Source organism: Amblyomma americanum, chromosome 10 (genome assembly GCF_052857255.1).
Source record: "Amblyomma americanum isolate KBUSLIRL-KWMA chromosome 10, ASM5285725v1, whole genome shotgun sequence".
Lineage (NCBI taxonomy): Eukaryota > Metazoa > Arthropoda > Arachnida > Ixodida > Ixodidae > Amblyomma > Amblyomma americanum.
The window spans coordinates 17,758,825-17,820,145 of record NC_135506.1 but is presented as its reverse complement, the minus strand read 5'-3'; the positions used below and the strand labels follow the sequence as shown (position 1 = coordinate 17,820,145).

General features: G+C 46.2%; 4 protein-coding genes and 1 long non-coding RNA gene across 5 annotated transcripts; 1 reads left to right on the top strand and 4 right to left on the bottom strand.

Moving 5' to 3' along the window:
• Nucleotides 1–4,337: 4,337 nt before the first annotated feature.
• LOC144106648 (carbohydrate sulfotransferase 1-like) lies at nucleotides 4,338–6,131 on the bottom strand. The gene has a single exon (XM_077639488.1). The coding sequence runs from the start codon at nucleotides 5,958–5,960 to the stop codon at nucleotides 4,392–4,394; it is 1,569 nt and encodes a 522-aa protein (XP_077495614.1). The 5' UTR covers nucleotides 5,961–6,131; the 3' UTR covers nucleotides 4,338–4,391.
• Nucleotides 6,132–12,630: 6,499 nt separating this feature from the next.
• Nucleotides 12,631–21,418, bottom strand: LOC144107064 (galactosylceramide sulfotransferase-like). The gene is made up of 7 exons (XM_077640043.1): nucleotides 21,345–21,418; nucleotides 21,108–21,229; nucleotides 18,354–18,512; nucleotides 16,371–16,581; nucleotides 15,245–15,490; nucleotides 14,379–14,552; nucleotides 12,631–13,022 (listed from the first exon to the last, which is right to left on the bottom strand). Exons 1-7 carry the CDS (start codon nucleotides 21,351–21,353, stop codon nucleotides 12,675–12,677), a joined length of 1,269 nt encoding a protein of 422 aa, XP_077496169.1. The 5' UTR covers nucleotides 21,354–21,418; the 3' UTR covers nucleotides 12,631–12,674.
• A 1,209-nt stretch (nucleotides 21,419–22,627) lies between these two features.
• On the top strand, nucleotides 22,628–54,959 carry BicD (Microtubule-associated protein Bicaudal D). The gene is made up of 11 exons (XM_077640385.1): nucleotides 22,628–22,995; nucleotides 24,203–24,343; nucleotides 26,364–26,588; nucleotides 30,022–30,271; nucleotides 38,814–38,921; nucleotides 40,298–40,398; nucleotides 41,933–42,109; nucleotides 42,978–43,163; nucleotides 45,023–45,121; nucleotides 49,029–49,164; nucleotides 51,348–54,959. The coding sequence occupies exons 1-11, from the start codon at nucleotides 22,765–22,767 to the stop codon at nucleotides 52,160–52,162; spliced, it is 2,469 nt and encodes an 822-aa protein (XP_077496511.1). The 5' UTR covers nucleotides 22,628–22,764; the 3' UTR covers nucleotides 52,163–54,959.
• LOC144107394 (uncharacterized) lies at nucleotides 36,209–37,324 on the bottom strand. The gene is made up of 3 exons (XR_013309270.1): nucleotides 37,216–37,324; nucleotides 36,936–36,984; nucleotides 36,209–36,336 (listed from the first exon to the last, which is right to left on the bottom strand). It is a non-coding gene; the product is annotated as an uncharacterized LOC144107394 (long non-coding RNA).
• A 3,247-nt stretch (nucleotides 54,960–58,206) lies between the features above and the next one.
• LSm7 (U6 snRNA-associated Sm-like protein LSm7) lies at nucleotides 58,207–58,830 on the bottom strand. Its single transcript, XM_077640853.1, has one exon. The coding sequence runs from the start codon at nucleotides 58,661–58,663 to the stop codon at nucleotides 58,340–58,342; it is 324 nt and encodes a 107-aa protein (XP_077496979.1). The 5' UTR covers nucleotides 58,664–58,830; the 3' UTR covers nucleotides 58,207–58,339.
• Between the last annotated feature and the right edge of the window lie 2,491 nt (nucleotides 58,831–61,321).

Here is a 61,321-nt window from a genome sequence, read left to right as displayed (position 1 = left end):
CCGGTGCGCTAAGCATCAGGTATATTCCGACTGTTTTAGCCCCCCTTATATTATAGTTAGCAGAGCAGGAATTAATGTGCGGCTGGACAGTTGCTATCTCTCATCACAAAGGAAGTTGTACAGCACTCCTTCAGGAAGGGATAGTTAACAGAAGAAACAAAAAACCTTGAATGAACGAAAATCTTCGTTCTGCATACATTTCTTTCTGATGCAATTAAACGTCGTTACAATCGAAATTGCGTCAGAGCTCCATTGTATATCGCGACCCAGTTACAACAGGAAAAAATAAGTTAAAATTTTTATGGCTTCTTTACTTGCTGAGCACTCGTTGCGATCGTATCGGTTTTACGCAATAAATGGCAAAGAAATTGCAGTCAAAAGCACACATACTGCACAGAGGACAAAAATGCTAATGTAAAGGAAGACGGATGTAGCGTTAGAAAAAATGACGACTGCTCGCACCGGAGTCCCCATGAATCAAACAATACGTTCTCGGCCTGGCCAACCCATTCGAGTCATGTGGAAGGCGCTATCAGGCCGTGCAATATCGTTGAGTCCTGATGGCACAGTCCATAATTCAGAAAAGATTGCTCACCAACGGACAGCGTAGAGTACAACAAAATAAAGAAAGCACACCATCTCGCAGTACTAGTTTATGATTACACTACCGTTACTGGGTAAATGTGGCCCTGCCTCTGTAGTCCGGTACAACTCAAGAATGCAGCGGCGAATGCCTTTCAAAAGGGGCGCTCCAGCCAATGGCGTCGACTGTTCTCATGGCATCGCTCTTAGTCCCCTAGCGTGAGATCGCCGGTGGCTGGCAAGCGCCTCCGTGAAACGAGATCACCTGCTACGTCGTGGCAATCGGTCGCCGCCATTGGTTAAAGGGCCTGCTGCGAGGGTTATGAGCTGCTGCGTTCTTGAGTTGTACCCGAGTGTAGTTCGTTTCTGAAACAGGTACCTGTAGGTGACTGACGATACAGGTTTCGCTCTTATGTCGAGCTAAAGGAGCACCTGTGCTTTTTTTAAGCTGATAATACGACTAGCAAGAAACCGAGAATTTGATTTGTGAACAAAGCCGACAGGCTCACCACAAAAATATAGGTGTACAAAAATGCTCCTCTTATGAAGCCGCCGCGGTGGCTCAGTGGTTATGGCGCTCGGCTGCTGACCTGAAAGACACGGGCTCGATCCCGGCCGCGGCGGTCGAATTTCGATGGATGCAAAATTGTAGAGGCCCGTGTACTTTGAAATGTCAGTGCACGTTAAAGAACCCCAGGTGGTCGAAATTTCCGGAGCCCTTCACTTCGGCGTCCCTCATAGCCTGAGTCGCTTCGGCAAGTTAAACCCCCATAAACCGTAAACCATTTTCTGGTATGAGCCAAGCAATCTGTGGCTCACTAAAAAAAAAATATAAACTTTTCAGTCGTCGGGCAAATAAGCGACCAAGACAGGCCCTAGTAGTACTACGCCGTGATTCACACAAAACGGCATTAAATGGCGGTTACGTGCAAATGTTCAGAATAACTGGGTTTCTAAACCCACGATGTTCCATAGAGCAAAATGAAGGGACGAAACAGGACAGCAGCTCTGTGGAACCTCGTGTGAATTACCCACTCGCTCGAACCATCCCTCTTCAATGTTCTAAAACGCGGGTGTGAAGGATCGTGACCTGCGTAGGTACGCGGGTCCAAGAAATGGCGCGTTGCACACGGTAAAGCTCAAAACGCGAGGAACGGTAGAAACCAACCAGATGCGACTTAACAGAAAGCGTCGACATCACAACACCAGCAAATGTCTTACATACGCTGTAGTTGTCTCCCACCTGTAATATACACGCACAATACGCGCTGTCATATTCCTGGTTACTGTCTGTAGCAGAAGAGCTGGAAGAAAATGTTCACCATCAGATCGCACCAATGCGCTGCGCCGTAGCGCCGTATTTCGTCATTATTATTAGTTTGACTCTGGTTTATGTGAGATATGAAGTTGAAAGACTGTTTTCTCCTGCAAGACTGTTTCAATAAAGTTTATTTTCATCTCAACAGGCTCTGCCTATTCTCCGTACAAATACAGAATTCTTGGACATCACTTTTAATTGTGAGCCAACTATTCAATGTTGTAAGATGCTGTTACGAACACATTACCTAGAATGGCTTAATCATCCGACGCGCAGCAAAATCTTGCTTTTAAAATCTGCCCTGAACTCGCGCTGAGTAAAGACTGCCTTAGAAAACCAACGGGGTGCGTTTTCGACAAAAAAAAAATCAGAAAAATACAAGTGTCCCAAAGAGAGAAGTGCGTATATAATGATTATTATTATGGAATTTGAATCATATACGAAAAAAAATTGCATTTATAAACAAATTCGAATTGGAAAAATGCGCATGTCCAGAATTTGTGGGCATCTGTGCAGGTTGTGATCGCACACTGAGCCTTTGTTATTTGTACCGGCGTTAGTTCGTTACAAGCCGCAACTAAAGCGAAAAGGCTTCGCTATCCGAAGGGTTTACGAAATCGGCAAACCGCGACTAAATTTTTTTTACGTGGGTTACGTGCGACCACTGCAGCTAATGAAAAAATAATTAGGGATAAGTTTTGACAAATTTATTGGCTATGTTTACTCTAAATGGTTTTCTACACTCGCGGCCTAAACGTTTGTACGGGCTTGCATACACTGTTCAGTGCTCAAGTCTGCGTTAAGGCTGGAATAAAAAGCCGCCGCGTACTGCTAGCCGTGCCAGCGAAGCATTAGCACGTCGCTGAACTTCAGGTCATGCTTTTTGTGCTTTTGTACAGACTGCTAAATAGGAGTTTGCAGTAAAAAGCCAGACTAATGTCCATACAAAGGCAGCACTTTGCACACGGAAGCTAAGAAGAAAGAAGTCATGTCACGCAGGCATTTGCACTGAAGGTAAGAGTTAATCTCTAAAAGAAGGACGCGTTGTGACCGTTGGGCAACATAACTGGGGAATATACTGTCATTTGTAAATAGGCAAAGACCACAGCACTGTCCGTGCAACAAAGACCACCGAGCGGCGGTCCACAATAAAAATGGTCTATAAACAGTCTATAGACTTTTTACAGACTCTATTCTTCCTATAGAAATTTCTTTTGTCTATTCATAGTCTATAGACTGTCTATAGACAAAAGTCTACTAAAAGTGTATGGTTATAAATCTATAGATTGTCTATAGACTGCCTATAGTATTTGTATTGCCTAAAGACTGTTCTCTAGGCCTTGTCTATACAGAGTCTATGAACTTTATAGACAGAAGTCTATGGACAGTCTATAGACTTTCTAAACAAATTTTTGTATGGGGTGGGCTTCAGACGGCGAATGTCCGAACGTCGGCTGAAGAACGGTCACAGTTTTGTCTCCTGGTCTTGAGGAGACACCCACTCGAGATCAGCAGATTAGCGCAGAATGAAGGTGATGAATGGACCGCGTCGATGTGTCGTGCTGCTTGTCAAGGCTTTGAAATAGAACACTACTTGCGGTGACTCCAAAGCTGAATGTGCAGTGTGGTTATCGGTTTTTGTCAGTGCCTCAAATTACCAGAACAGGCGGAGCTGCGCCAGCAGCTGAAGTCGTGCCGCTACTTTTTGTGCCATTCTCGAATTACCGGTACTGCAATAGATTTTTTTACACCAGAAAGTTTCGCTGTTTATTATGCCTATTGTTCTCCTTTCAAAGCTTTCAGATTTTGCAATAGATTCCATGTCACCTTTGGCATCACCACCTCAGCACCTGAAACGGTATGCACACGAATGTAGGCGGGCTTGACCCTGGTGTTTTCGTGGAATTGTCTCTTGGTACTGCCTATGAATGGCCTCCGTAAGCCGCTACGCTTTTTATATGCCACCCACTACCTACTGATGTCTCTGTCTTTGGTCAAGCTTGGGACATCAAAAATTTCTCGTTTCCCTAGGATCATCTTGTTGTTACAAGATTATCAGAAAAAAAAAATAAGTGGAAGTTCATACGAAGTCCTCAGTGCCTCGGTGATCTTTAATTCGTTGAGAAAATTAAGCGGTGTTCATTCGCTTGCGGACACACTCTAAGTCTGAATAATATGTCTAGAAACAATGTTCCCCTTTCCGGAATCTCGTCGGTAAAAAAGACGTACCACTGAGTGTCATGAAAGTCAACTCGCAATAAATAAAATATCGCCAGTTGGTCATTCGCAATACTTAAAACCAGCAGAATGTTCTTCCAGGATAGTTGATTCATATGTCGCGGAAAGTGAAGGCTGCGCGAATAGGATTAGAACACGAGGCAATGAAACGAATACAGCACCACGGGCCGTGCCGTTGTATTCGTTTCATGGCCTCCCGTCCTCATTCTACTGACGCAGTCTTAATTTTCCTCGACTTACAATTAATATGTGATTACGATGACATCTTCTTCAGCTCTTCGTAACTGCCGAACACTTTGTAGCCAAGTCGTTTCAGAACCCCTGCGCAAACTGTCTGGATCTCCTTCACGCGTTCCCAGTCAAGCTTCTTGGTCCACTTGAAAACGGTAACATTAGAGCGTCGCACTGTGGAATATGGATTTCGCAGCACTTTCTCATCATCCGTGGTCGTGTGAGTTCTTAAAAAATCCCGAACAACATCCGAGAACTCCAAGCCCAGGGCTTGAAAAAGCACCATCGACTCATTGAACGGCCATGACGCGATGTCTTCGTACCGCAGTCTCACCGTACCGTTAGGGAGTAGATGTCTAAGTTGTTCGAAGGCGTCCAAATCTTCTTCGATCTCATGACAAAGGTACTTGGCTTGCAGGCACGTTTTGGACTTCCTACACCAGGACATGCTGCTCCTAGAACTCAGCATGCCTCGCGGATCACGGACAAGGTGCAAGACTTTCAAGTTGTTGGTTAGAGACGCGTTCATTTGTAGCCTCTGTAAAACGTCAGACACGCTTAGTCGTGTTACCTTGATGACTTGGAATGGAGACCGTCGGCAGACATCGGCCATAAATTGTGAATTGAGACACACCTTCGTTTTTCGACCGCACAATTTCATGAGAAATGCATTGGGAGTATAGTGGTTCCAACGCCTGAAGGCGGTTGCCAGGTAGTCTGACATGCGCGGGAACTGGCACGTCAGGTGATTCTCTAGGATGTCTAATCCTGTTGAGGACATGCGGGAGTCCAGACGCTCTGCCGGGGTTAGTAGACTAAGCGGCTCGTAGCTGAAGAAAGTCATGTTGCTCGCCGAAGACAGCAACCCACCGAGAAAGGATGATCCGGACCGGAAGTAAGCAAGTATAAGAATCCGCTTCTTCTTCACCGGATCCACGATCGCGTATTCCTCCGGAATCTTCGGCAGTACCGTTTGGTTTGTTTGGGGGGCGCTCGGCTTTCCATTTTCGGCTTCCACTCTTTTGTCTACTTTGGCCGTCACATTGACTAAACTGTCGCTTCTGTGTATGTTACTTGCATTGTGCTTAGATGAACCTTTAAGCATAACTTCCGGCGTATTTTGTCGAATGAGTGGTAAGCGCAGTTTCCTAACTCCTGATGGGTTGAACGCCGGGTTCGTTCGGTTGCCTAGCTGATGAACCAATGCATCTTCTTCCAAGAACTCGCCGTGGTGAGAGTGTTCTGCCGTGTGCACAAGAGCGCCGTTACGATTACCGGAGGGCCCCCTCCATTTTTCCGACTCCACTGCGACGATCTTCCATCCGGACTCACTGATGGCATTATTCGTTACCTCGTGCGGCGGGACACGAACCATTGGCACTTCCAACCACTTTATTCGCTGAGTGATGGCGCTGTGGTTAGTCCTGGCACCGGCGGTCATGCCTCGTGGATTCACGTAGATTGCGAGATTCTGCGTGTGATATGACACGATGCGACTTAGTTGCCCGATGATCGTGACGCAGAAGAGTCCAGCCAAGGAAGCGACGACTGCCCTTGGAAGAAACCTTATCCACAGACGAGGAACTGTCATGGCTTCAACTGATCACACACGGTTGAGAACTCGGGGTCGTGTCGCCCATCACTGTCCATGCTTCCACGAGTTCAATGCCACCGTGCCTTGTCGGTCGCGAGCGCTGCGTCGTGCTCAAACAACTGGCATGACGCGGCGCTGCGAACCACATCTTTTGGAAACTGTCGCACGCTGCAGGTTGCGCGTACAACGTCGCTTTCAGCTTCTATGCGTGCTTGCTCGCACGCGGCGTCCGCAGTGTGGTACCGACACACGAGAGGTAAACTTCAAGGCGCTTACATTTTTCTGTCACCATGAAAGGCGCCATCGGTTTCTTACGACCGTCTGGAAAGCGCTCCGGGAACGAGGCAAAGAAAAAGAGTAAAAGAAAATGCGGCAACATATGTTCGTTCATAGCAAGGTATAAATGCGTGTCGGGACTCGTCAACGTGGAACTACCTCGAGTGCAGTTCCTCGAAGGCGCTTCTGTGAAGTTCTAAAACTTGTTTTATATACTTTAAAAGTCAGTTTCTTTCCCCCCCGCTTGGCTGCGTCCCTTTAGCGCATAATTTCGTCGACATTAACCGATCGCAGAACAGAAAAGCATCGAAGATGTTTGGTTCCATTGGACGTGTACGTGTATTTGCGCACGTTTCCGCGTGAGAGACACTATCCTAATTACCCTGTCCTTAGTCATATATAACGCTGCAATGATCACAAGTGAGAAGTTGCAGCCGTTCATAGCCTTGAAACGAAATATGCGCTTACTTATTCGGATCTCAACCCTCTACATTGGTAAGTGCCACGTGTTTAAACGAATGTGGTGTTATGACACAAAAAGGTACCAGGGTGGAAATGTGCCATAACAGAAATAGCGAAATCGAAACGGATTTAGCATGACACGCACTGCAGAGAAAAAGACAACCGGTGCTTTGTTATCATAACAAAGGGCTACAAAAGGAAAGTAAAAGTAGATTGCGGGGTGGGGAGATCTAGCAGATAGCCGCTGCAGATGCAGGGCAGGGATAATCGAACATTAACAGTAGAAGCCTTCATCGTACAGTGGACAGAGACTGCCTGATAAGGAGAGCATCCGCTGCATCTCAAAAGTCGGTCATATGACTGAGGAGGAGGCGGCTCTGTTTAATGAACACTGGAGAGGTTAGCCTGGTAACCTACCTGGTAGGCGGAGCCACCGAGGTGGGTCAGTGGTTATGGCACTCGGCTGCTGACCCGAAATAAGCGGGTTGCATGCTGACCGCGGCGGTAACAATTCGATCGAGGTAAAATGTTTGAGTCCCTTGCACTGTGCGCTGTCAGTGCAAGCTAAAGAACCCCAGGTGGTAGAAATTATCCGGAGCCCTCCTCTACGGTGTCCCTCATAGCCTGAGTCGTTTCGGGACGTTAATCCTCATATAATCAAATTACCATCTAGTAGGCTACTCCTGAGGCCATATGAAGTAATGGAAAAGGGAGTCAATGCGCAAGTTGATCCAAAGCCCCGAATTGAATGTCCTTTCTTTCAGTTTTATAGCAAAGCTGTCAGTGGCTCAAACCGCGCGATTTCGGTCGCGTGATGTGCGCGTCTGACGCGTTGGGATGCACGTACAATCAATGACCTGTGCGCGCCCGTTTTTAACGTCGGGGACAGTAACGACTAGCGCCGGCTGGATATTTTAGTTCGACGTTACCATGACTACCATCTCACAGTAGTGACGTAGGCGCCTGGCAGAGAAAGTCGGGCTCGTGCCTTCCAGGTGCTCTAGGCGGAGTTGAGCAAGCGTGGTAGTTCAGTGAGTGTGGACACCATATGTGTGAGGTTGAAGAGGAGGAGTGTTGCAAGACACGGGTCATGTGGAGAGAAGGGATTACAAAAGCGGAAGCCAGCTGTGGTTGGCGCTGAAGGATATGGACTGATTGGTACCCCGACTGCACGATGCAAAGATACATCAGTACTCTAGATTAATTTTATCGAGTAGCATTCCCTTTGTAAGGTGCGATGGGAACGCTGGCAATATAAGACATTATCTTTGATGGTGAAGTTTGTTAGCGCAAACTTTACAAGCTCAGAGAAAAAGAGGACACAGGACAGGGACGGGAACTAGCTCAGCTTTCTATCATATATTGAACTACATTATCTTTCCCCACAAAGGTAGTGTCTCTGTCCCTTGCAGCTGTCAATCAATTTCAATATGCCATGTTGCAAACGGGGCGAGAAATTTTACTTTTAAATATATTTACACCGGCGGAAGTTTCCTCTACGTTTGCAGCGTTGTGGCAGTCGACACAAGTGCCCGGAAATTATTTGGCGTTATCGATCACGCGCCGACTCCGACGGGAGATCGCGTTAAACCAGATTTTGCACAGTTAATTCGCAACATAGCACGACCAATCGCTGGACATTTCTTTCGACTGTTGCAGTTGACTCGTGTCGGTACTTCCTTGAGTCCTTGGCTAGGTCACATAACTGGGGTACGAACTTTTGCCCTTAATCAATATTTAATGAGTCTCTGATGGCGCAACTGGCAGAAATAACCCAGGGTTGGTCCCACTTGTCGCCAACCACTACCTCAACCTCACCCCTTTCTAAACAATCAGCGCACACTTGAAGATGAGCCAGAGAAACACTCGTTGAAATGGCGCACAGAGAAACTGCTTAAGCTGACGAAATCAGCTTTTGTCACACTTGCGCAGAGTGTTGCGATATTTCGCCGAATAGTTCCTTTTCTCTATTTTACACTGTTTACCTCGTTTTTTGATGCCGTACTCTGAAGCAGAATCGGGGCAACAAGCAGTGCGTTGGATCTTGCATCGCACCTGGTGCAATCTTGCAGCTGCAACCCCAGTAGAGACCAAATCGCTGTTCAGAAGCCTTGTTCACGGATCACGCGGCACTAGCAACCAACTTGCAGACTCACGCCAGGCGCCATTCAGCGACGCCATCCTGTTGGTCGTGAAAATACTTTTCTTCGCTCGTGCGGATCCAGAGGAGGAAAAAGACGCATATATAGGAAGATCCAGGCAGCAGAATCTCAATTTGCGTCTGTCTTCTGCGGTTGTTCTGTCCCTTGGCACTTCTACGCTTGGCCATACCAACGGGAATGTTTGCTCTGCCATTCAAAATTATCTCCTAGGATCAAAACGTCTACCTTCATAAGCTTTCGTACTGCCTATAGCGTCATAAGGTTTCGTATTTGGGTAACTACTTTTTTCAACTCCTACTCTCTCTCTCTCTTTCTCTCTCTCTCTCTCTCTCTCTCAATCTCTCATTTTTTTAACTGATTCCCTTACCTAATTTTCAGTTTGTTAGGCCGCCCTAACCTCCTGCAAACTCCTCTGCTACGGAAACAGAGTTACACGATTTTTGTTAGGTCATCTCACGCTTGCCATATGCAATCTGCAATTTAAATAGTCACCGCCTGGTTATGGCCAATTCCCCTTGTGGGTATGCGCCATTTTGTGAAGGGAACAACAACAACAATCCATGCTTCTGGTCCCACTGTGATGCAAACAAGTGACGCCGTCAGCTGTATCGTACCTGCTTTCGTCTGTCCTATGTGCACTTGTACACCTACCTGGACTAATAGATCACATTTTCGAAAGTGGCCACACAGCGGCTAGGACTCGAGCCTACCTTTATTACTCTCAAGCGGCCGTGCCTCTGGTTTAAAAATGTGCGTTATGAAGGTACTCTGTAAAAAAAAAAAAAACGTATGAATTGGTCGAGTTAAGAAGTTTTAGCAGCTCGTTCTCCTTTGTCGGAGCATGCATAATCATCTGTCCTGGGCATAATTTCAAGTTTGATGTTAATTTTGACATAACCAACAGTTGTACTCTATTCTCATGAGGTGCGGGAAAATGAGGTTTCAGTGCCTCCGGACAGCCAACACCTCATTCACAATTCAGTGGCACAAACCGCAGACATTTCCTTCGTCACGTAATGGCGTAACAGCTAGGTGACGTCACTTGAATCACACGGGTAAAAAAACCAGGGGCGACTGAAAGTTGCTGTAATGAAGCTGGCTGAGCACATCACGATGGTGATGCCCTCTTCGAGCTGCCAGCGGCCAACGTAATGACTGGCGTATCTTCACTGTGTTGCTGTATAATCTTGTTTACATGAACCCGACAGCGGCGGGTCGAGTCAGGGAGTCGAGCTGAGCAAGGTCAGCCCAACTATTCGTTTATACGAACCAGAATACGAGTGAGACAACTATCGGGACGCGCCTTTGTTCTTCCCAGTAGGAACGCTTTCCTCAAGCGTGAAAGGGAATCTAGTGTAATTTGCAGAGGGTGCTGCGAGTCAACTCATCTCACCTCTTGCAGCGGAGTTCAGGGGTCGGGTCCAGTCGACTGCTCGACCCGACTCGGCGGCGTTTACATGAACCCTGTAACTGGCCAGATAATTCAACTCCACACCACCCTGTCGATTTCATGTAAACGCTGCTTGTGCTGTTGCACTGATGCAGTCATCAGGTGTGAAACTTTTATTTCGTGGCAAGCAGAGTCCATATAGATAAGCTCGAAAAAATGGTGGCTAATTAAATGACACTTCCACCCACAACAAGCCTGCAGTCCCATATAAGGAAAATGAGTGGCTTTTAAAGCGAAGAAATTGAAGCTCAGAGATTTGGAGGGAACAAGACCAGTAAATTACTTTCTTGCTGCTTTTACGCGACATCATATAAACATCACCGGAGCTAAAATCAGGCAAACGTCGTCGTCACACCTGACAGGGGGAACCACCTCCCACCTGCCAATCACCCTCCTCTTCCCCTACCCCTCTTTCCTCCTATCTATCATCCCTCTCCCCACTTGCAGGGCAGAGGTGGGGACGCCGAAGTATAAATGAAGAATAAAGAATAATAAAGAACAAATAAAGAATAAGAACAAAATAATCTATAAATATCAAAATAGAATAAGAACCGCAATATAACCAGAACCGGAATAGAATAGTGTGTCGAACAAATAGAAACTGGAGCATAATCAGTTATAATAGATTGGCGAGTCGAAAAAAATATAGTCTGTCCGCCGCATCAGTCAAACTGATCGCCCCTAAATTTTCTTTCTTGGCTTTTTGATTTCTTTTTCTATTTGTCTTTATTCCCTTCCTTCCTTTTTCTCAGTTTGGAGAACTTACAAACGCTTTTTCAAGCGCCAAGCGGAGAGAGCAATAAATTGTGTCCCCCTTTCTTCGAATTCTTAACAGAACATATGCCAGCTGCGACTCAAATTCGCGCCGAGAGAGCCCATATGTTGAAGCTGTGGCACATTTTATTTTAGCCTCCAGGGCAGCACCACCACATGCATGCCTTTCATGGAAGCAGAGTCCGTTGTGCGCCGCCAGTAAAACCGCCGATATGACAGAATTATTGCATCCGCTCGCCTTTTCAAATTTCGTTCCCTATACGTCCCCACTAAGTCATTTCGCGTGTGTGTGCGTGTGTGTGTGTGTGCGAGCGCGTGCATGCGTGTGTGTGTGTGTGTGTGTGTGTGTGTGCGCGCGCGTGTGTGTGTGTGTGTGTGTGTGTGTGTGTGTGTGTGTGTGTGTGTGTGTGTGTGTGTGTGTGTGTGTGTGTGTGTGTGTGTGTGTGTGTGTGTGTGTGTGTGTGTGTGTGTGTGTGTGTGTGTGTGTGTGTGTGTGTGTGTGTGTGTGTGTGTGTGTGTGTGTGTGCGAAAGAGAGAGAGACGGGGGCATTGTACCGAGACAAGTAGCAACATAATAGGCACAGATTTACACACAAGGAACAGAAAATGAACGCTACGAGCAACGTCTTCCTCCCTTGTAACCTGCTTTAGAACGACAAGTGTAAGAAGAGCGTAAAAACGCTGAAAAAAGAAAACGTGCTGGCGAGATGTTGAAGGAGCCAAGGAGAAAAGTTGTTGCAGAGCACTGACGGACTTTTCTAAAAGATGAAAGTTTGCATGCGAGGCGTTCAGAGACATCTGCACCACAGCAAGGATGATCTCGTTTGCAAGCTGGACTGCACAGACGTCTCTTACGTCTCGTAGGCTGCCTGGCATGAGTGTATCTGCAGGCTTGGTTGCCACACCATTTCAGTACTGAAAGGAGACACCCCCGGCAACTACAAACTGGACATTTTTTTCCTTCACCTTAGACAGGTAATGCACATGACTGATGGAAACCCTCAAAGTCTTAATCCTAGGCAAGAGTTTTCATGCACACATCACACAGACATGGCCTGAAATGAGTAATTGAGGTACATTACTCCCCTATAACACGTGCGCATCCTTCAGCACGGTGTTCCAGCGCGACAGTAGAAAAGGGAAGGGAGCCATCCCGGTGGTTGAGTGGTTATGGCGGTCGGCTGCTGGCCCGAAAGACGCGGGTTCGATCCCGGCCGCGGCGGTTGAATTTAGATGGAGGCGGAATTCTAGAGGCCCGTGTACTGTGCGATGTCAGTCTACGTTAAAGAACCCCAGGTGGTCGAAATTCCCGGAGCCCTTCACAACGGCGTCTCTCATAGCCTTAGTCGCTTTAGGACGTTGAACCCCCATAAACTAAACTAAATTAGAAAAGGGAGGCGCAAAGGAACACAGTACATCTTTCCTCCTCCTTCTCTCGTCTCTTCCGTGATGTCGTGCTGCAGCATCATGCTGGCCGATAGCCATTTACAGTTCTTGGCACTGTTGAAGCATATTCTGCATGAGAACTTTATAAACACCCCCTTTTTTTTTCTCTGTCACATAAAAAGGCGGGAACGCGCTGCCGCGTCAGTCAGACAGTGTTCCCGATACCATTGTGGAGAACAAGGCCAATAGCAACACGACGGCTAAAGATGCCGACGTCCTCCCGGGTGCTGCTCCGGCTGCCCAGCGGGCGAAGTAGAAGGCCGAGATGTCCATGAGCTGCCGGCGGCGCACCATGTTGGTGAAGAGCAGCTCGTTGGCAGCCAGCAGGCGACAGGTGGACGCCGGCACCACGCGCGTCACATTCTTGAGCCGGTAGCCGACGACGTCGCCACGGAAGACGAACTGCGGTGGGAACACCTTGTCCGCTGGTTCCTCAGAGTCAACGCAGTCGCCGTACATAGCCATGCGCGCCTTGCGTAGAGCGAACACCTGCGCGCATGCGCAGTGGCGTATGCTTGACTGTTGTGAGCAAGTGCAGGGAGGTCACGCTACCACTTCCTCGATGCTTGCTGCAGGTGCACACAAAGAATATGGCGATGAACAACGACAATGTGAGCACTACGGCTGTACCCCTTGCACAGTCTAAATCAAACAGTTGTACAATATTAAAAGGATGAGCACCTCGGCCAGGCAACAGAACACAACTTCGAAAACGGTTTCACGTTGTCCCTCAAAACGAGGATACAACACTGATATCGCAACGTGCTTTGAGTAGAAGAAAGGAGTGAACCCCCGCGTACACCCATGAGCAGGGTGACATGAAATAAACGGAATGATATGTTGCAGCTTTGTCGTCACCATAGTTGTTGCGATGACACATAATACATTAAAATCAAAGCCGCATATGTTTTTAGAAATTTGGACAGCATTAATTAAAGAATCAGACAGAAACACTAGAGTTTATGCTATTTTTGTTTAAGAACTAAGATCCTGGGCTTGCTCCAGTGATCTTGCACGAGCAAGGCAAATTTATTTATCTACGCATTGCACATGTGACATTTCCCTACACAAACCTACACCTTTCTAACGATCTACTTGTCACAAACCTCGACGTTCTCCTCATAGGAAGCCTTCGAGTCAGTGGCGTCGACCGACTGTCATTAAGCCACGGTTAATCCGGTTATTCCGTGCTTAATCCTCTTTCCAGTCCAATATGATATGTCACGCTAGCAAGTGCGAAGGGATCAACCCTGACGACATGACATTCGGTTGATGCCATTGACTGAAGAGCCTCCTTTGAGGGTGTATTTCCCATTTCGTCCTTGAGTTCAAGCACTACACAGCCTAGCATGCTCGACACAGCCAGCCCAGAATGAAGAGAAAAGCGCAGGCTTCGCAGTCGGAAATAGCGCTCTCGGCTTCCACAAAGAGGAAGCCTTGTGTTTGGTTGATTAAGAGCCAGAGAATGTTCAGGAGCCAGTCTAATCCTTTGGTATTCCCCTTTAATAACTACTCAGGCAATGCCACGGAGCTGCCTAATCACACAGTGGATCATCGTAAAGTACTGCATATCCATTCTTAGATGATTCAGGCACATCGCCAATCTGTCTACGTGTAGGTTGGGCATGAAGGACCGCTGTCAATAGCACCTTGTGTGTGTTGATATCTTAGCTATGACAAAGCGTCTTTTCCCCGAAACTAGAGGGCACTAGATCTGGAGACTTCTTGGCGGCCCAAAGTGCACGAGAACGAGAAGAGAGAGCATGGGCACCGGCTGCTGTCTCTAATGTGTGCCTCCGATGCTTGCCGCATTGCGTTTCGATCCCTCCCCACACGTTGGCGCACCTCCTCCTTCATCCTGTCCACGCCGAACGCGGCGATGGCATCGAGCAGCTTGCTCTTGAAGAAGCCGTACAGGGCCACGTCCGCGTAGTTGGCCGTGAGTATGGCGCGGCGAGCCTTGTCCGGGATGCGGCTCGGGAGGAACTGCGACGTCCGGGCGTTCTGCTGGAAGCTCACCTGCGCGAGTCATGTCAAGTTCGAGGGAAAGTCAATACCAAGCATGACGCATGATGCATTACGTATGATTTGCTTCTTCAAGATGTGAACAGCTGTTTCACCGGGTGTATGTACAATATGATCCCCACTTAAAGGGAACACCTCCAGGATGGATTCAAGATTCATTACTGTTTTAAAGCGCTCGTCATTGATAACAAGACACGCCTGCTATCCGTGCTATCCAGCGCTGGCATTTTGAGAAGACAAGTAACACGTAGCTCGGTATTTCTTTTTGAAACACTTGAGACTGTAAGCTCCTCCTCGAGGCAAATGTCTGACACCGACAGTTTTAAAGCATTCCGAAAAGCGGCCCCCACTTCCATCCCCGTGTGCATTATCTCATCCCAGATTATCTCACATTCTTGAGAATGTCCACACCCATCGCACCGTTTCGCTCTTACGGCGCAGACCTACTTTGACTACTTTTGGTGCATGACTACAGACGGCACAACCCGCACAGCGTAATTTGTTGCAGGCCTACATGATGAACATCATGGTCCAAGCTTGAACCACAGCAGATGAGCGCGAGGTCTTTCAGCCACGACATACAATGGTGACGCCGATATTCTCCCAACAAACAACCCTTTTATCGCTCTAAGACGTTGTGTAACAACACTATAGCGCTTGTGCGTGCGCTGGATCCGCGCCCTTACCACGTCCTTGGTGGTCCAGCAGAGCGCGTGCTTGAGCAGCACCAGCGACTCGTCCATGAGGTCGGCGACCAGCATGAGGTCGATCTCGGAGTCCAGACGCCGGATGAAGTCGACCACTTTGCGCGAGTCGTTCATGGAGCGCAGCGCCAGGCCCAGGTCGAAGGACATCTGATTTGTGCCGATGCGGCCGTGGTGGGTGCGCAGGCCGGCCAGGTATGACAGGAAGTGGCCTTTGCCATGAGTGTCCTGCCGGTGGGATCAGCTATCATCGGTCTCCAGGTCAACACCGCGGGTGTACGTGTAGATCTCATTTGCTCGCATAACACTAGAAAGGCAAAGACCCTCACGACTGTAAGCCGTACCGCAGCGAACATTCCCAGCGTATTAAAATCCTCGCGCGGTCATAAGCAGAACTACATACGCATCCGGCGCTGTGAAGTAATAACCACTGCGATGCACTGCGTCTTGTAAACGCAGTGCAAGGGTTTAATTGAAGCTCACGCACTGTAAACAAAATTAGCCCGAATGGTAATTTTAATGGCTAATTATCGCCTTGTAAGCTCCACGCCATAAAATATTTACGCCAGGGACACAAAAGTAGAAACAATATAATCCGATATTTTATTACCCTCACCAAACGACGGAATAAAATAAAGGATTCACCACATTCACAATCGATTCGCAATCGGTTAGGTTGTACACCTCACTAAACATTTTCGTCTTCGAGGGCTATATAGCTTCCTTGCCTTGCTCGTTACATCAGAGTTCAGTGCCGCAGAATCTCAGTAATAATTAATAAAAATAATAATTGGTTTTTGGGGAAAGGAAATGGCGCAGTATCTGTCTCATATATCGGCGGACACCTGAACCGCACCGTAAGTATAAGTTTTTCAACGGTTCTTGTGAGCTGCCGAAACTCACATGCAGCCTGCAGGTCATATAAGCTCAGACATCTCGGGTACAGGGTGTGCGCGAGGACTTCTTCCGTCTTCATACACAAAGATGCCCTTTCGCTTAAATTCCCTACGGTTTTACGAGCACCCTGTCCCAGCTCTGGTGACCTGTGGTTTGAGCTGTCTTTAAGAGACATGAACACACGTTAAGGACTGGCGTAAACCCGACGCACCTCAAAATCGTCGATGTGTATGCCCTTGAGCTTGAGGGTAGCCGCAAGAGACTCGAACATGGCCATGGGCTCCCTGACGATGGAGATGATAAAGACGTTTCTTCCCAGAACGCTGGCGTACTCCTCCCGAGTAGAAAACCGGTTGTGGTGAGCCAGTATGTGGTACTGTTTGCCGTAGCGGTCCAGGTTGGGCACCATGTTACGGCGGAACCTTGAAGACAAAGTTGTACGCCGTATATCCTTGATCGGATTCACCGGAATTCCAAATAATAGAAACAGCTGTCATAGTTTGTAATCTGTTGTATCACTGGTGTAATCATCACTGCCTTTTTCAGCGATAGCTATTATTGCCAAAGAAACCGATGTAACGGGAGTGTGTTGGCGTGACTCACATCCAGGACCTAGGGGGGCTGCAGACCCCTAGGGATGTTTAACGTGCACTGACGTCACACAGCAAACGGCCGCCTATAGATTTCGCCTCCACCGAAACGCGACCACCGCGGTTGGGTTCGAACCCGGGAACTCCGACTCAGTAGCCGAGCGCTCTAACCACTGAGTCATCGCGGCGGGTAATTTAATAACCGCATTTGAGGTGTTCAGTCAGTTTGACGCATTTTCATCGCCTTTTTTACAGTGAAAGATGTAATAGCTTGGTTATAAGCCATTTGTGCCCCGCGGTGGTTCAGTGGTTAAGGGGCTCGCCTGCTGACCTGAAAGACGCGGGTTCGATCCCGGCGGCGGCGGCGGTCGCATTTCTGTGGAGGCGAAATTCTAGTGGCCCGTGCACTGTGCGACGCCAGTGCACGTTAAAGACCCCCAGGTGGTCGGAATTTCCGGAGTCCTTCACTATGGCGTCTCTCATAGCTTGAGTCGCTTTGAGATGGATGGACGGAAAAACTTTAGAGTAAATCAAACGGAGGGTCGCAGGACTTGGGAGGTTAAACCCCCATAAACCAAACTAATATAAGCCATTCAGGGGGTACAAATGCAGCCGTAACACGTTACGCGTAAAGTTAAGCGGGCTACTTCTTGGATGCGTAGAATCCTCGTTGTATTTGGGCGTTTGAGCGCGCGCATGCGCGCGTAGTGACGTTCGCTTGTATGTTGGAGTTTGATCTTTCTTTGCGTTCTTACAGCGAAAACTATAATAGCTTTGTACAAGCAATTTAGTAGAAGCAATGTAGTGGATACAACGGCAGCAGCTAACGCGCAACGCGTTACCCCCCCCCCCCCCCCCCCCCCCGTATTTCAAAGCACGATAGAGGTGTCCACTGGCCAAGCGGCCAGAGGTAGAGAATCCGGGAAGGCATAAAATTGAAGGTTCATACGTGGTCGGTTCGAATACCTGTACAGGCAAGCCTCCCACCGGACTATAGCACATGTAATTAAGCTATATGCAACGAGAAATCGTATGACACCATCCGAAGCGCTTTATGACTATGTTTGCTTACAATTTTAGTACGAATGTAATCGGGAAAACGGACGCCACATTGAGGTCAGCCAGTTGGAGTATACGCTCGCTGTTGCAGCCTTGGAGATGAGCGGCAAGCTGTGGACTGATTCATGGTGTGAGGGCACGGGTTTCCCCTCTTCTTCTTCTTCTTCTTCTTCTTCTTCTTCTTCTTGTTCTTCTTCTTTTCTTCCTCTTGTTCTTCTTCTTCTTCTTATTCACCCTTTTGTGTAGGGCTGCAAAGTTTTATTTTCTCTGTCTCGCGTTTTAGATAACATGTTTATGATTCTTGCTAAAAATCACAGCGAAATCTGTGAAGCGATCGATAGAGAAGAAGTGTTTGGACCACCTCTAGCAAGGAGAATAAAAAATGGTTGCTTGCTTCAGATTAAAGCTGTCCGTACATTCTAGCACGGGCGATATCAGTTTCCTTGCCAACTTGGTGGAGAGGTCTGAGACCGCCCCCCCCCCCCCCCCCCCAAAAAAAAAAAAAAAACCTGTCTTTAAGCACTAGCTGCGTGCGTGCAACGTACCTGGTGGGGTGACCGAGGTAGACGTCGCGGGGCCCTATGGCGAACGTCAGGTTGCGCGAGTAGCCGTAGCGCATGAGGACGTTCTGTACCGAAGTTCCCGCGCACTTATGAGTCTTGATGAACGCCACCCTGTTGCGCTCCGAGCATCCAGCGCCGATTCTGCAGGTGCAGTGAGGACACGTTATGCTTCGATTCATGGGCATGATAGGCGGTGTAGTTTTCTTGAATGAAAACTAGCGCCACCTAGGCGTGCTGACGTCCTAGAAAACGAACGCCTGTCCGGCTAAAGCAAGGAGAAGCCAGCTGAAAACAAAACAAAAACAGAAGTACCCTGGTTTTTTGCTTTGAATGAATGAGTTAATTAGTTTGAATCCGCCTGTAATGACTGTTTCTAAGACGCCCTGTACGAGCATGGAGACTACAAGTATAGGACAGTTGTACAGTTGTTTCGTGATCCCTGCACGTGGACTGCTTGTGCTAACAGCTGACCTATGCAGAAAAGGAGGACTGCTCTGCGAAGTATTGAGATAACTGTTCTGAGACATAAGGCTGAGATATAACTGTTCAACCTTGCTGTGTTGTCACGTTGGGAAGAAAGGCCACCTAGAGGTTATTATAAGCCTTCATGTGAGAATAGTTGGTGCTGACGGCAAGTAACACCGAGTAGCGTATTTCCTCAGTGCTGGTCTTAATTAACTACGCGGTACTTTAAAATGACATTGCGGACAAATTGAACTTGGCCGATATTATTCAAGTACCACGTTCTAATTACAAATAGAGCTCTGTCATCTAAAACGGAGCTTTTATAAGCTAGGAAAGACTTAAAAACGAAAAACACGTGTTGCCATCACAGGCCGATTTCGCAAGTAAAATGCATACGTCGGAACTGTTTTCACGCGGATCCCAGAGGCCACGCTTCACCGCCGTTCACTCTGAGGACAACTGCATCAAATAATTATTCTCTGGGACAAGTGATTGAAAATTGAAAATTGATTTTTGGCGAAGGAAATGGCGCAGTATATGGCTCATATCTCGGCGGACACCTGAACCGCACCGTAAGGGAAGGGATAAAGTAGGGACGAAGAGAAGAAAGGAAGAAAGTTATAATTGATTCTCTGACTATTTCAGGCTACGTTGGTGGTTTGTCGGCAACAAAAAGAGCATTTATTGCTGAGAAAAAAATGTAATTGTAAATATATTCCGGCCAGTCGATTCAAATTGGTGACAAATACTTCATCTGGAAATATATTAAAAAATACAGGAAAGTAAGCACAGCGCGTTGTTTAACCAAATCTAGTCATGACATTTCAGACCTCAAACCTGCGCTGGCTGCTCAAAACGCGGGTGGCAGCATAGGTAGTCTCGCTTAAAATCTGAGTTCCAGAAATGTCTTATGACAGCAGTCAGGAAAAATAGTGAATCAAAAGACCGAAGTTTACCGTCCGGAAAAGGACATCTGATGATGCGACCTAGGAGTTGTAAGCAACAGCTAGTAGCATTTTGCTAAGTAATTTGCCAATGCGTTCTTTGCAGCGCGAAGCTCAAAAGCCGAATAATGTGGCGCCGTATCTCTGTACACTCGAGGCAAGTACATGCATTACGGTCTTTTTTCTACTACTGGATCCAGACTCTTAGATAGATAAAGAGGAGGAGGGAAAGGCAGGGATGTTAACCAGAAAGGTGTTCCGGTTGGCTACCCTGCACTGGGGAAGAGGGATTAGGCGACTAAAAGGAGGAAGAGAGAAGGGAAAAAAGGCATAACACACACATACGCACAACGCTGTCACAATTTGTCACTCATATCCAGTCGCTCTCAAGTAGGCAAAGAGGTATGCCTTGAGGGCAGTCGACTGCTGTGGCCACGGACCGAGGATCTTTTGCTCTGTTAATGGGCGAGGATCGAGGCGGTCCAGGGCACAGCACAGTGTGTGTCTTGCACTCGCAAATGCAGGGCACTCACAGAGAAGATGAGCGATGGTCTCCTGACAACCACAGCTCTCACAGGCAGGTCTGTCGGCCATCCCCATCCGGAAAGCATAGTAATTGGTAAATACAACACCGATTCATAAACGGCATAACAGTGTTGCGTCGCGACGTTCTAAGTTACGTGGAAGACGAAGGCGCAGTTCAGGGTCCAGTGCCTTGAGGCGGAGGTTGCAGAACTCTTAAGCTATACAAAACCCAAGCTGCAATCCGCAGCCTGATGCAGATGTGCGCCATATGCAAGTCCGTGGCAATTTGCAGTCAACGATTATACCGAGATACTTGGTTAGTCAGCGCACAAGTACAGCTTTCTCGGGCAACAAATTTGAAAACTGGAAAATTGCAAGACACTGTCATGGAAATATTGAACGTAATGGTCCTTTATTCTGATCTATAGCAAAATCTTTCTTTTAAAGTGTCTCAAGTGATCGCATCGAACAGTTAAGACTTCTATAGAAAACCAATGGCGAAGGCTTTTGACGATAACAAAAACGTGAATAGAAAAAAAAAATAGACTGCCGTCGGGTGATCCGCAGTTATATTGATTGTTATCGTAAATATTTTACATTATATGAAAAAAATACGTTCATAAACGGTTTCCCGCTCAAAAGTGCTTTTGTCCAGAATTGCTGGGTATGCAACTGGCTTACACTGACGCGCTTGACTTCGCGTCTGATGCAAATACACAGGTATAATTTTCTATCATATTGAAGGCTGTCATTCGGCAGACAGGAAAAAAAAACCAAACTTGCACAGCCATAGTTAACTTACCCGGCGCAGTGAAGGAAGAAAGTGATGATTACTATGCCGGTGCAGAGGCCCAGCAAAAGCTGCGCGGATGGTCGTCGGGAAAGCAAGGCCATCTGCTGGTGTCGGAGTGGCATGAGCGTCGGCTGTCACAAGCGCCATAACAAAGAGAAAACACCGAGCACAGAAGTGAATGATCTGTGACAACGTACGAGAGCAGCAACTCAGTAAGAAACTGTGGGCCAGGAACGGCGTTCTTACAAGAATCATTTTTAGGCTCCTACGCAGCTCAGCAAGGCGGTACCGATGGGAACTGCAGGTCAGCGGTGAGCGCGTTCCCGACTCCTCTTCTTCGTGAGAAATCTCGTACCCGGAACGCGCGTTTTGTAAAAGTTCTGAGAAAAAAGAACCACTATATCTTTTCGAGCTGTGCTTGAATGGTTGTTTAGCAAAACAAGCAATGGTAGAATGGGAACGGCGGCGTAAAGGCAATTACGTTTTCTATGGTGCTCTCAGCATGATCAATAGCTAATTGGGCGAGAAATCCATCATTATTTCTTAGTACCGATGTTGCTGGATCGTTTCGAGCTGATGACTGCAGGTCTCGAAAAACACGCACAGAAAAGCGCCAGTCCTAAAATTAAATATTTTTCGCGAATGTTTTTTGTATAACATCGTTTCACGTGGAACTCGTGAGTACAAGATGGGACCGCGACTAGTTATATTCTGGTAAGCGATAGTCTTTGACTGTGATTAACAACTGCTTTAGTGCTTTTTTCTTCATGCTGACGTGTTGTTATTTTGAAAGTGAAGTAAGTGAGTGAAAGACTTTATTTTCCAACAGAAGAAGACGACCTCATCCTACCCTCCGGCTCTACCTCTCAGTCGAGAGATGAGGGCCAGGGGTGATTGGGGTGGACAGGGTCGCCGCGTCAGATGCTGGCCTGGATTTCTTGAATGAAACATCTATTGAGTGACACATTTTCTGCACAAAGCGTACAGGGGCTTTTGCTCTCTTCAAAACCGACTTCTGCTCCTCCTAGCAGCCTGCACTTTTAATTGCAACGAGCTGCTTCACGACTCACGAGTGTTCGTGCAAAATTTTTTCCGCCATAGATTACTGCAGGAAATATTGGATGGGCGTGATCTCACATGCTATCAGAGTAGCCCACATGGACTAACATAATCTTGGAGCTTTCACTGAGCTGTCCTGGCCATCGAATGCAGTTCAGCCATGAGTTCAGCCGATTCAGCGCATGAGGAGTTTCGTGAAAAGAGAAGGTCAAGTTTTCGCCACCAGGAGTATCACCATCGAAACGAAACTAGCTCAACTCGCCGCAGTTACAATCCGATAGAAAACGTAGTTCCCAAAGACCCAGTGTGATTGATTTACTTCACGTTGCTGCGTGCGTTTTAACACTTAGAAAAGTAATGACACTATTTGAAGACCTAATATGTGCTATTCTGTACACACTTGTTTCAGGTGTAGATTGAGTTTGGGCTGCTTTTCACCAAAAGTTTGCGGAAGGGTACAACCACGAGTTGTTAGAGCACTTTTTTTCTGTGGCAAGATGGAGTCGTGCCAGTTCTTAGCTACGTTGATGTGAGTTCCCCATGGGTGTGATTTCGCCCGAACGGGGTTTGGATCAACGTTTGAGGCGCGCACGGAACATTTGACACTATGGACACCAGCGCCGGGCTCAAGGAGGGCGATCTGCGAGCCGAAAATGAAGCCCTCAAACTCGAGTTGGAGCGGCTCCATCGCGAGCTCGCTCAGACCAGTCACGAGAAGATCCAGTCGGCCCAGTACGGTCTCGTGCTGCTGGACGAGAAACAGGCGCTACAGCAAAGATGCGACGAGCTGGAAGCCATGTACGACACCACGAAGCACGAGCTGGAAATACTTAAGGAGGTGAGAACCGCTTAACGCGTGTTGCCTCTATTTTTGACGTTAGTAGTAGGCGTGGTAACCGGTTTGGCCCGATTTCTTGATGCGATCGCAAATTTTTCCCTCGATGCGCCTCGAGTTCTGCGTAGCATTGTGGCGAGCATTCATTCACCGAAACGCTGCGCATGTATCGGTCCTATCTGTGCGGCACGATGATGCTTGCAATTGTCGCGGTATTAGGGTTAAGCGATGCCGCCGGTTCCTTAATTTATTTCCTCTTGTATTTCTGCTACAGCGCTAGTGCGTTGGCGACTCGGCGGCATAGCGTGAAGGTCAAGTTGCCGATTCGATGCTTGACCAAGTGGGCTCGTCGTTTGTGTTTGCGTTCGTTGGAGGCGTGTAGTTTTGGTTACTTGCCAGCATTTTTCAGTCTCCGGGACAGCGCGCCGAGGTGCGATATCCGTACACAAACAAAAAGTGACATCCGGAACCGCGAGCGCATCTCGCGGTCGATCTCACTCGGCAAACTCTCTGCCGTGTTCATTTTGTGTGTCGGCATCGGAAGTCGTAATTAAGGGCGCCCCCAAACTTGGTGAGGGACCTCGGGTGCATGTAGGTCGTGTGGAAGTGCGATGGTGTGACACCGAAACCGTACTGTGCCGAGCATTCCTGTATACGTTTATTTTTTGTACGCACTGTCGGCGGTCTGCGAAACATAATGAAGTGTTTTCGTCTTGAATTCATTAAAAGTGGCATTTTGTTTATGCGTGCGCCCCACTTTTTATGAAACCAAATTGAGAAGTCGTGACTTTTTGCGTTTGTAAAACCACACATGCTTGCTGATGTTGATGCTGGTGGTCTCGTGGCCGTTCGCCTTTGCATGTAGAAATCACTTCCTACTGGATCAGGCCGTGGAATACTTCCGACTTTCAACATTGCGTACTTAGCGTGATAGGGGAACATGTTTAGTTTTTTTCACTCAATTTCTTGTTCACAATATCCTGAACAAAGATGTTTAATTTTTCATTTTTTTTTATTTTTGATGACAGATTAAAACTTGTGTCATGCTTTGCTAAAACTATCTGTTGATCAGCTTAAAAAAGAAAAAAAGGTCTTCTGATACTGGCCACTTTTGACCAAGGAATGTTACGCTGCTTAGAACCCTTGTTTCGTGCTTTGCGCTGTGATGAAGGAGACTAACCGGTATTCAATGTGGTGGAATTGTTGATAGGCTCTCGCCAAGGTGCAGACAAGTCAGAAGGTGTCTACAACCACCGGCATTGAACAAGAGGAGAGTCTCCTCCAAGAAACTGCTAGCAAGGAAGCCTCCCTGACCTCTTCACTTCAGGAATTAGAAAAAGAACTCAAGCAGGTAAAGGCCTTTCTTTTTTTTTTTATTGTGCCATATCTTAAATGCCTTGTGAAACTAGCCCTGCCTTAATTGCATTGAACACATGTTAAAAGATTTCCTGGAGTTGACCTCGTTCTACTACCAGACTGTCACCTCTTTCCCTGTCAGCTGGTAGCTTGGTACACTTTATTAGCCGCATTAGTCTTGAAAATTCTAGTGGTCCTTCGGACGAAATCATTATTCATTATTTTAAAGAACAGCCTACCAAATAATGTATTTTATCATTATTGGCGGACAAACCATATACTACATCTTGCATGGGGGCTTCAGTCCTAGGACCTTGAGGTCTTGGAAGATATTTGAGCACTGTGCTTTGTTTGTATATTGAAACAGATAATAATTTCAGGTGTTAAATCTGCTCAGCAATTTCAACCTACAGTGTTTTTACAGGTCATGAGGAAGAGCCTATACAGTGAGGACTTGATAAGAACTAAATGTAGAACCCTCATTCCTCCAGTGATGGCTTGCTTACGTTGGCTGGATTCTTGGAATAGTTTTATAGACAAAAGACTGCTGGGAGCCAGCCTTGATTTCTGTATATGGCAGAGTGAGTTTCATAAGACTTCTATTACATTGTTTGGCCAAGCTCGAAATCAATTTGTCGTTAGAAACTTTCAGAAATAGAGCAAGCTGTCATTATCGTGGACGATGCTATGAATTGTGTAGAGTTTGTGCAAAATAAAAAGCACCTCATTGGAAGTGTTTTTTTTTTCATGAAGAAAAAAAAACAATATGAAATGCAGCAAACTTTGTGATTAGCCTTTCAACTCCACTTTCTTGACGAAAAAGAGATAATGCATAAAATCTTCTCTAGTGTCCATTTAAAATGGTGTTATGAGTGTGCTGCATACTCAAAGAGGTGTTGTGTGTCAAATGAGCACTTGTGATGTCGAGAAAGATAGTTCTGTTGTGCTCCTAGAGTGTCATTTCTTTGCTTTAAAGAGAATTGTCTGTGAGCGGTGTAAAGCCGTACATTCTTATGGACGTCTTAAGAGCACTTGGCAATTTTACGCACCTTGTATTATCGGTGTGCTGGCACAGCTCTCTAAAGTTAAAGCCGACCTTTCTTTAAGGGTCTTGTTCTAGTGCTTCTTTTTGAATATTTCCCTACAACATGCAGTAATTTAACACCCACCTGAGCACGCCTATAGGCAGTATGACTGGAGTTTCGATAATGCAGCTTTGCGTTTCAAAGAGTTTGTTTCTCCTAGTTAAGATGCTGTTCAGAAGCTTCTGCATAAACCAAATAATGAGAACATTGTGTGCTAGTTCTTTGGTGGCTCCCAAAAAATTGCATGTTCACATTACAGTGAACTTAATCACATTGTAAACTGTGCAGAACCATTTGCATGAGCACATTGTATGCAAGTTCTTTGGTGGGTCCCCTAAGTATGCACGTTTGTAATAAAAAGAACTTAATCACATTGCAGATTGTTCAGAATCATCTGCATAAACCAGATAATGGGCACATTGTGTGAAGTTCTTTGATGGGTTTCCTAGGTGTACACATTTGCATTAAAGTGAACTTAATCACAATCCAATTCAAAAGATACTGCCATCAGCTGGATTTGAGAAGTGACTATAACACCAGAAAAATAGTAGCTAAAGTAAATCTTGACATAACAGCAACAAGAGGAAGCTTTCATTATTGGGGCCACTGACAACTCTCAAAACAAGTGTCATATCATGGCAGCATGGCAGAGGGCACATTCGCGCTGCTCGTAAAAAATTAGCCATGTTCATTTTGATGTCCTGTGGTCGGACATACGGGGGGGGGAAGAAGGGGAGGGGGGTGTCTTTACCACCATTTTGAAGGGATTATTATCCATTTGATTTAGAACTTTCTTTGTGCTTATCAAGACTGTGCATGACTGGGGGAGGGGGAAGCGTTCCCACCATTTATGCCAATATGATGTTTTTGCTTTATTTATTTGACTGTGTGCTTGAGTGTGCTCTTGCCTCTTGTTTGATCCCTTTCCAGGTTCGGCAAGAACTTGGCCGAGTGTTGGCCGAGAAAGAGCGGCTCCAGAATGAGAACTATGAGATTATGAAGCACGGAGATGTGTCTGACTGGGAGCGCAAGAACCTACGCTCGGAGCTGAAGGATATGAAGCTGAGGGAGCAGAGGCTTCTCACAGACAACAACGAGCTTGAAGAAGAGAACATATCGCTACAGAAGCAGGTCTCGTCGCTGCGGTCTTCACAGGTGAGTGTTTGGTAGAATTTGTTGTACGGGCTGCAAGTGTATCTTTTTGCATTTTCGTGGAAAGTGTGGAATAAATTGAGATTGAAAATTCAGTAGAGCTGGCATGGTAGGTGTATGAAAGTAGTCGGCTTTATGTCACAAAACGTTAAAACTGTTCAGGTTTTGGCATTCATAAACATGTCGTCTTTCTGAGCATCTGTACGTTGGAGTGACAGGCAACGCGTATGTGTTTCGAGGTTACAGTCATTTCTGTGTTAGTCTCATAAAGGTAATTGCACTCGGAATATGATGGGTTGGTAAACATTCAGTTAGCTGCTTCGTGAAGCAGGCTTGTGTTTACAAAACTAAGCAGTCTGTTCAAGGCAATGAAACTGATGGTTTGTGGTCAGGGGAGCAAATTTCATGAGGCTTATTCCAGCCCCTGTCTGTGCCATTGGGGATTCTTGCAGAGGCTTTGGTTGTTGTCAGTTGAAGATGAGGTAGTGTCACAGTTCATGATGAGCCAAGTATCAAAAATGCATTTTATGCTGAAGTGCAAAGCATGAACGTAATATGTAAGCCCCGCCGCGGTGGCTCAGTGGTTAGGGCGCTCGACTACTGATCCGGAGTTCCCGGGTTCGAACCCGACCGCGGCGGCTGCGTTTTTTATGGAGGAAAAACGCTAAGGCGCCCGTGTGCTGTGCGATGTCAGTGCACGTTAAAGATCCCCAGGTGGTCGAAATTATTCCGGAGCCCTCCACTACGGACCTATTTGTTCCTCTCTTATTTCACTCCCTCCTTTATCCCTTCCCTTACGGCGCGGTTCAGGTGTCCAACGATATATGAGACAGATACTGCGCCATTTCCTTTCCACCAAAAACCAATTATTATTATTATTATTATTATTATTAATATGTAAGAAGTTGGGCAGTGTAATGTAGTGTACCTGCAAATGATCAGATTAATATAATAATTTTGGCAAGCATATTCTTATGCTTGAAGCTGCCACCTTTACAATATGTGATGCTGTTTCCTGCCTACTTTTTTATTCTGTTGCTGGCAGAAATCACTGTATGTGCATCTTGCTCTATCAGGGCTGTAAACTTAGTGGGGTTCTGTGCTGAAATTGTGTGTGCAGATTCTGTCCCATAGACCTTTAACCCTGTGTTGTCCAGTGTGTCACCTGTGATGCATTCTGTAAAAATGTGAATGATTTTCATTTCTGCTGGTAGAACTGCATAAATTTTTAACATAATTGAGAAATAGCCTTTTATGACATCGGTATTTATCAAAGGAAAGTCCAGATGTCAGCTGCCAGAAATGTAGGAGGCCTGCTTAAAGATGAAAGCATTCAAAACCTAATGCTAATGGCAAAACAGCCTAAAATTTCTGTGCTTGTAATTTGCTGCAGTGGCAGGTAATGGAGCAGCTTAGAATTTTACATTTTGCTTCTCATTTACTGTGAACTGTTTTGTCATCTTAAGACATCCAGGGCTCATCAAAATTAACAGAATTTTGTTATGTTGTTTACACCTTTGGCTCTTCTAGCTTTTTATGCATCTGCAATTAAGGGACCTTTAGTGATGCAATCTTTGAAGCTCATATTTTTTATCTGATGTTTTCAATGTCTGGGCATTACAGGGTTAAAGTTTCAGGGTACCTTCCTGGGTACCTTCCTTTACAAGAAAACTTTTTAGTAAGGGGTACGTGGTTTTAATTATGAAGTGAAGCAATCTCTTTGTATAAACATGGTATTATTATATGTTTACTGGACTATAGTTCTCATACATTTATTTTGTGTTAACAGCATTCCAGTTTGTGGGAAAAATGTTCAAAAACTGAACATCTGAGCTTTGTAAGAGATGACCAGTAAGCTCTGCAGGTTACTTTATTAAAAAAAAAAAACAAGAGTGTAAATTTGGTATCATAGACATGTTCTTTTTTTTCTGGTCGAATAGTATCAGTTCATGTGGCAGTGTTACAGGAGGAGCAGTGTTTGTGTTTAGTCAGACGTGTAAAATATTAGGCTATGAATACTTGATAACGTGTTATAAAAGGGGTTGAATGATCTGCAAGCTTCAGTCTTTTGCATTTCTCTTGGGCAGCATTTTATTGCCTTCTCATTATGTGGGAAATTTCGTTGTGGACCTTTGTCGGAAGTGCTAGCTGTCCCGATTAGCTCAGTTGGTAGAGCGACTGCCCCGAAGAAGCATTGGTCCTGGGTTTGAACCCCAGACCAAGACGAATTTTTCTTTCAACTACGAAGTTTCTGTGGAGCCTTTGTAGCTGTACGGCTGCACTTGCGTGCTGAAATAGCACACTGTGAAAATGGTGCTCATTTGATTGCAGGCAGTTCATTATAGGTTGTGCCTATTAGGTGGTAAAATGTCATATTCCTGTGTAGATGTGTAGGTTCAGTACAGTTTGCAGCAGTGTAGATGCTGGTTTTCTGTTATAGATTGTCAGTGTGAAGATGCATGTCTTAAAAAGCTTTAACTGAATATGTACAGTCAAGCTCACTTATAATAAGCTGGAGGGCCATATGGATTGTGTTTTTTATACCCAAAGTTCTTAACAAGTGGACTCCCCATATTGCAGCCAAAAACAAAGTATGGCATAAATAGTGTCACGTTTCTTAAAGGCAACTTCGAGTGTTTTTGAACATTTTGAGTTGACCCACATCACATTCCCCCTCTGAGATACCCTAAGGAAGTTGTAATCCCATTGGCTTTGTATAAATTTTGACGGCAGCAGTGCCTTCATTCGTAAAAGTGAGCCTTAATAATTACTGCGGCTGTTGTAACTGGGCTTGACTGTGTATGTATATTGGGAATGCTTTTAATTTGTTCTTAGCCCAACGTGAAGATGCAAACAAAAATTAGAGAGGAGAGCTTGTCCTGTCCGGTGTTTGTATATTCATTTTGTGCTATACCGAACGAATGTGTGCCGTCTAGCCCTGTTAACAATGTGTCATTGAGATTGTGGGTTGTTGGATTGTATTTTGCAAATGCCCAAACGCCATGGTGGCTCAGTGGTTAGGGTGCTCAGCTACTGAGCCAAAGGACGTGGGTGCAGTCCTGGCCGCATTTTGATAGAGGTGAAAAGCAAAAGTGTCCATGTGCTGAGCGATGTCAGCGCAAGTTAAAGAACCTGAGCTGGTCTAAATTAACCTAAAGTCATCCAATCCGGCGTCCCTCATAGACCTTTTGTCGCTTCTGGATATTAACCCTTGCAATTTACGAATCTGTGTGTGAAACAAACGTAAGGAGAAATGTTCTCTTTGGATGCCTGCTGTACTGAATAAATATGCAGCGATTAGTCAAAAGATGTGTTGTTGTATCACAAATTATTGGATTGTAGATTGTAAAGGCCGAAATCTGCCTATGAAACAAGCGCAAGTGGAAAGAGCCTTTTTGAATGCCCACCGTGAATTCCCGCTTTGTCTCTGTTATAGGTGGAGTTCGAAGGTGCCAAGCACGAGGTGCGCCGCCTGAAGGAAGAAGTGGAGTCTCTCAATGCGCAGCTTGAGGAGCTCGGCTCGCTACGTCGCATCGGGGAACAGCAACTGGAAGAAGCCCTGGAGGCGCTTCAGTCGGAACGGGAGCAGAAGTACGCCCTCCGGCGGGAGCTGGACCAGCGGCTGACGGCCGAGTCGCCCGTGTTCCACCTCGATGGACTCTCCTTTGCGGGCTTCCGCCTCGGAAGTAAGCGTTCCCTTCCCCCTCCTCTCACGCACCGGCTGAGTGTCCGCGAGGCGCCGACCATGTTGCATGCGGGCTCTGGTTTTAACTCTGGAAATGAGTCGCAGTGCACGAAAAGTAGTCATGGGGGTGCATCACCATGCGGTGGTGTTTCTAAGCTGGCGTTGTCTTCTCCCTGGCCTGCTGCTTCACAGTCTTCGAAGCCTAAGAAACGTGGCGCCAAGTCACGTGCTGAGGTGTCTGGTTGTGCTGTGGGTTGTGGTGGTGTGGTGTTGCTGCCCGGTTCACTGTCGCCGTGTGCTGTCTTGCCCTGTGGTTGTCGTGGTGTTCAGCTTTGCTCGGCTGCCACCTCTGCATGCGGTGGCTGCGTTTCCAGCACTGTAGGCATCGCTCCATGCACCTCCTGGGATGCCAACTCGTCCATGGATTCGGGAGTCGACCGAGACCTGTCTCCTCAACATTTTCATCATGCCACACACAATGCTTGCAGCAGTAAGACCCACCGCGGTTCCGGCAAAGACCATGGGAGATACTTTCCTTGCTCTGCATCAAGAGGCATGGTGCACCATGCTTGCGGATCGTCAGTTTGCAATGACCGTGGCGTACACTTGCCATTTTGTGGTCATTTGCGCAGTTCATCTTGCTGCCTCCATGATCAAAGTCCCATTTCTAGCCACTCATGCGAATCCACAACTTTTAGCAGCAACGTTCAAACTTGTGACTGTCCACAAGAAAGGCATCGTTCCAGGTTAGCTTCCAAACTGTTATCTCAGAATACAAATCGACTTGGGCGAATGACAAGCGCTCGTGAGGTGAATGGTGCCGATCCTACTCAAGGGAATCACAGTAACGGAAACATTGCCGCAGGTTTACCTTGCAAAGCAGTGCAACCTGCAGGTGATCAAAGCATCGAGTTATGTGCACACAAGTCAAAGCTGCAATCGTACAAGGAACCTTCTTTTTCACAGGCCAAGTGCGAACCATCTGACCCTGCACTTTCTGGTAAGAGGTTGAGTTTCAACGCAGTTCATTCAGAAAATAATGGCTGCAAGACCAAAATGTCAGGCAGTCATTCATCAGAGTGCAATCATGAACCCAGCTTGAAAAAAGTTGATGGCAACACATCAGAAACACCTCACAGTGAACAACACATTCACCTTACTCACGTGAAGAAAGATGACATGCACAGTGATGAAGGCTTTGTCGCAGATAGCAGTCAGAGTGAAGGCTTACAGAAGCACCTCTTTGAAGGTAGCCGCTGCAGCTCCGTGTCTTCCATCTCTCCCATTCTCTATCACGAAAGCTTTCCAGAGTTTGACTGGCCCGGAAGCGCATCAACAGAAGGTAGTGTCATAGGCACTTACCTGCCGCGGTCGCGAGCAGTTAGCAGTTGTTCGACGACTACTGCTTCCGAGAGTACAAAGCAGCATTCCTGGCACTGCAGAGGCCGCAAGGCGGTGTGCAGGATCTCCTGTGCCATGGTGGACTATGTCTTTGCGCCATGAGATGTGTGGTAGTGCCACTCTGTGATATTTTAACTTAAGGTAAATGTGTTATTAGCCACTTGCTGCACAAAAACTTATCTTTTTTTATTTGAGCGCACAGGGGCACATGTGCAGTTTATTGTTGTAGGCTTTAGTCTATCAAAGTACTGTGACTTGACAGCTCTTCTTTGACAGCTTTGAAGATGTTTCCTTTGGCGATGATATCCTTGGGTCACTTGCACTTATGTCTTGCACAGAAATGCTGTTTTTGAGTTTGTTTAGTATAGAATTGTGCCTGGCATGAACACGTGCCCAGTTTACGTCCATGTAGAAATGGGAAATGGCTGGCCATAGGAAAGCATGGTGGACCTGCTAACTACTCCAATGCCATCATCTTCCACCTAGAAGAGGGGGTTCGCACACTGGGTTCTCCAGAACCCTTTGTTTCCACGGATCCCATGAGCTTCTTGAAGTGCTTGGTAGGTTTCCTGAGCGCCAAATCCATGTATGCCTGAGCTCCACCTTCCCTTTATGCACTTTATTTTGGGACTGTTCATAATCTAACCACTTACCAACAACAGTTTCACTTTACAGCTGGTCATTATTAATTGAATCTAAGCATTTTTCTGAGAGCCTGTCCAGGGCTTTATTCACATGCAGGGGGCACTGCTTGGGCTGAAGCACTTAGCTCCACCTCTATTTGTTCTTTGGTAGCTATTGAATGCATAGTTCTTGCATTCCAGTAGAATTTCTGATCAGGCTACTACACTCGGTCCTTTCTCAGCAGTAACTAGCACTGACGGAGTTAACTGAATGCGCTTGCTCTCGTGTAGTTATCTCCTCACTTTGGCAGCCATTTTTCATCTCTGCTGGAGGAACCAGACAAGTGTTGGTGCCAGATGCATCGGTCAGAGAAGTAGAATGAAAAATTATATGTCTCTGTGATGCTTGGGCATGGGGAAGCAATGCATATGTGGGGAATTCATTGATGCTGCCAGGAGGTAAATGCAGGCCTTTTCATATGCCATTGCGACAGCTGCAGCCGGTTGTAGCTTTTTTGTACAGTATGTTTTGAAAGCTGGTGGAAAATTTAGAGGGGCCCTGTGACAGACGGAGCATGTTGTTCTGATTCTTTATTTGCATATATATATATATATGGTGAAACATGACAGTGCCTCATTATCTGTGAGAATGGCTAATTGTCATATTGAATGGCATCTTAATATGCGCCAGAAATGCTTTTTTCCAAGCTGATGTAACTGCACAAAGTTGTGACAACAGCAGTGGGGTAAATTAAATCTGGATGCACTGAATTTGTTTGTTTCTGATACAGGAGGAGCCATTTGAACAACTCTAATTTACTACGAAAGAAATGTCACATCGCCCCTTTCAATCCTGTGCCTTGCTATATCAACAATCGGTAACGCTGTAGACTCCCTTTAAGACAAACATACTAGGAATTTGAAAATTTGTTCAGCTTATCCTAACTGGCCGAAATATCAGCATGATGAAGGCCTCTAGTTTCCCGTGATTCTGTGAGAAATGGGAATTTAAGCATTTTCGTGGGATTAGGTGTTAGCAGCCACATTGTTGGATATCAGTAGGGACAGCAGTATGATGGGAAAGTACTTTTCCTTATCTGCGAGAGTATAAATGCGAGGGGTAGACAGAGAACTCGAGAATGTCAAAAGACATACTATTATGATTATAACGCAGTCTTAGATGGTTCAGCACAACCCAGCTGGAAGACCCCCTAAAAACTCTGATGGCACGCTAAAATATGGAAGCAGTAATTATATTGATGTTATTTAAGCGGTAGCACTTTAGATGCTCATGTCTTAACCGAGCGAAGCTATGCCTCTGGCATTTTAATGCAGGCAGCCTCCCACACAAGAGCAGCTGCTGTCACCACCGTGCGTGCTGCTGCTACTTGTCTCGAGCTGCCGAGTCATGCTTCCATTTGCCTTTCTTTGGTTTCTCTACTGACTCAACTTGTTCAGTGCCTTTTCTTTCTCAAAGACCCGCACGGCCTTCTTTCTATATATCTGTGGCCTCCTACTCCTATCTATGTGCTTGCACACCATGCATTTTGCCCTGTTTGGAGGCTGCCGCGGTGGCACAGTGTAACGCTATGGTGCTCGGCCGCTGATCCGAAAGACGTGGGTTCGATCCCTGCCGTGGTGGTCGAATTTCGATGGAGGCGAAATTCTAGAGTCCCGTGTGCTGTGTGATGTCAGTGCACGTTAAAGAACCTCTGGAGGTCGAAATTTCCGGAGCCCGTCACTACGGCGTCCCTCGTAGCCAAAGTCACCTTGGGACGTTGAACCCTATAAACCAAACAAAACAAGCATTTTGCCCCAAGGACATTAAAAAGTTGGCTTCTCGTAGTGGCTGTAAAGCAAAGCGGTGAAGTTTTGCTTTAGCTACTTTGAAAAGCTCGGGAAATAGAACATCCTTGCGGTCAAGCAATCATATGTGGGCTTAGCCTTTCAATGTCGAAAAGTCACATACGCCTACTTTAAGGAAAGACTTATTTCAACCCTGGTGTTTAAGGAGAACAGAATTGGCCTAACTCATTTCTCACGTGAAGCCAACTGTAATTATCAGTTGCCCTTACGAGCCTGAGGGAAACTTCTGAAGTATGCACTTAGCTTTCTCATAAATCTCCTCGTGTTCTCTTTCTTCTTTCTTTACGTAGTGCATTCACAGTAAGCTGTGTTAGCCGTATTAACTCTTCTGTTATCATAAAATGGGGCGTAACAGAGTTTGTCTTAAGGGGGTCTACAGTAGTTGTATGATGTTTTACTATATACGTTCAGCTCGTGCTGGCTGGTGTGATATCTTATCAAAGCACATTGGTTTGATTTTATGTATATATGTCATCGTTTTAGCGAGTTTACTTTTAGTTTTAGCCTGTGTAGTCTTGGTTTGAGTTTTGTCTGTTTTGTTACAGTTAGCTGTGATATATAAATATATGCCCTTGTTTTTCACAAGGCACAAATGACAGGCTGTGTGGTGTTTTGGTTGTGGCATTATTTTTTACTTTTTTTCTTGAGAAGGCTGTCATTTTTGTTTTGTAGTGTTAGTATTGTTTACCTTGTTTTGTCTTATAGTTTCCCTCTGGAGTATGTGATGCCTTGTATATATACATGTATAGTTCTGTATTTTTTTAAATACTCTCCGGAGGTTGTGATGTATAGCTCCAAGAGCTGGAACATGTCATTATTTTTTTATTTTATTGGCTGTATAAATTCCCAAGTCATGCATTTCAGAGCACTAACGTTTTGATATGCCCCAGCATTTTATCAACTGTCACGTGAATATAGAGTTCATGTTTGGTCATTTTCTTGTACAAAGTATGTTTGTCTAGGGGTATGCAAATTGTGTGCACTTAAAAACTGCAATTTTCAGCTTTTTGGCTGATCATGCAGGGTTCCCTTGGTGTTGGGGAAGTCAGTGTCGAGATAATCCATAACATAAGTGCCAAGCATTTCAGTTCCATAGCAGAACAGCTCCAACTTGCCCAGCTGCTGTTTGCCTAATGTCTTGTGTGCCGATCCAGCAGCATTCTTGCTCGAGTGTTGTTTCTGAAAGGCAGCAGCTGCAGTCAGGTGTTGTTTTGCTGGAGCATGCAAGAGATAAGGCAGTTTTCTGGGATAGGGATGACCACAGCTGGCACAGCACAGTGATATTGGAGAGCATTATAACAGGCCTTTGCTCTGCAGGCTAGCTGTATGTATCTAGCTGAGTTGGATAATGATGATGATAGCAATGATTCTGCAGTATACCGCTTGCATGGCCTAGACAAGCCTACTTGCACACTGTGCTTTCATATATGACTTTTAGTCACTGCTTAGTGAGCTTTGTAAGAACTGTACTTTGTGTAGTGTATATGTGATTAGCACATCATGCTTTCATGCTGCAATGTTTTTATACCTTACATAAGACAGTGCAGGTCTGTGCAGCCTGTTAACAGTAGGCTTAGCCGTTTGTCTCCTATATGGAAAGGTGCATTGCCATTTTATCAGGAAGCAGGGTATTTGTTTGAGTTTGCGTTTGCGCGTCTGAGCATGACCACACGGCGAGGGCATTTCCTTTATACTAGTGAGTGCCATTTTGTTTTACGTTGGTCGTTTCTTGTTGTTGCGCACAAAGCTTTCTCGAAGCTGCTGGGGAGCATTTTTAGTGAACGCGGTAGATGTTTTGTCATTTTCTTGCATGTGATGCAAAATAAAGCGTTTCCCGTTGCACATTCTTGTCATGATTGCTCCTTAGCTGCCAGAGGCACAGCCTCTCGGTGAGTTGCCAACTGGATGTGCCTGCTGCAGCCGCTGTTTGTTTTACAAAGCAAAGTTTAATTTTGATCGTTGTTAGTCTGATCAGCGGTTCAGAAACTCTGGAAAATCAAGAAGAGAGACAAGTGGTGCACTTGGAAAGAACACGTTAAGAATTATCACCAGTTTATTTTTCTCGTGATAAAGGGTGTGTTCAGCCAGTCGTATTTCTGTAGGTTATCTAGGGGCCAGCTGTCATGGATAGGTCTACTTTGTTGCCTTCATTTTTCGTTTCCTCTGACTTTTCTAACTGCAAAAGAAAGTGCATGAGTGAACAACTTTTAACAAACTCATATTTCCACTGGGGTGGGTGCAATTTGCTGCTTTGTATCCGAGCTTGGGAAAAAAGGATTGTGTGGTGTGGTTAGCTAGCTAACATGGCCTGTAACATATTCATAAGCCCTTGTATTCTAATTTATTCAAAGACAGGGCCATTTGGTAATTCCCACTGATAAACTGAATGGCTGTTTCATTGGAGGACCAAATATCACGTCACTCCTGCTAGAAGGTAGCATTGGGAAGAAACTTTCAGAATGCTGGTATGTTAGTCACATCATCTCTTTACGGAAAAACAGTGGTAGAAAACAGCAGTGTTCTCCTGTCAGTGTTAGCCATGTGACTTGCCAATAGAAAATGCACATACCACAGATGTACAAAACCACTGATTTTCTGTCCCACGCTAGGAAAACACTGCTTTAGTTCATTTGTAGCATATGTAATGCAACCTTGGTTTTGTGCTTGTTATAGATTACGAAGAAATTTTGGAGACCATCTGTGATTTCATTGCACTTCCGCTACTTTCAGTCATTGAAAGGTGGCGTACTCACATGTTCGGCAAACTACATTTACCTTTTGTCTTATATTTGGCCTTGATGCTGCTCTGCCAGGACTGTTAAGTCTGCAATGAAAGCATCATTTATGCTGGCCACTCTTATTTGTGGCAGTAGAATAGTGTAGTTCATACTCCTCAAACAGGTTCTTGCTTATAAAAGTTTGTAGATTTTAAGATTTTTTTTTTCTACGCTTCCTTAGACCTGAAAGCTCTGCTAGTGATTGCATGAAGCTAATTTGGGTCCAGGGTTTTGGATTCTACGGCTTTCACTTGAAGACAGCAGCAAAAAGGGCTTACCTCAGAGCCGGTGTGTCCCGGCAATCTGAGCATTCTCCGTTCCAGTGCTAGGCTTTATCTCTGTCTACTCTTATCCTCCAACAGCAACTGCGCAGAATGCTTATCAAGCTTCATTGTCGGCTTCCCTCTGAAGCGCTGCTTGCTTGCTTCGTATATATCTGCTTTTTCCGCTTGCTTGTATCAGCTGTTCTGACCTTCACTTTCCATTTTGCCGAAGGTTGCAGGGACTTTTCCGGAAAAGCCTTACATTGTGATTAACACGTGTGCAAAGTTGTTTGTAGTTTTAGAGGATTGCAACACATCCTCTCATTTGCTCAGAAAATAATTTCAAAAGCTGTATCAGTGTTGCGGCTTATGTCATTTAAAGTTTATATTCTACAGTGTTCATTACTGGTTGTCCACTGTAGGCTACGTGTATGCTCACAAAAATTAAGCTTTTTGATGTTTTTTGCTGTGGCCTGTTAAAGTTTTGCATTACCATTATTTTTTCGCCTCAAGTACGAGCAAGTTCCAAGCTTTGCCTGCCACTTACTATTTTCAAAACAAAGCTATTAATAGCAAGATAAAGTTTTTGAAACATGGAGTTAGTTTTGAATCTAAGCAGTTCCTTCACCCCTTCAATGATTGTGGAATTGCAGTGAACAGGTGCTCAGCTTTGAATTAGTGCTCACTAATTGTAGAAAACGTTGGCTTTATGACTTAATTTGTGTCTTTTGACATTTTATTGCCAGCAGCCTTGTTGCTGCATGAACTTTGTAGGGTAGCGTCAGAATAGTTGGAAGCTTTTTTGTGGATGGATATTGTTAAATGGGTAACCTTGAGTTGTACCCTGGCACGGGGTTCACTGGACTTCTGCTCTTTGAGCTAGTTTCTTTATGGTTTCAAGAAAAAGTGGTGTGAAATTCATCATGCCCTAGTGCTTGAAGCTAAGCTGAGTGGTTGAGCAGCTACTGCAGAATTAAGATAAGAAACAATACATTGGTGCTTATTGACTGTTGTGATGGGATGGCTGCACAAATTATTCAGCATATTGATTCCTAGCTGATTATACCTTCAAATTTTTTTGCATGGAACCTCTTTCTCTTCCTGAGCCAGGTGCCCTCACTGTATTGAAGGAAGTCTAGTCATGTTAGAGTGCCATTGTTGTAACGGGGTCACATTTGGCAGGCTCTGAGACATTTTATTACACATTTGCTATTTGCATTGGCATAAGTAGGTCAATAACTGAATTGTATGTTCCCTATGAGTTGTGTGTGAAGGCTTGGATGAAATTGTCAGTTTTTCTGTGCCACCTGTGATCTGTTTGTGATATATATTATGTTACATTGTTGTATATACTCTGCTTACTTTTTGAAAGACCACACAAACTTTGCCAAAATGTATCCATATCAATTTCTCACTCTAGAACGAGCTGGAAACTCTCTGGATATGTGCATGGTCCTTGATGGTGTGTCAAACAGGGATATCAATGTTTTTGAAAGCAGTATGCATTGCTTTTTCATTTTTAATACCTAAGCGGCATTCTTTTCTTCCGCCAATTGATGGCTTTAATGAGACATATTGAAGGAAGCCTATGTTTTCCTCTGCACATTGTGCAGATGCCGGTCAGGACGAGAACAACCGCGTTGAAGATGAGGATGGCGACTCTGGTGCACCTGTGCTCAAGCAGATTGAGGCGGACTTCATCAACCAGCCCATGGAGCAGAGTGAGTTTTGCGATCAATGTGACCTTATTGAATGACAGAAAGTGGTTTACAGCATGTAAGAAACATTGTCCTCTGAGAATGAATTCATAATGGAGACAAGTTTCGCAGCATGAATAAAACGCACGCAGAAGACAAGGAACAAACAGGACAGGACTGTGCTGCACTTCCAACTGATTTTATTTGAAAAAGCAGTATTAAGCACGTCACAAAGTTCACAAAATGTGTAACGAAGGTCGTTTATAGCATTCCTCTTACGTGTAAAAAAGTGTGCATTGGCCAAACAGGGTGTTGTTCTAATGAAAGAGCGCTAGAACACTTCAATCTAGTAAAGGATGGTATCAGCGGCCATCTTGCCGTACACTGCCGGCCGTGCAAATGCAAACCTATATTTAAGAAGGCGCAGTTTCTGGGTGACACCAAGGACAAGCTTCAGCGTGAAATTATCAAAACCTTTTTTTATTAGGAAAGCTGGCGACAATTGCGTCAGCACGCCTTCACTGTCATTGCCGGAGAATGAAATGGCTTTTTTGGATGATTGTGATTAGGTTTCACCGCATGATGACTGAATGTATTTAAATGTCGAGCTTTTTCAAATAAATCAGTTGGAAGTGCAGCACAGTCATGTCTTGTTTGTTCCTTGTCTTCTGTGTGCGTTTTATTCATGCTGCGAAACTCGTCTCCATTATGAATAGCGACCAAATAGCCCAAACCACCGTGTTACTTCAAGAGAATTAATTGCACTACTAGAAGTGTTCTGTACTAATTATGAAGACTGTGATTACATAGGTTCACATGCAGGAGCTGTCGCGATAATGCCATTAGAAGAGGGCATGCTATAATGCCATTAGAAGAGGACAGCTCTTTGTAAAAAGAGAATAGCAGTTGTCAGTTCAGAAGTGTTCAAGCATGCGAGTTTGCTGTTACGTATGACAGCTATTATTCTGTTTGCCTTGGGTATCAAGTGATGACGCATCTCAGGATTTCCGAAAAATTTACTGGCTGTTCTTTGGCAAAACCAGAATTGATCTTCATTTGATCAACCTTAGAGTTTTTGAGCGAAAGGTCATACTATGTAATGACGATGACCTCTAACTATGGTTAGCAGTGTGCCCCTTTTGTATGTTGAACAGCTGAGCTCCAGTCTGTTGGTAGCTAGTATCTCTTCAAGTCTGCATTGAGGTTATCAAAACAAGGGGTATTTTCTTTGTTTACCTCTATCACTTGAAACTAACCTTGACGCTCACAGTCAAGTATTGTTAAGGTACATTTGAGTTATCACTGAAAACTTTACTGGTCAGTTACAGGCAGCTTTTTAGTATAATATTTGCTGTTAGTCTTTCTTATCCACTTTTGTACCATTCTGTGTGCTTGACCAGAAGGAGAAGGTGCCAGCACGTGTCGACCATCCACTGTTGGCGACCTCTTCAGCGAGCTTCATCTCACTGAGATCAGGAAGCTTGAGAAACAGCTCGAGCAGGTCAGTGTTTGTGTTCAGCAAACCTTATGAAGTTTTGAACACCATCATTACTGTTACGTTCTGGTTAGAAACGAGTGTATGCATCAGGCAGATGTGGTGTGTGAGCTGCTTCCGTTTTCATAAAACTGGGCATCAACTTTGTGCATAATCACTACTGTTATAAGGATGCTTTAGAGTTATTTGCAAAACACGCCTTGAAACACCATAAAACCGAAACCTTGTCATGCTCACTGTTTCATGCTTACATTTACAGTAGAACCCCGGTATACTAAACACGGATATAGTAAAGTGAAATTGCGGTCCCATTTCGCCAACCGTAGATGACGGTACATTTTTTTTTAGGTGTGATGACAACGGAATGATGACAATGCAGCATGCGCGAGGCCAACATTCGGAGGCAAATGGACACCAAAGATGATAAAACAGTGCTCTTTGAGATAGCTTCATCACCAAGTTCGGAAGCTGTGAGGAAGAGCCAACTTTCGAAGTCCTTGGGTTCGTGTAGCAAAGCGTGCAGCGCAATGGAAAAAAAACTAGTTATGAATGCAAAAAGAAGGTGGCGCGGGTTGCTGTTCTAGAAAGAAGAGACAGTAAAAATGCAGTGAAGAGTAGTGAAGGGAATAAAAGGGAGAACATTTGCAGCACGGAAGCGTGAAGTACAGGGAAGTGGCAGCAAGAAACGGAGGCGCAGTGGCACTGCGCGAGCTGTACCGCCGTGCCTCGACTGTGTCGCGCGTTTCTTTACTGCCTCTTAAACGGCGTTGAGGGTGCGAAAAATGACGCCGTGTTCACGCAAAACTTTGGTTTCCACATGAAATAAAAGTCTCGTGTTAGTCACAGCCACATTGTATTGGTGCAAATGTGGTACTTCCACAAGACGTAAAGAAAATCGAAAACGTGATAATATGGGATGTGGTAAATGAAAATTAATAATTATCACAGGTATTGGTCAGTGTTTCTTTTGTAAACCAACACTGTGTTTAGTAAGTAGTCAATTATCAGAGTGCATCCTCAGAGCCATGCCATCACAGAGAGCTGATATGGTAATGATTTTTTCTGGTCCGAGTAACTTTACTATAAAGCAGTTCTACTGTATTTGCAGTGGACCAGCGTTCGTGTCATTTTTTGCCAGTTTTTGTCACACCATCTATCATTACTTTCTCTTCAATGCCCTCCTTCCTCAACCCCTCACATGTTAGCTGGTGTTCAGATGCCAGACATGGGTTAGGCAGTTGTGGTGCAGATGGTGCAGTGCTGTCCAATTTTTTTAGTACTATGACAGTTCTTAGCATCATATGAAGGACCACAGTGGCGAAATGTGTTTAGATTACGAGCATGTGCTCAGAGTGCTCGCCAGCTGTTCTGCTGACGTGACACAACCTCTGCTGCTCATCTGCTCGCGACTGGGACACTTAACGACCGCGATATTATGAAAGAAATTGAGAGCTGTACTTCCCTTTACTGTTTCTTAAAGGGATTACTACTATAACTTTGCATGATGTAAAGGAGCTGTGGAATTGTTTGTCAAACGCAGCTCGAGACGGAGAAAGGTCACCTGTCTGGATGCCTGGAGGATGCCCAGCAGCAGCTGGAGAAACTGCGTTCCATGCCTGGCGGGGACCAGAGGCTGGCGATAGCAAGGCTCATCGGCCCCATCCGAGCCCTAATTGCCCTGCACGGCGAAGAGGTGGCTGCTGAGTGTGGCGAAAACGTGAGTCCCCGGCTGTCAGCCTTGAATGCGACTCCTTGTGAAGCTTCACTCTCGCAAACCAGCAGAAAAAGATGGCTAGGCTCGTGTGTTTCAGAGATGCCCTTCATTGGATTCCATCTTTGCTTCTCAAGCTTTCTGTCTCCTCTTGGCATTCCTGGCATGCTGATAGAGGGTGCAATTACAGGGGCTGGTATAGTATGTCTAGTGCCTACAGTGGATTTAAGGGGCTTTGGGAGGATGAGCGACACCCCTTCCCTTTTCTTGAGTGAGCAACGGTGGCAGTGTATATCGGGGAAATGCTAGAAAAATCAGCATTTTTTGTTGTTCCAGTTTTCGGACTAGATGTTCACCTTGTGCATCAGGCTTCTTTATGACTATTTTGTCTGTTCTGACCCTGTTTGCTTTGTTGCACTCACAGAACTTCGCTCTATACAATAACATTCTTGCTTTTTCATTTTGATGGATTGCAGACTTTTGATCTGACATCTTGTTTACAGTTTAGACATGTCTATAACATCTGCATTAGAAAAATAGGAACAAAAATTTTGTGCCAAGGAAAAAAAAAAAAAAATCTTCATATCTCACACGTAGCATGCATTCAGAAATGCAGTGAATGTTGAACCAGTCCTATTGCGTTTTGTCTAGTCTGCAGGTATTTCATAAAGTGTGCAAGAGAAAAAATTAATGTAAAGGAAAATTCTTCAGGTATAGTGCTGAAATTTTGTGCAGTCAAGTTTAGAAACATTACTAACAGGTCTAAAAAATTTGAACAATGTCCTTCAAAAAATGAGCAGGCTGGTGTTGAAGGCCACGTTCACGGATGTCACACTTTGGTTTGCAACTTTTGGCTCTGCTTTCCTCACCCAAGGACATGGATGATGTAAGCAGACTGCAGAAGCTGCTGGACAAGCATGAGCAACGCTACCGGAAGGCCCTGCAGCAGATCGCCCAGCTCCAGGCAGAGTTGGACGGCATGGGCGACGGCATGGATGGCGAGACTGATTCTGTTGCTAGCGGCAAGCTCCGTGACGAGATTGCTAACCTCAAGAACAAGGTACGACCATGTCGGGACATTTACACGCTCAGTGCTGACTGCATCTTTGATCATTTTAGTAATGATTGTGCAAAAATGCGCTCACTATTTTGTCAAGATGGACGACTGTTGCCACACTGCCGTAAAGTAAAAGCTCGTTAATTTGAACGCGGGAGCTGGGAAAGTCCGCATTATGAGCAGTACTGCACTGTTACCAAAACGTAGCTTTTCCATGCATTCGCGTTTTCAGAATGGCCAGCCTACCTTTCAAAGTGCACCTGACAATGCATCAGACGCACAACACTGCAATCACTGGCAACAACGAAGTTTATTTGATTTTTTTTTTCGAAGTGCTGTTGTGAATGAAGCAACGACATTATTTCAGTCTGGCGCTACGATTGAACTGCGTTGCTAACGACTTCACCTTCAAAAACAGTGAAGCACTTGAGCGCTTGCTCACTGAGGTTTCTCTGAGTGCAGTAGAGGCAGTTTGTTGCAACAGTCGAGTGCGTCTTTGCACGAAACTTCTGCTGCACTTTCACTCACTTCGTCGGGCTCATCCTCGGATAGAGGCTGAATCGCGTACTGCTGCCACGATGCCTTCATCTGTGGCGGCTACATCACACACAACGCTGTTGGGGTTGGCAACGACGACGACGAGCTTATCTCGTGCCAGTTCTTGAAACGCTGAATACAGCCGTTCAGTGGGCTGAAACCATCATGCCCCAAAATGTTTGCAAGGCACCTGGCCTTGGCTTACAATATCGAGGCACTCACAGGAACGCTCTGGGCCCGGACCTCGCGAAATCGTTCAAACAAAGCGACGACATCTTCGTACTTGGACGCACCAATCCGCTTTCTTGCAAGCGACGCACAGTCTTCCTGCAGCTGTTTCCGCAATTTGTCGCTGTTCTTCGAAATGGCGGACACAGTAGCGTCGGCGACACCATACTTTTTTGCCACCGTAGTCTTTTTCAAATCGCTCTCGACGTCCCTCACAATGCTCTGCTTGGTTTCGAGAGCTTGCCGTTTCCTGACTTTCGGAGGAGCAGACGCCATCTGAACTGAAGACAGCCGAGACTGGTAGACTTGCTCATGTTGTCAGCTGACTTGCCTACGTTGTCAACCTCTCGCTACACGTGACGACACATCTCTCGCTCATGGGCTCAGGCGTGACAAGACGCTGCCGCACGCGCGCGTAGTACGAACAGCACTTGCAGCGTCATGCCATGCCCTCGCTGAGGTCGCCACTAGCATGCTCGTCTGGCCGTGCCGTCACGTGCTTTCAAGTTTTGTCCAATCAGTGTGCCCAACAGAGGCCCTTTGGAGAGTGAGAGGAAAAACCCCTGTTTTGCTATTTCTATTTTTTTTATCCCCTTCTGCCTTCACCATTGTGTTGAACTACGCTGACAACGCTCCCCTGCCCCGCCTGTTGCCCACTTCTTGCGCAGTCTGGGAAGCACTTTCCTCGCGCCCTCTGGTACCCACGGGCCCCCGCCGATACGCGGGCCACCAAGCTTTTGAGAAAACGCACTATATGCGGTCTTCGGTTACGCGCTGCCGCGTATTGAGTGGTGGTACACAAACACATTGAACTCTGTGGGAAGCGAAGTGGCTGTCGCAAAAAGCTGCATATAATGTGGTCCCGCATTACGACCGGTTACATTATAATGGTCTGAGCTGTAGCTGCATGCAATGTAAAAGATGTCAAATCAGAAACGGGATTGGTTTATGCCGCTGTAAATGTGGCATCCAGGTGCATGATTTTGTTGTTTCTGTGGTGCATATGAGCTTCTTTATAATGAAATTGAGAAGGTGAACAATTTATGTGCAGACCAAATGGATTGTCTGGCAAATGTCTGTATGTGTTTGTTTGGCAGGTTCAAGATTACGAGCAACTTATGGCAGAGATCAAGGAAGACCTTAGCGTTGTCAGTGAATTCACAGACGAAACGCGAACCAGACTTGGAGCCACACAGGTCAGTTTTCTGTGTCCACTTTTACTCTTTTCTGTCTTGTGTTCTTAGGTTTTGTTGCTACACTTGTGGTGTGAGGGGGAAAGGGGGGGGGGGGGGGGGGTGCAATATACAGTGTTTAGCACATGGGAGGTTGCATACTGCTCACAAGAAACGGGTGAACTCTGATTCACTTTTCAAGTTTGGCACTAAAAGTGCATTAATTAGGCTGGAAACAAGACCAGCTCATCATAAACATAGCATGAAGATAAACGACTGATATTAGTCTTGGCCCATTGTTTTGTTTCATATCTGTATTGTTACTAATATTCTTATTGCTGTTGTTATTAGCAGTTGTTTTTTCTAAATGTATTTTGTTGAACTCAGCCTTATACCCATGCCACACGGAAAATTTAATGTCATTCCTATCAAATGACATTTGTTCAAAATGACATTAGTTTGCTGCCACACGAGAAAACTAATGTATTACCTCGACACCAGGAACTTGGCGAGAATATACCATTACAATAAATCACAAAAGCGTCACAAGCGTTATAATATTTCTGTGTCCGTATAATTGTGTGGTCATTCATTTATTTATATAAAAATGCCAAATAGCATTGGAAAAATAAAACTGACACACTCGCTACCAGCCAACCCTTATGGACGAGCAGCCATGTTTTTATATAGCCTGGCCCGTGCCAATGCTTGTAGCCAGCCGTAGCCAGCCGTTTGTTGACAGTGCCGCAGGCACGTTGTGTTGCCGGTATGCTGGCTATGCCTGCTGTTGCAGCAGTTGTGCATGCAAACTTGTTCGGTCTTTTATGCTACCTTAATCTGCTTCTGTACTGGGCCAGCCTGCTGCGGCTTTGTGCTTGCAAGCATAAAATTGCAGCAATCGCTTCCTGCTGCCGTGAGTCCATTGCACAAACTGACGTCCACCATTTGCTTGTCACCGCTGGCTGATTTTTGGCTTGGCTTGGACTCGTGGTGGATAGCAGTGATCAACACGTTGAAATGAGGATTAAGATTCTAAAATCTGTTTTCGTTCGCAAAGCAAGACCTTTGGCAACGTATTGAAGCATATATCAAAATTTTTGTATGCTGCATTTTCTCTCCATCGCAGTTGCCATCATTTACAAATAGCATTAGTTTTGGCCGTGTAGCAGCGCGCAGAAAGAAATTACATTAAGTGGAACAAATGGCATTCGATGAGTGGGCAATTAAATTTGCCATGCGGCAGGGGTATTAGACTGTCTCACATTGGGTGGGAAACTTTTCATTGAATGTTTCGGTATCTCCTTCGGTATCAGGAGAACGCGAGTTATATATATATACAGTAAAAGCTCGTTAGTTTGAACTTGGTTAGTTCGAACTGACGCCTGGGTCCCGGCACGGCTTTGTGTATCTCAATGGGGGAAAAGTCCAGAAAATTCGAACAAGTCGGCATCCGCTACAGTTAATTCGAACTAGGAGCCCCTGGCTGACACTGCTGCTCGTAGACAGAAGTTGACCCATAGCAAGTACAACGCGCTGCAGATTTACTAGAGATGTAAAACAGTGGAAAAGAAAAAAAGGCGAGCACACAAGGCTGGTGGAGCCCGCGCTCCGGTCCAAGCCGGAGCACTCGCCCGCGCTGCCGATGCTTTGGTGCGAGCCGTTCCAGGATTTCGTTGTGCCACGGTCACTGGGTCATGATCATGTGGTGTACACAGCGCAATATGGTGGTTCGGGCACCGCCGTCATGCTTTTTGCTGGTGCTGCGAGCTACGTGGACAGCAGTTTGGTGACGTTGGAGCCCTTGAGTGATGCCGATGTAATTGATGCTGCATGATGTCAGCAGACACCAGAAGGCTCACATGCCATGAGCACAGCCGACAGTGATTAGTCAGGTTGTGGCGATGGGCCTATGCCACTGGCAAGTGCATGTAGTGCATGTGAAGTAGCATCGGCGCTCGTTGTTGCCGCACGCTACTTCTCCACCAGTGAGAACTCGGACGTTGCACTGGAGCTCTTGGGCAATCTGCAGATGATGCTGTTGGAGTCTCAGCAGAAGAAACGCAAGCAAATGCACACCACTGATTACTTTTATTTTGACAACCCTTCCTCGTAAGTAAACATGTTTTGGAGCGTAAAGGGCGTCAAATATTCCAGCACTAAAGCCCGCTGCTCACACGAATGCATTCTAGTACTTGTTTCTGGCGCATAACTGGCCGATAAATTTGTCTCATTTGCTATTAGGACCGCACAAATTTAATTCTCAGGATTGCCCGCTACAAACGTGTAGTAGTGCCTTGCTCGTGATAACGAGTCAAGATGTGGCTGCTTCGGATTCAGCCCGCGCAGTGGGGCGCAATGACCGCTCATTCTAGCGCCCATTCGATAATTCGAACTTCGCTTAATTCGAACAATTTTGTGGTCCCCTTCGAGTTACAGTAGAACCCTAATGTTACGTTTTTCAGTGGTCCATGGGGAGTGTTGGGGGAAAGATATCAGCCGGTAAATGTTGTAGCCAGGAAGCGCGCATGAAAAAATTGTGTTACATTGTAGTTTGCCTTTATTTTTTAAACTTCTAGTAAGGGCAGCATGTTTCTTTAGAATTTGCAATGCTTTGTGGCTCAAGTGATCGTTCGCATGCCCTGCGATGGCTCTCCCTTTCCCTTAGCAGCTGGTGGAAGGGATGCAGCAGCAAAAGGGGCGGCCGTGCGTAGTGGGTGAAGTTCGGACGCGCATGCATGCTTCTGCTCTGTTTTCACAGCAGTTGCTTTAATCCTGTACAGTCCAAATATACTGGAACCTAGAATTTGTGTCTTTAAGCCACAGGCAGCAAGGCAAACACAGATGACGGAAACATGCCTCGGAGCCAACCCCTGAAACTGTTATCTCGTACAGCGCTGCTTGAGCTGCATTTTCGTGCTTTCGATCATTTGCGCTTGTGCTGCACTGGTGATGGGAACTGCACCAGCAGGTACTACAGGATTCAAGATTCACGGAATTCGTACATAAGTATTCTCGGTGGCATCTGTGTGTGTGCAACGCTCCAGAAACCACCGAGCACAGGGGCGACCAAGTGTTGCTTTGGCCGGGTCTGCCATAGCTGTTCCGCATGTGCTTAAACTCAGGCTGTCAAAATGACAGCACAGTTTATCGCGAGATGACATTCGTGACTTAGCTCGCGGGAACACTGCCGCAGTTGCGACATAACAGCTGAGTCTGTATGGCATCGGTTTCTACTGGAGCATGGATGGGACTGGCTCACGAGAATGTAGCAGCCGGGAAACCGGTGCACCTGGGAACGCAACAGCGGGGTTCTGTTGTAGTATAATTATTTGTTCAAATCACTACATTAGCAGCCAACTTTTGCTAAAGACAGTTCGTGTTAGAAGGAATTTTCCTGTTCAGCATTCCATGATGCTTGTAGTCATGCATGACGTCAATACATACTTTGTGATCATCATGCTTAGATCTACCGCTGCAGTGAAATTCGACTGGAACATTTGTGACTGCATTTTATGTGCTGTAAGTTTTTGTCTGATCTGTCTGTTATTCATTTGAGGTTTTAAAAACTCGGACGGAATGCTCGTTGTTGTGCTGTTCCAAGTGTAATCACCATCATTCAAATTACGCCTACCGCAGGACAAAGGCCTTTCCCATTTATCCCCATTTAACCTGGTTCTGTGCCAACTGCAGCCTGCAGGCACCTTGTCTCCTCGCATTTTCTGACGTCACCCGACTCTCTGCCACCTCCTGCTCCATTTGCCTTCTCGTTGAGTCGACTTGATTACCCTACAGGACCATTGGTTTTCTCTGCACGTGCTCTGCCCATGTCCATTTCCTTTTCTTAATTTCAGCCAGGGTGTCATTAACTCACCGGTTGCTAAATTTTGTGTAAAAATGGTGCAGTTTACTTCATTTTTTTTTTCCATTTCAGGAGGAGCTGTTGGCAGTTTCGGATGACCTGGCGCAGCTGTACCACCATGTGTGTACGGTGAACGGAGAGACCCCAAGCCGTGTTGTACTTGACCATGCCAAAGGTTCTCGACCTACTGAAGACGGTGAAGGCCAAGGTGAGTTGAGATAGGCACTTTGAAAGATGCCAACTTATCGTATAAACGAGTGTAAGGGCTGCACCTTTTTTTCAATGTTTTCGGGCCAATTTTCGAGGTGCGGCCCATACACGCGATTTGCGAAAAGAATTCTTTTTTTTAAGTAGAAACACTCCAATCAGAAAGTCAGCGGCATTTATTCTACGTTGAATCGCCACTCGCGGTGCATTCCGACTCCGAGATGGTGCTGTGCTCCGGTGCACGCTCATCCCACAAAAAGTCGCGCAGCACGTCCGTTGTCAAAGCATAGCCATAGTACCGCGCTTCCATCACTTAGCAGAGCAGCTCTTCTTCCAGTTCGGCAAACTTGCACGGCTTGCCTCGGAAAGCGCGTTTTTGCAGCTTGTGTTCCTCAATGCATCCTTTTGGTTGCACCATCGTCGGACGCACTTCTCGGCCACGTCAAATTTCCTGCCCACCGCACGCTTGCCACGTTCGACAGCAAACTCCCAGCTGTGTAGCAGTTAAGGTGCTTGCCCATCGTGTTAAAACTACTAAAACTGCAACACTCTGCGGCAGCACGCAAAAGCCACAACTACGATGAACCACAACTCTCATGCCTTTGACAGCCACAAAATGCTGGAGCTGGTGATACTGATGCCGATATGGATAGCAGGAGCTCGCAGCAGAGGAAAAAGTTGACAATGATCATGAGCTGCGGCCTCTGGCGCCATCCGTGGGCGGCACCTGGAAACTCCTGTGCACATGCGTTGCCTCCGCGATCAAGCGCACAGTTGCTAGCAGCCGGAACTGATCGAGGAGGCCATGGCGCGCATTTCGAAGGCTATTCCCGCGTGGGTCGTGTGGAAAGCTTGGGTGCAGCCCTTACAGGGATATTATTTTTTGCTAATATTTCCTTCTGGAAAACAGGGTGCGGCCCATACACGGGTGCTGCCCTTACATGCATTTATACGGTATCTCTTCCGTGATGGTGTGTGCAGACTTGAAATGCATGAAGCTGCCCGGTGCTAAACACGAGGGCTTGCAGATGTATTCTCCTTTACTTTCTCTTTAGATGAGGGTGTTGACAGTGTTCACCTTGCCAATAACTATTGGCGCCTTACATTGTTTTCTTTTCTATAATGGCAATTTCTACCTCGGTCTGGGAGATCCAATGTCTGATTCTCTTTCACCGATCCTCTGACCTCTGTTTACTTGTTTCTACTTTCAACGGAAAAACAACAACTTGCCTATTTTTAAACTCAAGGCATCCCCAGTCTGTGCAGATCTGTGCGGCTGCTTTGTGCATTTGGTGCTTGACGGGATCGTGCATACTGGGGTAGCCTAGGCCATGTGGTATGCTAAGCAGAGAAACTTAATCGTTGTTTACCTGACATCATTTCTAAATACTCCTTTAGAGCATGCCGCCTTTGCTGTGTTTTTTTTTTTTAAGCTTTGGCTTCTTGTTGACATATTGAGGTTCTGCTTTGCAAACCTTTTGTCCAGTGGAACTGCTGAAAGATTTTTCGAGCTATAACATAGATGGTGGCACTGTGTGTAAGGTTGCAGTGATTTAGATAAATTTGCTTCCCAGAGTATGCAGAGTACTCATTTCTCATCATATTCATCTTCAGAGCTCAGGCTTTTGTCTGAAAAGTGTGAATCACTGGCCCCGAGCTCTTTGCAGATGGCCGTAATTGCAGAGATCTGTTGCTCTTATGTTGCAAAGAGCGCAGTTGCATGCAGCACGCTTTGGGGCCTTCAAAGTTTGGCCCTCTTATTTCTAAAACTCCGTCCATTGCAGACAGCTTCATAAGTTTGTGGTCCCAGCAGCCACCTGTCAACTTCTGCAGCATAGTCCGGGCTGCATTTTACAAAGCACCTGGTGGTGCCAGCTGTGCGCACCGGAATTGTGCCAAGTACAAAACAGTACAGAGCCACATGATGTGCTCTTGTTCACTGGTTCCCAGCATAGTTTGAGGTGTGACCTGCAGGCTGTGCAAACTGCTGGCTGATATCTTTTCTTTCTAGCTCTCGCAGGCCATATTTTGAGATACCTGAATTTCGTCACAGAAACCTTTCAAGATAAGCAGTGACAAGCCTGTTGCGTGGCAAAAATTTATGCTCAACCAATAACATTTTGAGATATGCGAGGTTTAGTTAACTTAGGCTTACTGTATCTCTGACGTTTCCGTTTTGTGCAGCAACCACTGAGGATGCCCCCTCTTCAGACAAAGCCCCGACTGATAGCTCTCCGATCGAGAAGCTCAAGACTGAGCTGTTCCGCCAGGCACTTCTTCGAGAAAATGCTGTTGACCCGTCGCAGTGTGCAACACTGGGCGAGACGCTCCGCGATCAAGTGCGCCACCTGCGCGTCGCTGTCGAGACGACCATGGAGATGGGCCGCAACCGCGCACCACCCATCGGCGATGGCATTGCCGGAACTGCGGAAGAGGAAGAGCTCCAGGAGCAGGTCATCAAGCTCAAGTCACTGCTGTCCACGAAACGGGAGCAGATCGCCACGCTACGCGCTGTGCTTAAGGCCAACAAGCGCACCGCGGAGGTGGCACTCACTAACCTCAAGTCCAAGTACGAAACCGAGAAGGCGGTTGTGAGTGAAACAATGACCAAGCTCAGGCATGAGCTGAAGTCCCTCAAGGAAGACGCCGCGACGTTCGCCTCGCTGCGTGCCATGTTCGCTGCGCGCTGCGAGGAATATGTTGCGCAGCTCGATGACCTGCAGCGCCAGCTGGCAGCCACGGAGGACGAGCGCAAGACACTCAACTCCCTGCTGCGCATGGCCATTCATCAGAAGCTGGCGCTGACGCAGAGGCTGGAGGACTTGGAGATGGACCGTGAGCGGTCGCACCTGCGGAGGCACACGGGCACGCCACGCCGCGGCCCCTCTCAGCAGAGTGGTTCGGCACAGCAGCAGCAGCAGCAACAGCAGAGAGGCAGTCCCCACCACTCTTCGCTGCCGTTCTTCGGCTACGGCAGCCACCAGCGTAGGGACTACTGAATGCGGAGCTGTGGCTGCGCTTTGACGGTAAACTTGAGAGTCAGGGCTGCTGGGCTGCAATGACGATCAAACAGGTCATGCCCGCTGCGCTGACATCCTCTGGCTACAGTGCCCAAGAAGAAGACCTCCCGGCTTGTGGATGTGTCTCACTAGAACTCTGCTACCATAAAGACGACAAAAGATCTTTCTGCCATATGTTAGCTACTTATGGCAGTGCTATGGTCCTTCTTGTTAACGACAGGTCGTGACGACGGTAAATGCTTCCCGTCGTCATTGCGACTTCTGGTGCTCCTTGATTCAGAGCTCTGAAGATGTGCTTATAGGTCATCGAAGAGTACTACATTACAGTCATTTGCAGCGCGGACTTGCACAGACGCAGTTTTGGCGAGGCAAGTTACCTGCGAGGAACCTCGTTTGTGCCCCCTCTGTCTGTCCAGTGTATACACTGCAGAGGTTGACCGCGTTGCTTTTTAAACCTGTGGTCCACTGGAAGAAGTCTCAAGCCGCCGTGCCGGTTCTGCTCAGGAGGAGACATTTTCTTGTCCATGCTGTCCAAAAGTCACGTTGTCGTTGCCAGCCACCGGGCGCTGTGCTCAGAGGTGTAGCGCGCACAAATAATTGTTGGTTGCGCCGTTTCGAGGTGCAGGAAATGTTGCAAGGGTAAAGGCAAGCAAATTTCTTGCCACATTTTAAGGCAACTGTCCACAAGCCAAGAAAGGACTTCATATTTTCACTGACACATCGGGAGAATGTTGCTGTGGTGTTCAGAATGTCAGTTATATTGTTTCTTTTAAATACAATTTTAAGCACAATTTCTGGCACTCGAGGCAACTAGAACACAACATTTTGGGCACATTGTACCTCTTGCCACTGCATCTGCTGCTGATGGGAAACTGCGTGATGTGTGTCTGCTTCAGGGGCAAGGTTTTTGAAATATGTGGTGGACCGGTACTTAACAGGATCATTTACATCTGAGCACAGCCAAGCTGACCAGTTTCTCTGGAGCTGCAACTATGGAGTGCAGACGATCTGAGGAGGCTTAATGGGCACCTGCCTTTGACCTCTAGAAGGGACAGATGGTTGCGATGGCATTGACAATGTTTTAGGAGCCTGCTGTTTTCAGTGAATGATTACTATGATGCGGTAGCTGTGAAAAATGGCAGCTTTATTTATTTTCTATCCATCACTTGGAGTGTTTTCATGTAATGAAGAGAGAAAGAAGCCGGCTTACGTGTCAGTGGCCAGAGACTCTCTGTTGGGGATGATGCTTGGGGGAAAAAAAATTAAGCGATGTCCTGTCTTAGTTCCTTTGTGAGGACATCGTGAGATAGAATGCATTCCATTTGGGGTTGATGAGGGTACAGTGGAGTGGGTGGGGGCGGGCGGGGCGGAGCCGATGCCAAAGTGGTATTAACGAGAGTTTGCGCTAGCTAGGGCTCTTACTACTGTAGTTAGAAATATTTTATTTTCGTTTTCTCTATTTACGTAGGTGAGCATGTTTTACTATCCTTGTCGTCCAGTTTTATATTATATATATATATTATATATACACAATGCATATATGCAAGTTGATGTGTTTCGCAATGAGCAATTTGTTGTGGCTTACTTTTTGGATAGGTTGCTTCCCGTTTTGGTTGTCGGCGAGTCTGTCGTGCCGCTCTTTGTAATAGGCTCAGCCGGCAGTTGTTTGTTTTATGCCGTTCACCTTAACACTTCCTTTGTGACGACTTACCAGCATTATATAGCCTTTGTGCTACAGATCACTGTACAGGAGTTTGCTTGCAGTTAATTTATGTAGTTTGTGTGCAGTTGTTTTCCTGTGTACTTGCACTAGCATTGGCGCCTAGCTGTGCCATCTAGAATCTACAGAAAAAAGTGCAGTTGTTGCCATGCTAGCATGAAGCATTTTATTTAATTTATATTTTGTTACCTTTAGTGCCTCTGTTTTTAAGGCCAATTTTACAAATTTGACGAGCTGTGAAGCGTCGAAGACCTATGTCAGGCCAAACATTTTTGTTTCATTGGCAATCAGGTATGTGTTGCCTCTGATGAGCTGCTCTGTGTCACCATACAGAATGTGCTTTATTTAAAAAGCCTTGTAAAACACTGAGATTTATTGATTCAAGTAAGCTGTACCTGTTGGTCTGTCGTAAGCTGCTTTTTATAATCTGTGCCACGCTATTAGACCTAGGAGGAATGAAAATGCGCGCAGTTTTCGTGAGTGATTTTTTGAGATGGCAGCTTTTGTTCCAGTGCTTAATAGGTGGCGAAATTTTTTGTAAAGTGCACATATTTTTCGTCCGTTCTCACTGCATAGTGTGCTCCACTGAGTTTTTGACATTTTAGCCAAGACGAGTCGATCTGATTAATGCCAATGGAGGTGACTGTGTGAATGTGCTGTGCGGTGAAATTATTGAAGTGCCTAACTGACTGTGCCTTCCCGTATCCCCCCCATTTCTGCGTTTGTACAACTCGTCTTTTCCCTTCGAGGCTTGAATGTGCAGGTGTATGTTTGTAGAATGGCAGCGCTACTTGTTGTAAAGTACTGCTTCCCGAGAATCTGTGGTGTTTTATTTCAAGGACACGTCGTGAGCAGTGCTCCTTTCTTGTGCTGTATTTTCTTGTTGGGAACTTCGAAGGACCGTCTGAAACATGCCGTCCTGCTGTTTTTGCAGGGCCAATGTACAAGTTTCGTCCAATCGTATGTTTTGCGTCACGTTTCTTGAACTCTTGAGAAGTTGCTTGCTTTGGAGTGGTGTGTTTGTTTTGCGCAAAATAAAGACTATGAGGTGCTTGTTGTGCAGTGACATTCAGCCACATGGTGCAGCCTGTAGGTTGTTTGCCAACAAAATAAATTTTGGTGTAGTTAGGTTTATGGGAGTTTAATGTCCCAAAGCGACTCGGGCTATGAGGGACATAGTAGTGAAGGGCTGTACAAATTTCGACCACCTGGGGTTCTTTCACTGACATCACACAGCACACGGGCCTCTAGAATTTCGCTTGCATCGAAATTCGACCGCCACGGCTGGTATATGACTGGTGTCTTTCGGGTCAGCAGCTAAGCACCATAACCATTGAGCCACTGCGGCGGCTAAAATAAATTTTCCCTTTGAGTTAGAAAGGTAAGGGATGCTAATTTTCTTGCGAAGTGATGAGATACAGAAGCAGGTGAGCAAAGTTGCGCAGTGAATGCATGGCGGGAGTGTCCTCTTAGAATCGAGCCAGTGGCAGGCGCTACCAGGCTGAAGATTATTCGTTTTAAAACATGTTCTTCACCTTACTAAGTGCGTCATGGAATTCGCCCTTTTTCGAATACGAATTCCGATAACCTTTATGCTGTACTGAATTTGACTTCTAAATATGTATCCTTGTCACTGCTCTGGTTTTAAGCCACCAAACCAGTTTTTTTTACTGACCTCTACCACAGAAACACATTAATTTCATTATTCATGAACCCTAGTGCTTCAAAGAAGGTGACCTAGTGGCATCGACGCTTGGGTAAATACCTCATTTGAACAAATATGTGCAATTGTATTTTCTGACTTTTTAATACATGCTACATGAATCATCCTTTTCGGCATATATCCTTTTGTAGCTATAATTCAAAGCGCCCTGATCCCATTTCAAACAAGGCACTGCTTTTTGAATTTTAAAGTGATTCATTTCTTTTTCCCCGCAACATACAGGTTCATTGTCGGCTTTTTTCAATTGAATTTACCCAGTGCATGTTTACCCAGTGAAGTTACCCAGTTCATACCCTTTGCATGTTTGACCCTCCAACTAACGTTCTCCATTACCCCGCTGTGGCATCCTCCATACTTATGGTTACTTTTCCAGTTATCTTTCTCTGCTGCGAGGCAATACTCCATCCGTACAAATACTTAAACACCTTAGCTGCCCATCAGTTTTCGTGCATCTCCCAAACCCATTCTTCGCGCAATATTTAACTGCATTTTTTGGGCTTCAGACGATATCTAGCCCACGTCCTGCACTGCCTCATTTGTGGTTTTGCTGTGAGCACGTAATGCTAGCCTCTTGAGCACACTATTATTTCCAGTCCTGCTTGTAGTTACAACCTTAGGTACAAAACTGCATTCTCCAAGGTAAGCCCTCGCACCATTGCTCCTTTCCAAAAGCTTCTCGGCAATTCATACTGTAACCCACTATGCTGTGTGCTTCACAACAGCGCCACTTCCCTTTCGCCCGAGTAGACTGTCCGTGCTTCTGCATGTACTACTGACTGAAATGTGAACAAAATGGTATTCTGCATTTACACTTTCTGCTCATGACTGTGTGCAATAGTTAGCGAAGTATATATTCATACACCTGTTGCAAAAGAATGACTCTGCAAAGTAGAAAAATGCCTCATATGCATGTTTACTGCCCGCTAAAGTCCCTAGTAAAACTCTTGCTTGGGATAGTTGCTTCATGCTTGAAGATGTAATGAAAACGGCACTACGAACGAGGACAAAGGTAGAACACAGGCAATGGTCCTGTATTGCGTGTTCTACTTTTGCCCTCGTTCGTCGCGCCGCTTTCATTACACCTTCAAAAAGTCCCTACATGGATGGATGGATACGGCTGAACCCTTTACATCGGGCGGTGGCTCAAGCCACCTAGCCATGTCTTGTGAAATTTTACTCCTGTCTTGCTTTTAGCCACCAATCAGATAACCTTCGCTTGGTTACTTCTAACCTCTTAAAATCCACTTTCCCTTCACTATCCCTAAACCCCAATGCCTTGGGTAAGTCAGCCCCGCTGCCTTCCACTGTAGGGTGAAGCCCTTTACAGAAAAGTATCAAGTGTTCAGCTGTTTCCTCCTCCTCTCCGCACGCAATGCACAAAGTGTCTATCTCCTGGTACCTGACTCTATATGTCTTAGTCCGCAAAACTCCAGTCCTGGCCTCAAACAACAAAGAACTTCCCCTACAATTATCATAGATATTTTCTTTGACAATTTCCTGTTTAAAGGTCCGGTATGTTTCTAGTGCCGATTTCGTCAGCATCCCTGTTTTCCACAAAGCTCTCTCTGTTCCTTTAACCTTTTTCTTAACCGATAATTGCTGACTTGCCCCCTTACTGCTGTCCAGATATTTGCTTGTCAATTTTCTAATTCGCTTTCTCCATTTCGTGTCAACATTCTTTATATACAGGTATCTGAAAACTTTCCTAGCCCACCGCTTTTCCTCCATCCTTCTCAATCGTTCCTCAAATGCTATCTTACTGCTAGCCTCTCTGCTCTCGAAAGATGCCCATCCCATATCACCCTGTACCCCCTGATTTGGTGTATTGCCATGTGCTCCCAAAGCTAACCTCCCTACTCCCCGTTGCCTAATTTCCAGCCTTGCTTGAACATCTGGCCTCATACACAGGCCCGCATTCCCGAAGGTCAGGCTAGGGACCATCACCCCTTTCCAGATTCCTCTTACCACCTCATACCTATTGTAATTCCACAGTGCCCTATTTTTCATGACAGCTGCATTCCTACTAGCTTTATTCATTACATATTTTTCATGCTCTGTCAGATACTCAACACTGTTATTTATCCACACCCCAAGGTACTTGTACTCATTCACTACTTTTAGCACGAACTCCTGTATTCTATGCTCGCCGCCCTCTTCATTAAATGTCATGACTGCAGATTTTTCCTTACTATACTTGAAGCCTAATCTATCTCCCTCTGTACTGCATATGTCTAACAACCTCTTCATTAAATGTCATGACTGCAGATTTTTCCTTACTATACTTGAAGCCTAATCTATCTCCCTCTGTACTACATATGTCTAACAACTTCTGCAGGTCTTCCTTGTCATCCCGCCAGATGCACCACCGCCACCTGGCGCGCTTAACAGCCCAATCGAAGCCCGACTCCGGAGCGTCCTACCGTTCGCTGTAGCGATACGTCGGCTACTTTGAACCGCGAATGCAAGCGAAGCATGCTCAGCAGCAATAAAGTATTGCACAGAATGCGCCATAGTATTTAGAACGCCAAAACAGGTATGGCGTAGCCAGGAGGCCATAGAAACGCCAAAACACCATGCGACTGGTCGTGAGCAGCGGCTGGCGTGCGATTATTTATTCACACACAGACGCAACAACGCGCAAATAAACAAAACAAAGGAATCACATCCAATGAAAACAAACTGGAAATGTACACTCAGCATGAAAGATGTCCGGCTAGCCTTCGTGCTGGACGAACGGGTTGGGTATGGATTCCATGCCGTCCACAGGGCAGATCACTACGACTGCCGTACCACGACACACGACAAGTCCCAGAGTCCTCGTGTCGTCCGTGAGCTTGTAAGGGTCGTCGGGGTCTCGTAGGAACTCCGTGGCATTATCGATGACCAGGTTCAGCAGCGGGTCGTATCCCTTGAGGATGCCGGTGGCCTCCCGACCACCCTGGAACTTGACGCGAATGGCTTTGTCCAAGTACTTAGAAAGGTCGACTATGCTCTCTTTCCGCTTCTTCTCCTTCTCGCCAGTGTTTGCGCCGGACATCTTGGCGAACGGTTTGCGCCTGCGTCAGTTCTATTAGTCACGAAAGCGTGAAGTTGCAAATTACCGACAACACGTTGCCTCAGCGTCACTTGCGCGCCCAAAACGCAAACCTTACGTTGGCGGCGATGTTTGGGATGTAACGGCGTTCCTTGCCGCAAGAGGCGCTACGTGCAGTCAGTGCAGAAAACGGAACTGCTCGACCACAGCGCCACTAGTTCCCGCGACCAAAATTGAGCCTTAGCGAAAATAACCTTGTTTAAGAACGTTGACTTCAACCTTTACAGAATGTTAATTTTTAGCAGTAGTATCTTTTGAAGTATGGGACCATTAATTTGAAAAATCAAGGCCTTGCTTCGCTATTTCATCGACAGCCGGCTTCAGACATGTGACTGCATCGTCTGCCGGCGCGGAAGTTTCGTTCGCTGCAGCAGCAACGATAGTCGGACTTTCAAGCTGGTTTTTGTGTGGATGGTGCTCGAAGTGACTGTGAAAACTTTGCGGTGACATTTGTGCACTTGATGACTTCAAGCGAGTGTTACATGTCATCCTGCTTTGCGGCTGGACAAGTGGCAACAGAAATGATGCAGCCGATCATCACTTTTTCACACCGCCTCACGACGACAGTCAGTCTGAAAGGTAGGAGCAGTTATTGTGCTGCAAGAACAACCGTCTCGCAAGTCTAAGGTATGTAAGCGCAATTTTGAGCATGACAATATTATCAAGGGCTGCAAGCTCGTTGTAAACGGGCAAGAGGTGCGAATTGCTCACGGGTACTGCTTGCTGTTCGGTACGTGCCATCCGTGGACTCTTACCTGAGCCTTCCGGAGCATACCTCAAAACCAAATATATTGTGCAATGCAGGCGAAAGTCACCCAATAAGCCGTGTTTTTATGCATGTTTATGAGTGACCCTTGCGACGACAGTATATAAGTACAGCATCTGTCAAAAATACAGTACAATGCATCTTTACCGTGAATACTTCGAAAAATTTTTCTCGCCACAACCGCTGGATCGTTCGCAGTCGTCTGCAGGTTCGTCTGTATCATCTGGACCGACGAGTTTTTTCTTGCAGACAATTAACAAAAGGCGCCAGCACCGCCCTTTGGTGACGAGACTGCATTGGCGGCTTCTGGTTTGTCGACTTCGGCGCAGACAGCAGAAAGTATACAGGAGGCTCTGGCGCAGACGATTACGGGTTTGCATCATGCTCGGTTGAACCAGGTGAGTTTTATTTTCAAACTTACAAGGAGAAGTTACCATTACAAGGAAGCGTCACCAAATACGCCAGCTCTGCGCGCAGTTTCACCGCTAGTGATCGAGTGGTTGAGGCGGTAAAATTTTTTCGAAGTCTTCACGATAAGGAAAGAACAAGAAAAATTCAAAGCGCTAAGGACGGGACCAAGTGAAAGGAAAGACACACGCCAGCGCTTAGGACGCACGATAAAGACGCACAATATTGTGCAGGATACGGACGATAAGCGCGCACAATATTGTGCAGGCTATACCGTATTTATCTGTCCGGGTGGTAAAAAGTTCTCCTGCGCAAACCACTGCTCTATTTCTGATCAAGCATAGACCGCAGTATAGCTTATGATAGTCTGCGTTTTTCGATAAATACTTTAACATCGAATAACTTGCCTGGACTGCCCGGAATCGGTGAAAAACTGGAGTCGTCTGCGTGTAGAATTTTCATCGAGGCGAGCTCCGGCAGAGAAGTTCCGATGTATAAATTGTTTATTTAAAAACGCGGACTATCACAAGCTACCCTATGGACAGCGCTTGGGCGCGAACAGGCAACTATAGTTTACGCAGGAGAATTTTTCGCAACTAAGAAAGATAAATAAGGAACACACCCACGAGGTTAAGCACTGTGGCGCGGCTGTCTGGCACATTTTGCAATCCTAAGGTCCGGAGGGTTATTGTCGATGCGATTTCTCTCTGCCTTCGAGAGATTAGGATGCCGATAGGATTAGGAGAGGATAGGATGCGGAACGAGCCACGCTGCAGGGTTTATTGAAGCAAATCCCTTGGGCTGTATATTTCTGACTAGAGTTCACTCTACTTCTTACAAACCCTGTATGTCGTCCGCAAGCGAGCCGTTCGTCTGCAGTCATTCCGAATGAGTTGGTGCCTTCGCGCTTTGCAAGCAGCGCGGTTTTTTCGCCAGGTAGAAACACCAGCCAGGCGACATTTGTTTTCTTCACTCCGAATAGATTTACCAGTACGGCGCTGCCAGTCTTTCCGGAGGCATAGCAGACGACGCGCGAGACATGTAGGACAGCGCGACTGCAGCGCCGTTAGTTCCAGCGACATCCGCTATGGGAAGACGGCGGGTGATCAGACGCCCGGTCAGTTAGCGCGAGTTTTACTAACACCGCTCAGTTTTTTCAGGCCTGTGCTCATGGAGGAAATAAAACTCAGGAGAGGCCCTTCCCATACAACAACATGGGAGAAAACTGTGGAGGAAGTCACGTGGTTTTTCTCGATCGTGAGGACATCTTGTTCGGGTAGCAACGGCGTCGTTAGCGTTGTAGTTGCTGTTTACAAACCGGGAGGCAGCAGCCAGCCCGCGGTGTACCATTTGAGGTGCGGCGTAAGCGTACTTTCCTCAACTGCTCCAGTTTCCGTTTTTTGGTGGTGCTCACAGGCTGACGTTGA

Bases quoted from the DNA above. Each gene is read 5' to 3' on its own strand.
- LOC144106648 (XM_077639488.1), bottom strand. From the start codon at position 5,960: ATGACAGTTCCTCGTCTGTGGATAAGGTTTCTTCCAAGGGCAGTCGTC.
- LOC144107064 (XM_077640043.1), bottom strand. The intron at 18,513-21,107 runs GTAAGTTAACTA...CTGCACCTGCAG, and splicing joins TTCTTCCTTCACTGCGCCGG to AATCGGCGCTGGATGCTCGG. The intron at 13,023-14,378 runs GTGCGCCAACGT...GCATGCGCGCAG, and splicing joins TGGACAGGATGAAGGAGGAG to GTGTTCGCTCTACGCAAGGC.
- BicD (XM_077640385.1), top strand. From the start codon at position 22,765: ATGGACACCAGCGCCGGGCTCAAGGAGGGCGATCTGCGAGCCGAAAAT. The intron at 26,589-30,021 runs GTGAGTGTTTGG...TCTCTGTTATAG, and splicing joins CGTCGCTGCGGTCTTCACAG to GTGGAGTTCGAAGGTGCCAA. The intron at 38,922-40,297 runs GTGAGTTTTGCG...GTGCTTGACCAG, and splicing joins CAACCAGCCCATGGAGCAGA to AAGGAGAAGGTGCCAGCACG.
- LSm7 (XM_077640853.1), bottom strand. From the start codon at position 58,663: ATGTCCGGCGCAAACACTGGCGAGAAGGAGAAGAAGCGGAAAGAGAGC.